At 47.1% G+C, this 72,089-nt stretch overlaps 2 protein-coding genes and 1 long non-coding RNA gene across 4 annotated transcripts; 1 reads left to right on the top strand and 2 right to left on the bottom strand.

Moving 5' to 3' along the window:
• Window positions 1-6,639: 6,639 nt before the first annotated feature.
• Window positions 6,640-7,542, top strand: LOC125555631 (uncharacterized). Of its 2 annotated transcripts, none has more exons than XR_007304786.2 (2): window positions 6,640-6,938; window positions 7,061-7,542. It is a non-coding gene; the product is annotated as an uncharacterized LOC125555631 (long non-coding RNA). The 2 variants fall into 2 exon arrangements; XR_007304785.2 differs by having other exon boundaries at window positions 6,640-6,951.
• Window positions 7,543-15,797: 8,255 nt separating this feature from the next.
• On the bottom strand, window positions 15,798-17,094 carry LOC125506773 (putative F-box protein At1g26515). The gene has a single exon (XM_087525506.1). It carries the CDS (start codon window positions 17,092-17,094, stop codon window positions 15,823-15,825), a length of 1,272 nt encoding a protein of 423 aa, XP_087381632.1. The 3' UTR covers window positions 15,798-15,822.
• A 13,427-nt stretch (window positions 17,095-30,521) lies between these two features.
• LOC125507867 (uncharacterized) lies at window positions 30,522-34,570 on the bottom strand. The gene is made up of 6 exons (XM_087523364.1): window positions 34,564-34,570; window positions 34,392-34,479; window positions 33,891-33,959; window positions 33,390-33,496; window positions 31,284-31,440; window positions 30,522-30,973 (listed from the first exon to the last, which is right to left on the bottom strand). The coding sequence occupies exons 1-6, from the start codon at window positions 34,568-34,570 to the stop codon at window positions 30,655-30,657; spliced, it is 747 nt and encodes a 248-aa protein (XP_087379490.1). The 3' UTR covers window positions 30,522-30,654.
• Window positions 34,571-72,089: the final 37,519 nt, after the last annotated feature.

The raw sequence follows: 72,089 nt of genomic DNA, 5'->3' as shown, positions 1-72,089 counted from the left end.
ACACTTTTCCATGAACCCGTAAGCCGCCGTAATAGCCACACATTTATGGATGACGTTTAACAAACCCCAAAGTTCATGAAGCAAGTATGAAGAAACTCGATACTCTCATGGTCTAAGGAATTATGCAAACATTAACCATCTCTGTGTTATCAACCATAAACTTGTGACGAATGAATCTCATAGCATAACATCAATCCGGGTCGATTCAACACAAATGTTCTCTTAACATTGTGCCCTCAAAGTTGCTGGCATTGACATGCCCATGATCAGGAAAACAGAACCATCATGCAACACTTGAGCTAGTCTTAGAGGCCAGACTAAGAATACTTCTTACCGTTTATTATTCCACGCATGCATATGAGTCTTCCTCCGAGCCTCGTGTTATTGCAGACTCAAGAACCATAGCAGTTATAGCATGAAAATAAACATAATTATGAACTTGGAGATAAATAATATCATTTATTATTGCCTCTAGGGCATACCTCCTACATGATGTTGATGTATTCTTGTGGCATTAGTATGCCCTTTGTTTGTATCCCCAGCTATTATGTAATGGTATGATGTAATGATATCCACCTTGAAAAAGCGTCTCCAATATGCGCTTCTATCCTTGGTGGGACCTTCGAGTTCCTTTAGGATAGAGTCGCATATTGGGCATGACAAGTTGGTATCAGAGCCTCGACCGAACATAGGAGCCCCCTTGTTTGATCATATAGTTTGGCCGGTGTTGAGTCTAGAAGAAAACTTTTTCAGAGTCTAGTTTTATCTGAGAGTAGGAATTATTTTTACTCCTCAGCCCCTTCGTTGCTTCGGTGAGAAATTTTGACGTAGGTGTTTTGACTTACTCCTCTTCCTCTTCAATTTTTTTAGAATCATGCAGTTAGTTTTCGTTCGTTGCGATGCTAGTTCTTTTCATCCGACGCACTTCTCTTCGAGTTGATTCGACCCTCTTTGTCTTTGCAAGATCAATCCTTAGTTCTTTCTCAACGACGTTGTTTTCCCGTCCGAAGATAGACTATGTCATCCGTAGTTGTCTTTATTTTTCCCACCCGCCCACCCATTTTATTCTCGGAGCCGGAGTCCGTAATCGAGTATCCATCCTACTTGTGTGAAGCCTTTGCATTCGTTCCTCAATTATTTCAACCGGTGCTTTTCTCTTCAAGTTATTCATTGGTTCCCCGTTCCAAGTTGCCTTTGTTGTCCCGCCCTCCCACCCATTTTTCTTCCCGGAGTTTGAGCCTCTCTTCGAGCATCAATTTCATTTGTGCGGAGCCTCTTCAGTCTTTTCTCAATTGTCTCAACTGGCGAATTATTGTCTAGTTAATCATTCTTCATCTCTTTTTTTCCTTTCCGGTGGATTCAATTCCAATTTTCGATGTTGAGCATATTCTTTCACATTGCTCAAGTATTTCACCTTGCTCGTTCGCCTCTCGCCATTTAATTGTTCCGGAGTTCCGAAGACATCTCAGAAGCTTCGTGTTTGCATTCAATTATTTCGAGGATATCACCTCATTCAAGTCTTTCAGTTGTTCCGGTGCATCAGCTCTCTCTCCAACAATCTGTTCCAACGGTGTTTTCTTTTGAGTGGGCCCTAACCCACAGGTCTTACCCAGGATCTTACCTAATTCTTCTAATTTTCCCAGAGTTACTCTCAAATTCTTTTCGAAGTTTGACGTAAGTATGAATTTCATCAGTCAGATGCTTTTCCAAGATCGATTTCAAATTATTTTCATTGTCGGCTCAACCTCTTCGCTTTTCATTCTCTCGGAGTATCTCAATAATTTTTGGTGGTGTTTCTCGTCGTCATTCTCAACACTTGAAGACCGAAGAAGAGTTTTTCCTCTAAATTTTGTTCGTTCTCCCGGAAATTTGTGGTGCTAGCTTGATGTTATCCTCTCAAATTGTTTCCAATCATGCGATTCTTTTCTTAACCATCTAGAGTATTTCAGGAGTTGTTTTCCATTTCATTTCATCGAAGGTCGTCACTTCAGAAGAATTCTTCATTCACGACATTCTTTTCGCGTACTCAATTCTTCAGGTGTTTCGATATTTCCTCAAGTATCTTTGTTCGTGTTATAGCTCTCCCTAGCGATTCATTCTCTTTTCATCATCTGTTTCAATTCTCACGGTGGTTCATTTAAGATTTTCACTTCCGTTCTTATCATATCAATTCATTCGTTCTTTCCAATCCTACCGGCGGTTCATGAAGACTTTCTCAACTTTTGTGCTATATCTCCCCTTAATGTCCTTGAACGAGAATAAGTAGTATGCAAATCCATTGCTTCTCATCAATTAAATTGATGAAGGATAATCATAACATAATTCTTATTCTTCTTTCATCAAGTTGAGTAATCCCTTCCTTCGGAATTTGGTCATGATGAATAAACTCTAATCCCAAGTGTTTTCAAATTTTTGTTTTTCGGAGTTCAAAGTTTCCGCGAGCATCTCGTCGGAACTCCCGTCTAAATCATCACAAGGCCTTAATCTTATTCTTCTCATCCTTGAATTCTATCTCATCATCCTTTTGTCACCGGAGTTCTTCATGGTGGTTCAGCAGGATTTAATTAATTCTTCAGGTGTTCATCAAGATTCTTGTTGGAGGAGCGCAAGTATCTTTTCCTCTTGCGTCTTGATGTGCAATTAATTCTCCATATTCTTTTGAAGTGGAGTTTTGCATTTCTTCGTTCTTCTCAGCTATTCAATCATTTCCGATTGTGGCCGGTTATCACCTCATAATTTTGAGATGTTTTCCATAAGCCCACAAAAAGCTTATTCTTTTCGTTGTTGAATTTCCAACAACTTCGTTCAACCCTTCTTCATAAGGATGCTTTTCAAACTCAATTATGGTAGAAGATGTCATTTTTCTTCTTCGTTCTTTTCATTAAACTCTTTCAATTCTTCCAGTGGCATTGTGTTGTTCCTCTCGTTAAGTATCGTTCCATCTTGTCAAGTTCATGTTCAATTCTTTCCATGATTCAGCCGGAGGGCTGCCTAAATTCGGTCGTTCTTATTCCTTTTCTATCTTGTTCTAACCGGAGTGGTTTCAGAGTCTATCTTGTTCCCGAGCTTTTGATTCTCGTCATATTCACCGTTTCTCTTTTCTACCGGAGTGCTCTCGTCTTTGTTCATCTTCTCTCTTGTGTTATTGTTTCACCTCTTCCGCTTTTCTTCTGTCTCGTTCCTGAGATCTCGGGATGAGATCTCTTGTTAGTGGAGGAGAATTGTATCGCCCCGAGTCCGATGTGCCAGGTGTCCTCCGTTTACTCGCCGTCGTTGCCATGTCATTCGCCTGCGTGTTGAACTTTGCCATGTCATCATGTGCATTTCATCTGCATGTTTTTCAAAACTTGCATCCGGCCACTTTCTCCGTTGTCCGTTTGGGAATCCGACACTCTCACACGCACTCGTTGCACCTCTCAGATCTTGTTTCGTGAGCAGGAGAAAAATGTTCTCGGAATGGGATAAAAGTTGGCGTGCGGTGTTGTTGTGTTGTAGGTAGACCGCCTGCCAAATTTCGTCGCATTCGGAGTCTGTTGATAGCCCAACCATCATCCGTAGCGGCTCCGTTGCCGGTTTATTCGTCGGATGTTTTCGGTCTCCGGAAGCAGTCGCCAGGCCTCTCTCTGACCTCTCTCACTCAGCCCAAAGCCTCTCTCACCCAGCCCACAAGGCCCAACCAAACCCTCCTCGCATCCGGTGCCATCCGATCATGATCGGAGGGTCCAGAAGCCCCTCCTAACCCTCATCCTAGCCCCCCTTTCCTATATAAACCCCCCCATGCCATTTTTGGCCTCCACCTACCTCCCTCCTCAATTTCCGCAGCCAGCCGCCACCTCCCTCCTTGTTTTCAGCGCCGGCCGCTCCCCCTCTGCTACTTGGCGCGCCACCGTTCGCCAGTCACCACCAGCATCGCCCTCCTCCGCCTCTCCTGCGCCGCCACGTCGCCGCCTCCAGCCACTCTGGGCGCGCCACCTCGCCTTCTCCACCGTCCCACCTCGCGCGGCCCGCTGCGGCCCGCAGCCGGCCCGACCGACGCCCGCGCGAGCCCGCGCGCCAGCCGCCCGAGGCGCCTCGCCGGCTCCCGACCGAGCCTGCCGCTACCGCCTACTCCTCCCCGAGCGCGCCGCCCCGCCGCCGCTCTGGAAGGGGCTCGTCGGAGCACGAGCCCCCAGCCCCGCCAGCTGCAGCCCGTGCGCCTCCGTGGCCTTGTCACCCTGCCACCCGAGCTCCTTGCCGTCCTCAAGGCGCCGCTGCCCGAGCTCCTTGTTGTCCCCATGGCACCTCCGCCCTCGTGTTCGTCACCGAAGGACCAGACCCCATCGGATCCGGCCGCCCTGGACTTTCCTTCGCCGGATCTGGCAGATTTCGGCGACCCTGGTCGCCCCGCCATCGCCTGCATGCCAAAGCCGCCATGGCCGGCCTCCTCTACACGTCGTACCGCCTTGTCCAGCTTCGCGCCAGATCCCGCGGTCCAAATAGGCCCGTGTCATCCTGTTGGATCCCCTCGTCCTGTTTCCCCGAGGTCCAATTTTCTTCCAAGTCCCTGAAAACTCATATTATGTGTGCATGTCTGGGTGGCTCTATCTTCGTGCATATTAATCCGTTTTGCCTGTATGATATGTCGAATTGTTCATCTCTGAATGCTCCACATGCTAGTGTCACTTGTATGCATGTCACTATCCATATTGATGCTAGAATCCTTGTTGCAAAAGTGCTAAATGATATAATCTACTGGAAATTGTTGTAACTTGTTGATTTGTCTTTTTCATAGCATTTTGTGTGTTTATCTTTTGAGCATTATGTCAACATGTTTTAGAAGCATCTTCATGCCATCTTTACAGTGATGCAATCCATGTATTTTTATGTGCCTTGTGGTGACTAGCACAAGCATGCAAAGTGTGCCACTTGATGTTTGTTGTTCTCTGAGACAGTGATTTTTGCTAAGTCTGTAACTGTTATATTAAGTTGCCATGTTAACTTGGTGCTACTATCAATTCCATGCATAATCAGGAAATGCCTAGTTGACATATTTTGATTTCCATGTTATGCTCTATCATGCCATGCCATTTTATGCCTCATATATGTCATGTAGCATATGTTTCTGTTGCCATGAACATGCCTAAATGATGTTCCAGTTTTCTGTTAACTTCATGATGACATGTTGTGAGCTTGTTATTAATTAATCTATGCCACTTTTGGAGATGCTCCAATTATATGAGTTGAAGCATTCTATGAGTACTTTAACCACATGCCAAGTTTGATAATTTGGGAATTTATATAACCTTTGTTCCAAGCTTGCAAACATGCTCTGCTGATGTTGTTGTTTTACACTTCCTGAAACTGTTACAATATTCAAACTTGTCTTGAAGGTTCCCACTAGTCCAGGAGCTATATGGTTATGATGCCTTGATGATATTTGCTCTTTGTTATGTGTAATTTGATGCCATTCCCTTGGTTGCCATATAATTTGCTGTAGTTTGTCTCTTTCTTGCTCTCAAGTTGCCATCATGGCAAATCTGTCAACCTGTTAACAGCATGTTCCATTTTGCAAGTATCATAGTAATTACTCCATGCATCATATGAATTTGTGCCCATGGACTAAGTTGAAGTATATCATGTCTACTACATGCCCATGTCTTTTGCATAATTATTAAAGTTGCTATGCTTGTTGTTATGTGCCTCCAAAGTCAGCATCATAATGCTATTGTTTTGCATTCCCAGATTTCCTCTAAGTCCAAGAGTCGGCTTATATCATGTTTGCATCTTGTCTTGATGATTCCCATGAACCTGTTGCTCATATGGTTATGACATGTTGTGTGTTTTGAGATCCATGATATGTACTAGCATGCCATGCTTTTGCTTGCCATGTTCTTGCACTGTAGCTTAATTATTTCTTGCCTCCAACATGCCATCGTATAAACTCTGCTCATGCATATGCTTTGTTTTTCACCAAGTCATAATCTGTGTTATCAAGTTGCCTTTTGCTTTGCTCATGTTGGATTAATCATGATGCCTATGAACCTGTACCTTGATGTTATTTGAAGCATGTAATCTGTATTTTAAGTACATATCAAGTTTGTGTCCATATGTTTCCTGTAGCATGTTGTTTCCTTGATTGCAAAGTGCTTATTTGCTGTTTTGGGCAGATTGTGTTTGAAACTTGTATTGAGTGTATGTGTTGAACTGTTGCTCCGTTTTGAGCATGTTCTATATGAAACTTGCTTCCTGTTGCATGTAGTTTCATCTTGCCTTGTTGCATCCTTGGTTTGATTATGTGTGCTTGATGTTTGAATGCATTTTGCATCAATGCTATGTTTAACTTGTTTTGCTCATATCTTCTAGGCCGTAGCTTCGAATTAAACGAACTTTATATGTAACTTGACTAGAAAACCGTGTAGATCATCTTGGTGCTCTTTAAATTGATGTTTAAGAGGTAATAGCACCCCAGGTACCCTAACTTGCACAGCATGTGACATTTTAGTCCTAAACTTGCAAAGTGCAACCCCATCATACCCCAATTTGCACCTCATGTGATGTTTTAGTTCCAGGCCAATCAAAGAACCACAATTGGCAGCCCGGTGGCTGGCCCGGTCGGCACACGCCGTTTTGCAAAACCCCCCTGTCATTTTCCCTAATTAACCCGCACTTCACCTCCACCTGAATTAAATCTGTCCGGAAGGAATCGAGTTCGCGTCCGCCTCAGCTCCAGCTCCAGCTCCGGGGTCCGCCGCCTCGTCGTGTCCGACCACTTGCTGCCCACCACGCAGCGCCTCAGGGGCGCCTCGCTGCCCGCGTCCTCCGCGCACAGGGCCGCCGCCCAGCAGTGCAAGCCCGCGCCGCAGGTCGCCTACACCCAGAGCTTCCAGTACGGCCAGGCAATGGCGCACTAAGCAGATTGCTTTGCAAGCTCGTGAAGAAGGAGAAGATTTAGGTCTCAGGTGAGATCGATGGGTAAGATGGCTCGCAACACGATTATATCTGGGAATTTAGAATTGTAGTTTACCCTGCTGCTTTCTTTTCTTTTTTGTGGGTGGATCTGATGTCTCTACATATATAATAGATACCGAGTGTATGTTGGTGGACCACCAGCATACAACTCCTCTATGGCCGGATCAGCGCAGCCGTTCATCTCCTCCATGCCTGCCCAGAGCCGCCATCTATCTCCACTATGGCCGTCAAGATCTGGCACTCTGGCTGCAAGAAGAAGATTGCTGTTGTCCAAGAAGACCGATGGGTTCAGTTTCAGAGTTTGAGTTCAATACTTGAGCCTGCACTTTAAGTTGGATCTGCAAGAACAGTGCAGAAACGATGGATGAAACTGAAGCTCCTGGTTTTGTTGCAGTTAAATTTAGGAGCTATGGTCAGTTCATGTATATTGTTTTCAATCATAGTCCCTTCATGTATACATGTTCATAGCATTGTGAGGGGAGTATATAGGAACAGAGACTCTGACTGAATTGCCTATTGAATTGTTTCTTACCCCAGGAGGCCGGAGCTGATTGTGTCATGTTTGATTCTTAGAAATATTTTTGCTAGTGCTAACTGAACTTTAATAGCGATGGCTTCAACTATATTGAGTAAGATCATATTGGGGTTTGGTTTGGTCAGAGTTACACTGTTGAAATTGTTCATTACAGATTTATAGCTGTAATTCAATCGATACATGTGGCAGTTTTTATTTAGTGTAATGGCTCTATGTAGTTAATGTTTTCTTTTATATAAATATGTGAGGAGCTATTCTAGAAGAGGATTCAGCAGCATGTGTCTTTGTACAAAGTATACCAGGCAAATCTGCATGCAGTATTGCTCTCTGCTCTGCACTAGTGTTCTCTGGGGCTCTGTAGTATATATAGCATGTGTCTTTGTGTTCCATTGAACGTTTAGGTTCATGAACAAGAGAACCACCGAGCCACCTTCACGGCTGTGTAACCACTACTTTGCACAATTTAAACGGGTATCACACTTATCCCACATAAACAAGATGTGGGTGTTGACGGGCTTCCCACTTGCAGCCTGACTGGTGGTTCTTTCCATTCTTTTGGGTTCGTGGGTGCGATGTAAATGTTGGTCCTTTATGTTTTTGCCTCCTGTAGTAAATAAAAAGCTAATGCAGATTCGTGATCGACTGCTCCTATGTTCGTCTTGATGATATAGATGCCGTCCACTGCTTCTCTTCAGATCTGAAGAGCTAAACCATCTTTCCAGTTGCTACCAGCTAATGGTTTGTGCAGCTCACAATAGCTGGTGGAGCTAGCTAATGAGGGTTTTGTTTTCCTTTCGTAATGGCTTAATACAACAAATGACACGCATTATAATTATAGAAAGCAGTTCCATATGATGGAAGTGCTGCTCAAACAAATAAAATAATGATGAGCATGCTTCGTTAGACTGTAATGTCGGTGCATCGACAAGGTAGAATAAAATAATAAGAACGTGTCGGTGTATTAGCAAAGGAGAAGAAAAACAATAAAAAATGGAGAAGAAGACAAAGAAGAAAAGGAGACAGTTCACACACGAAAATTTGCACATTTCTTTTCCAAGTTCGGTGTATGTTTCTCAAGCTACCGTCTTTTTGAAAAAGTGCAAGGGGGTTTTTACGAAACTGCATGCGCTGACCGGGCCAGCCACCTGGCTGTCAATTGTCGAGCTGTGGTTGGCCTGGGACTAAAACGTCACATGCAGTGCAAGTTGGGTATGGTGGGGTTACATTTTACAAGTTTGGGACTAAATCATCACATTTTGTGCAAGTTAGGGTACCTGGGGTGCTATTACCTCGATGTTTAACAACTTTAACATAATGTTTTGTTCAGATCTGGACCAATTTCAAAATTTGCATATGGGGAGTTTCTGGAATTGTTATATTTTGTTTCCGGCCTCGTTTAAACGTGTTTAGATGTATTATTCTTGTATGCATCATCTCTTGCCATGAGTAGCACCATGTAGCCTTGTCATGCATCATACTTGGTTGAGCATCATGCCATGTTATGTATTGTGTGTTTACCGCGTTGTTTGCTTCTTTTCGGTTGTGCTTCTTCTCGATAGTTTCGGTTTCATTGCGATTGTGAGGACTTGTTCGACTACGCTTGGTTCGTCTACGTGGCTTTGTCTTCTTCATGGACTCGATCTTCTTCCTAGCGGGATTTCAGGCAAGATGGCCGTCACCTTGGATCTCACTACTATCTTTGTTATGCTAGTTGTCTCGATGCTATCGCTATGTCACGCTACCTACCACTTGTTTATGAAGTCTCCCAAATTGCCTTGATAGCCTCTAACCTTTTCACCCTTCCTAGGAAAAACTGTTGCTTGGCTATGTTACCGCTTTGCTCAGCCCTTCTTATAGCGTTACTAGTTGCAAGTTGTTCCATGTTGGGACATGGATATCATGGAGATCTTGGGATATCACAATATCTCTTATTTAATTAATGCATCTATATATTTGGTAAAGGGTGGAAGGCTCAGCCTTTTGCCTGGTGTTTTGTTCCACTCTTGCCGCCCTAGTTTTCGTCATACCGATCTTATGTTTCTTGATCTTGCGTCCCTAACACGGTGAGGGTTTATGGGCCCCTCTTGACAGTTCGCTTTGAATAAAACTTTTCCACCAAGGCCCAACCTTGGTTTTACCATTTGCCTAATAACAACTAAAACTTGCATAGGGACTTTCCTGACCCCGAGGACTTAATCAACCCCCCCCCCCTCGGGCCAGTGCTCGTCATGAGTGTTGGTCCAAAATGGCAGTAGCCGGGGCCACCAATGGGTGTGCCAGCCGGAAACTTAGCCAATCCGATCGTGGCCTGAGAGAGATACACGCGGCTACTATCAGGGTGTCGGCACGTTAGGAGGTCTTGCTGGACTTGTTTTACCATTGCCGAAATGTCTTGTGCACCGGGATTCCGAGTCTGATCGGAGGGTCCCGCGATGGAGGATTGCCTCCGTGGATCGTGAGCTTGTCATGGGCTAAGTTGGGACACCCCTGCAGGGTTTAAACTTTCAAGAGTCGTGCCCGCGGTTATGTGGAAGATGGGAATTTGTTAATATCCGGTTGTAGTGAACTTGAAGTAAACTCAATTAAAATACACCAACCGCGTGCGTAACCGTGACTGTCTCTTTTCGGGGAAGTTCAAGAGGAGAACATGGTTGGGTTATGTTTGAATGTAAGTAGTTCAGGATCACTTCTTGATCATTACTAGTTTGCGACCATTTGCGTAGTTTCTCATCTTACTCTTATGTTTGTAAGTTAGCCACCATACTTTGCTTAGCCGCTGCTGCAACCTCACCACTTACCCTTTCCTACCCATTAAGCTTTGCTAGTCTTGATACCCAATATAATGGAATTGCTGAGTCCTTGTGGCTCACAGATTACTACACCAACAGTTGCAGGTACATGTAATGCGATGATCATGACGTGAGAGCGATGTTTACTTGTTTTGGAGTTCTTCTTCATCGATCATGGGATAGGTTCCTGGTCGACAGCCTGGGCTAGCAAGTGGATGTCGTTTGAGTTTCTGTTTGTGTTTCATCCGTAGTCGGATGTTGTTCTCATGTATGATGTTGATGTATTCTTGTGGCATTAGTATGCCCTTTGTTTGTATCCTCAGCTATTATGTAATGGTACGATGTAATGATATCCATCTTGCAAAAGCGTCTGCAATATGCACTTCTATCCTTGGTGGGACCTTTGAGTTCCTTTAGGATAGAGTCGCATATTGGGCGTGACAGAGGGGGCGCTACACAAGGACACAATATTGTCTTAGCCGTGTGCGGCGCCCCCATCCACCGTCTACTCCCTCGGTCATATTTTCATAGTGCTTAGGCGAAGCCCTGCGGAGATCTCATCACCATCACCGTCATCGCGCCGTCGTGCTGCTGGAACTCATCTACTACTTTGCCCGTCTTGCTGGATCAAGAAGGCGAGGACGTCACCGAGCTGAACGTGTGCTGAACGCAAAGGTGTCGTACGTTTGGTACTTAATCGGTTGGACCGTGAAGAAGTTCGACTACATCAACTGCGTTGTCTAACGCTTCCGCTGACGGTCTACGAGGGTACGTATACACACTCTCCCTCTCGTTGCTATGCATCCCCATGGATAGATCTTGCGTGTGCGTAGAATTTTTTTGTTTTCCATGCAAAGTTCCCCAATAGTATCGCTTAGTGCGGGCTGAAGGGGGGGTATCGGTTGGACTGTTTCCCCCACTATAAAAGGCGGTCTTCTTCCTCAAGAAGGGAAGAAGACCCACCTCTTTTCCCCAAGTTCCATTGTTTCACCAAAGCTCATTTTCGCCCGATCTCTCTCCCTAGCCAATCAAACTTGTTGATTTTCTAGGGATTGGTTCAGAAGGCCCCGATCTACACTCACCAAGAGAAATTTGATTCCCCCACTAATCCCTTGCAGATCTTGTTACTCTTGGTGTCTAAGCACCCTAGATGGTTGAGGTCACCTCAAAGCCAGGTATCGTTGGGAGCCTCCAATCAAGTTGTGGAGATAGCCCCAACCTTGTTTGTAAAGGCTCGATCGCCGCCTTCAAGGGCACCACTAGTGGAATCACGACATCTCGCATTGTGTGAGGGCGTGAGGAGAATACGGTGGCCCTAGTGGCTTCTTGGGGAGCATTGTGCCTCCACACCGCTCCAACGGGGACGTACTTCCCCCAAAGGGAAGGAACTTCGGTAACACATCCTCATCTCCATCGGCTCCACTTGTGGTTATCTCTTCCCTTTACTTTGTGCAAGCTATTGTTGTGTTGTATCCTTTGCTTGCACTTGTTGTTGTTGTTGTTGTTGTTGTTGTTGTTGTTGTTATTGTTTGCATTATATATGTTGCTCACCTAGTTGCACATCTAGACAACCTATTTGTTGCTAAACCTAATTTGTGAATAAAAGCTAAAAATTGGTAGTTGCCTATTCACCCCCCCCCCCCCATCTAGTCAACCATATCGATCCTTTCACCTAAGCAACAAATGCAGAGAGATCTCAAGCGCACACAATTCAATGCCATTTCAACCTCTGGGGGCTTCCCAGGCACCACATCGTGTGCACCACCCTAAAACGAAAATATAGGTGTGCTCATAGCTACCATGGGGTTGTTAATAACCGGACCAGTAATCTGCTAGAGATCCCATCCAAGCTACGCGGTGGGAGACTTCGTCTAACAGTGCTGACCTGCAATCCAAGATAAGAGGAGCAACGATCACTACTGTCATACTTTTGCGAAGGAGATGGCAAGCCAGCCAATGATATTCGGAATAGCAACAATCATCAGTGACTGTAAAAATGAATGAGCAAGCTTGTTAGAAATACATAGAATATCATTAGTTTAGCTAGCTACTGAAACATTGCAAAGATACGCCCAAAATTCAAAAGTTTGGCACATCAGTAATGCTCCGTCCCCCACATTTGGTTCATTTCAATTCCTTGATTACCACAAAAATGACAGAACTAAGTGTTGACCCATGGAGCTGATAAGGCCCAACCCCTAATGTAGCAGATTGTGCCAGCAAGGCATTGATTTTGGAGCGCATAATTTCAAGTTTATCCAAATAAGAACTAATCAACATTTGATATACAAAACCACATCCACTTTATTTGATTTGAATTAACCAAAATGTTGAATAGGTATTGGTTGCAAGGGGCATCAATCAACCAAGCATTGACATTGACCCTTGTTAACTTTCAAGCCACAAGCAGCAGCAAACTGACCCATCTCGCAATGATATACTACTGACAACAACCGCATAGAGCAAGGCGAGTAGGCCAAAGAAAGAAAATCTCACCCCAGATGGCCGCTGGCGATGGCCCCGACCATGGCGCTGACGTTGGAGAGGGAGCCGAACACGGAGAAGTACAACGCGCGAGGGAGCACTGCCAGGCAGGGGAGTGGGGACAGAGGCAGGGCACGGGAAAACGGAGGGTGAGGCATTGGAGTTGAGAAAATGCGACGGCGGCTCGCGGTGGATCTCCTTATCCACCGCCGTCGGCAGCTCCCCAAGACTCGACGGCTCGAGGGGAAGTCAAGTTGGATGGTGGCGGCGACATCATAGAGGGGGCTAGGTCAGGGGAGTGGGGAGTGGAGGAATGGAGGGGAATGTGAGGAGTGGGGAGTGGAGGAGTGGACGACGCGGTCGCGGCTGTCTCATTGATTAGGGGGGTACTCGCTCCGTCAAAAAAAGTTTGTCCCTCAAATGGATGTATCTAGCACTGTGCTAGATACATCCATTTAAGGGACAAACTTTTTTGGACGGAGCAAGTACCAGTGAATTGGAAAAGACCACGTGGCGCCAGCCTATGTGAAATCCTGAAAATGCCCTCCGCGGGGCAAGGAAATTTCAGCCGGTGGCACGAACCCGGTGTCGATTCCCAGCAATACCTTCCACACCCACGTCGAAAGCCAATGACAAAACTAGCTCACACCACCTGGGCCCCGCCTGTCATAGAGAGGTGGGAAGTAGCACGAGTGAAAAACGAAGCGCACTATTCATTGCAGCAGTGTTTATATCGATCTGACGGCCAGGATCGCTCCATCTAGAGATCCGACGGACAAAATCATTTTGGGAACATAATTTGACAGCCCAAAATCACATGCCGTGAGAAGGCTCCATTTTTGCTCCGGGAATGGAATTTGTCGTTGCCTCTATCATTCGGACCGTGAGTTTTGTCCCAGCCCACAGCCACCCCATAGTCCAATAGTCCATAGAGCACACAGCACGGATCGCCGCAACAAGGGCAAAGCAGAGAAGTTCGATCAACTTGACGGACGAGTGAGATCACGTCGTATAAAGTCATACACACTATTCATCATACGCACAGCAATTTCGAGCAAAGAACGCCGGTTTCTTCTATGAAAAAAAATTCTTTATTTGACACTGTCTTAAAATCTGGTTCCTTATTTGACACTAGAAAAGTTCTTCTTTCCTATTTGACACTAGTCCTAAATTTTATTCCCTATACGACACTTCCGTCCATTTTGAGCCTAAATGACACCTGAAAAGACGATTTTGCCCCTCATGCGATATGTGTGTGCGCGTGTGTGCTGATGCGTGTGTGGGTGCATGCACACATGTGTGCTGCTGCTGCATGTGTGCCGCTGCATGTGTGTTTGCTATTGCGTGTGTTGTTGCGTGCCTATGTGCTGCTGCTGCGTGTGTGTGTGCTGCGTGCGTGTGTGTTGCTGTGTGTGTGCGCGTGCATGTGTGTTGCTGCGTGTGTGTGCGCGCGTGTGTGTGCACGTGTGTGTTGTTGCATGTGTGTGCGCATGCGTGTGTGTTGGTGCATGTATATGTGTTGCTGCGTGTGTGCTCCTGCGCTCGCACCGGTGCTGCATGTGTGCGCTATTGTCCCCCACACACATACCACATGAGGGACAAAAGAGTCTTTTCAGGTGTCATTTAACCTTAAAATGAACGGAAATGTCATATAGTGAATAAAATTTAAAACTTATGTGAAATAGGGAAGAAATTTTTTTCAGTGTCAAATAAAAAAGCATATTTTAAGATAGTGTCAAATAAGGAATTTTCTCTTCTTCTATCTAGGAAAAAAGAAAAAAGAGGTAGTGAGCGCCGGCTCATCCATTCCCCTCCCCCCTGTGTCCAAAAAAAACATCCCTCTCCCCCGACCCCGAGCGGCGGAGCGCCGCCTCCGCCGGCCGCCGTTGCTGCCGTCGTCGACCACCTCCTGGTGCTGCCGTCGAAGATCATCTCGCCATCGACCACGAAGCTATTGGACTCGAGGCAAGGAGAAGCTGAGGAGGAAGCGCCGCGTCTGCAGCTGCCCGCCGTTGAGTAGAGGGTCGACCGCCGTCTCTACCTGCCCGTCGTCGACCACCTCCTCGCCGGATCGCCGCCGTCGACCAGAGACGGCCACAAATCTGGAGGACGCGGGGGATGGAGCCGGTCCGGACGCGCCTGCACCTGCACGCGGTCTCCCCTGTCCTCTCCTCTGTTTGTTCCTATGCTCTCTGATGACTGATGACTGATCTATTGAGTGCCAAATTTTTCAACAATTAGTACTGAATTGTCAGCACTTAGTACTGATCTATTGAGCATTGACCACGTCGACCCTGACTCTTTGCATCTCAGAGCTGTTGCTACCGGGCAAGATCAATTCATCTTCCAAGTGAAGTGTGACTGCTTAGGAGCAACAAAGGTCTTGCGATGCAGAGATCTTGAAATTGCCGGGCAACATGCAAATTGCCACTGCCAACGCAGCTCTCTTCAAGGAGAAGAAGGGCAACCACACGGCAAGCATTGTAAAAGCAATCTCAAATTGACAAAAAAAAGAAAAGGAGAAGAAGGGCAAGCTTTGGGATAGAGAACAGAAAACTGAAGGTTGTTAACCTGAATGGTGACTCCACGGTGCTAGGAGCATTGCAAACTGAAGTCAGTGCCTTAGAGAGGCACACCCTGTCACTGGCCAAGGATTGCTTGCCTTCGAACAAACTAAAGAAAGAGGTATACAGCTATGTTCTTTTTGCATCTTCCTCATTTGTGTTCATGTTGGAGCATGATGCCAGTTTATTCAGCTCATTTTGCTAGACATGATTATGCTTGTTTCCCTTTAGTCCAGGACAAGAATTTGGCATGCATATATACAGCTAATTATTTCATTTCCAGTGACAAGCAGGAACAAAAACAATCACCGGTGTAATAGTAACACAGGAAAACTATCGAATAGTTTCTCGATGAATCCGAAAACAGTGTCTAACTCTAATCCAAACAAGAATCTGGGTATAGTTGTAGTACACACAAGTATCACATTGTTTGTCTAACAAAACTTCAGTCTAACACATCTCCTGTGTCTCAATCAGAGTGCAGCCCAGGACAACAGGCGACTCATCCACTTAGCGCCTCTGCTAAGCGTCGAAGAAACTCCAGCCGGGGAGCAACGGCTCGACCACCAATGACGAAGTACACAAGCTCCTGGTGGTCGTCCCGGGTGCTCTTGAAGAACTCCAGTGGGGATATCAATGTGGGCTCGTATCCCCAGCAGAAAACTAGCCCGGCTTTCTTCTGCCAGGTGCCAAGAACTGCTCCAAGGTCTTCTCCCATTACCCTCCTGTGGTCCTCGTATGTCAGCTCCCATGCCAGTGGGTCGCCCTCGCCGCTGCTCCTGGCATTCTGATAAAGCGCAGCTCCCCGTCCCTCGAACCATATCATCAGCTTGGTGGGATGTGACCTCCATGCCCCGAAGACCCTTCCCTGGCAGGGAGCAGCAACGACAGAGATCTTCTCCCATCCTTGATCAAGCTTCAGCTGCCACAGTACAACATCGGTGTTGGTGTCGGCCCGCGACGCGACACAGATGGAACCCGACAGCTGCATGAGCCCCGAGTGGAGAGCCTCATGGGGGAGGTCCACCTTGATGCTCGTCTCCTCCTGGAGGTTGAAAACTATCAACCGCCGGATCCGGTTGTCGTGCCCGCCAGCCTCCAACATGTAGACCAGGTTGTCTAGGCAAATAGAAGGATCAAGCTCTGCGATATTGTCGGAGGGAAGGATGCTCCGTGGCTGGGTGCTTGGGTGACCGCCGAGGCTCTTGACCATTATAGACCCGTTCTGCAGCATCAAGATCTTGAAGTTCTTGGCAGATTTGCAATAGCCGAACCCACAGAACCTGTGCCTGGAATCGAATTCCATAAAGACTAGCATCACATCAATCTTTAAAGCAGGGTTGAAGATGACGCAGCCGCTAAACCTTTTGGTGACGAGATTTGAAACCTGGAGAGCGATCAATCCATTGGCAGTTCCAAAGTAGCTGTAACCGAACTTGGCGCTGAGCCCATGGCAGAAACTAGAGGATGGAGTCTCGTCACGGAAGGTGAAATTCTGACGATCCCCCATGATGATGGGATCGATGCAGTAGGCCATGTGCACGTCGCTCGCCTGTGGTTGGCGAGATTTGATCCAAAAGGAGGAACCCGATACAGCGGCCATCAGGTTCTTGGATGCGCTTGCGTAGCGGAAGATGTCTCGCGAGGGGAGACGAGCGAACAGCTCCAGTACGAGATCCTGGGAGAGCTCCTCCTCCGATCCGTCCTCCTCCGATCTCTTTCTCTTCTTCCTCCCGGCCTCCTCCTGGACAGGTGGCTTCTTCCCTGAATCCATGGCGAAACTGGCGAAACCTAGCGGTTGTCAGCTCTGACGAGATACGAATCCCCCTGCGCGGCTGCGCCTCGTGTATTTATAAGGAATCGCAGCCACGGAAAAGGTTTTCCTTTCTTTTGTTTAGTATAGGGAATCAGAAAAGAAAAAAGTTCGGGGGTACTAGCCGTAGGACTACCTATTCTTTTCCCTCCATTGAACTGCTTCCTTACCATATACCCCGTTCCTAAATATAAATTTTTTTAGACATTTCAAATAGACTACAACATATGAATGTATGTAGACATATTTTAAAATGTAGATTCACTCATTTTGCTCCGTATGTAGTCATTTGTTGCAATCTCTAGAAATACTTATATTTAGGAACAGAGGGAGTATATACGGAGTATATACGATCCCCATGCCAATGGAAGGAGAAGGTCCGACTATCCTTCATCTCAAAAAAGTAAAAACAAATTACCTCGAGATTTCGAGACCATCAAACTATCACTATTGTCGCAAGAATGAGCCGCCGACATTTTCTGTCGGAGTAATGGGCCACAGGTAGTCTAACCCGAGTCCCTGAGCCTTTCAAGACATTGGGCCGACTGCGCCCCACAAACGTCCAGAATGAAGCGTCGCCTTCTGGTGACCAGCTGGCTCAAGTGGCCGGTTGCCGGAAGATGGCCAAGCTCCAGAAGACAGCACCAAGACGGGCCGACTCCAAACAGGCGGCCTCCAGAGAGGTCGGCTCCTAGCAGGTGGCCCACGGCGCCCTCAAAGTCTGCGCCCTCATTAAAAAGACAAGACATAATATGGCTACAATGTAGCCCATCACCCCATATCCAAGGCAAGGCGTAGCCACGGTGCCCCGTACCGGCGGAGATCTCCGCACGATGCGGCACCGTTGCCACTCCGTCCTTAACGTCACCCCTGACAGGCGGAGCCCTGTTCCCACGACGGCCTGTCGGTACGGCCTGCAGGCGACGGGCCCTACTAGGCAGCGAGAGCCCGTGTATTTATAAGGAATCACAACCATGGAAAAGGTTTTTCTTTCTTTTGTTTAGTAGGGAATCAGAAAAGAAAAAAGTTCGGGGGTACTAGCCGTAGGACTACCTATTCTTTTCCATCCATTGGATTGCTTCCTTACCATATACGATCCCCATGCCGATGGAAGGAGAAGGTCCGACTATCCTCCATCTCAAAAAAGTAAAAATATGACCTCAAGATTTCGAGACCAGCGATCTATCGCTACTGCCGCAAGAATAAGCCTCTGATGTTTTCACTTGTACATGACGTGCACTAGACAAAGGAAAGTGTCAACACCTCTTATCGGTGTTAAAAAGGAAAAACAAAGAGATCCCTTCCCTCGGCGCCTCAGTGGCGCTGGCCACCACTCTGGTGTCGGCGTCCACCCTCTCATGGCCTCGTGCATCTTGCTCTCGGCTGGCTCCTTCGCCTCGGGCTCACCCTCCCTGCCAAGGCCGTCGCTCCTGGGCACAATTTTCAGTCTCATCGTCCTGGTTGGCGCCTCGGGACCAACTCGTGGCCCATGCGCCTCCACCGCATGCAGATTGGCAATCTATGGACGGCCGGCGCCCCTGCGAACTCCCCCTCGACGGTGTCATGGATTATGGGGGTATTCATCACGTCGGCCTTTCATTAATGGGCCGGGCCGAGGACCACAGACAACTGAAGAATGGGCCACGTAAGCTATAGCCCTCAGTGTACTCAAGATGGAATGCTTACTTTGCATACACTTCAAGGCATATTCAAATATTCAGCATGTTTATGGCTAGATGCAACCGACCATGTGTAACCCTAGGTACCCCTCGGCCCCTATACAAGCCGAGGGTTTAGGTATGTAGATGCAAGTTAGATTCATTCATGCGATCTTGAGGTAGATCATCCTGTACTTTGTACCCCATCTACAATTAATACAATACAAGCAAGACGTAGAGTTTTATCTCTTCGAGAGGGCCCGAACCTGGTTAAATACCATGTCTCTCTACTTCCTGTTATCATCAAGCCGATATCACCAGCTTAGGACCCCCTATCCGAGATCTGCCGCATTTAGCTCCGACACTGGTGGCCCATGCAGGTCACTCTGTGTGATCACGAAAGCTCGATGGCTCATCTTTGGATCGACGAAAACATTGATTATGGGAAGACTTTCTTCCCCGGGCAGCCTTTTGCCTTCGACATCATCGTGTTGCACGTCGACTCGACTGGCCAGCTAGGCCAAGTCAAGAATCTCATCCCAAGCCAAACCATCAGGTTTGGCAATCTAGAGTATGCCGCGGACTCCGGTGGTGAACTTGCTTTTTCAGGTTGGGTGTGAGACCAGACCGAGGATCTCGCCAACGCCGATGTCCTAGCACCAGGCTCAATCTTGGAGCAAGACCTTGGAGGCATCAACATCTCGGATCAACCCTCGAGCTCGGACCCTCGCATTACCTGTCGGATCAAACTTCATATCTGACCACCGGAACCCCGAAGGCCGCAACATGTGGAACCTCAGAGAAACTTCAACTAAGCCCCACCTACTATCACCGCGGGCCCGACAGCCACAACCTTCCACTGGCCACCACTCCGGTGTCGTCGTCCATCCTTCAATGGCCTCGTGTGTCTTGCTCTTGTGTGAATCGCCGCCGGAATCCACCAATGCGTCGTTGTGGGTGGCAAAAAAAAGCTCGGGGATGACAAAGAACCATCGGGTCCAAGCGCTGCCTCCAACCGCGCCAATGCTGTCCGGCGTGGCCACCGCGTCTCCGGCAACGACAAGCCGCCTTCCGGCCGCACCTACCGGAGGCAAACAGTCTTGAAAGCCGACGACGACGGCATCGGCGCTCGCCGAGGCGGCAGCCAAGAAGAAGACGAAGAAGACTGCGGCGCCGGCTCTTCTAAGGCCTACGCCTCGTGCGGCAACTCTGGCTGCCCCTACGGCGACTGCTCCGACGCGAGCGGTAGCCGCGGCTAGGATCTCCCCCTTATTCTAGCAGATCGGTACCCCGACCATATCCTTGGGCAGCTCCGATGTATCTATCTTTTTGTAGACAGCTGCATCGAGTTTCTCTTCTTCCACTATTGGATCGGGTGTTTTCTCCGTTCGGTCGGCTTGGCCAGCCCGGAAGTAATACGAAGTGAACGGGAACCTTGCGCATGCAGCGCTAACAACTTTTGACTCGAGCACAGTAGGAATAGTTTCCTTAACCTGAGTGACCAAAGGAAGAACGCTCTTGATACATTCCATTCAAAAGATCGCATTGAGTAGGTGGCTCCAGCCTGCCAGGAGCCCATCTTGAATAGTAAGTTCGGATTGCTAAGATAGGAGTAAAGCCGAACGTAAGCATCGGTACGGATCGACTGGCCTGCCCACCATCACCAACGGAACTTTCACCTCTCGGCTCAGAGAGTTAGCAACAAAAAACGTGGCCGCCAAGTGCTCGATGAAATGCCAACAAGTTAAAAACCTCGTGTCCTGTTGGAATTCGATAGTGATTGTTCGTGATCGGTAGTGATGGTTTATAATGCTTGCTTTGACATTGTAGAGCAGAGATGAGCATGGCTGAATTTCTCGCATCGTTGGAGTCCTCGGCCACCGTTGGCCTTGATGATTTCAACTATGGTGACTCATTTTTCGATTATTCGGCCACCCAATACACGCAGAGCTTATGATCATACAATACCCCTGATTCCGAGCGCTACACCTGTTTCGATGCGACCTTATCGTCTTGCACCAGCTCTGAAAACTAAGTTAGAGAAGCAAATTCAAGAGATGCTCACAAGTGGAGTAATTCGGCCAAGCAACAGCCCATTGTCCTCTCCTCTGCTCATGGTTAAAAAGAAGGACGACACTTGGCGACATGTCATAGAGTACCGTCACTTAAACGCCATGTCTCAAAAATGGAAGTTTCTTATTCCAATAGTGGATGAACTACTAGACGAGCTCGCAGGTGCCAGTTGGTTTACTAAGTTGGACTTGCGCTCGGGCTACCATCAGATCCGCCTTGCTCCTGGAGAAGAGTACAAGACTGCCTTTTGAACGCACTCTGGTCATTACGAGTTCACAGTAGTGTCCTTTGGCTTGACTGGCGCTCCATTCACGTTTCAGTTTGCGATGAACCATACACTTGAGTCGGGCAACAGGAAATTTGTCATTGTATTCTTCGATGATATACTAGTTTTCAGCGCCACATTTAAGGATCATCCTCGTCATCTTACAGAGGTGTTGAAACTTCTAACCGAACACCAATGGAAGGTCAAATTATCGAAGTGCACATTTGCTCAGAGGCAAGTCGGGTACCTTGGCCATATCATCAGTGGTGGGGGCGTACCTACAGATCCAAGTAAAATTTCAGCAATTGAGTCTTGGCCTACTCCTAAAAATGTCAAGGAGAACCGAGGATTCTTGGGGCTTGCCTGTTATTACAGGAAGTTTATCCGCAATTACGGGATAATATGCCGTGCTCTCACTAATTTACTCAAGAAAGGAGTTGTGTTTTGCTGGTCTGACAGCGAGGAGCAAGCGTTTCAAGCTGTCAAACAAGCTTTGATTTCCGCTTCAGTTTTATCACTCCCAGACTTCAGCAAAACTTTTGTAGTTGAGACAGACGCGTGTGGTATTGAAATTAGTGCGGTACTTATGCAGAATGGGCATCCCCTTGCGTATGTCAGCAAATCATCGGCCCCTAGGAATCGAGCACTCTATCTATGAAAAGGAGTATTGTAACGTCCTCGATGTGACTATATCTCTCACGTGTTGAAGCATGACTTAAAGGCATAACCACATTGAAAGCAATGTCGCAAGTGAGGTAATCTTCACAACAACCCATGTAATAAATAAGGGGAAAAGATACATAGTTGGCTTACAATCGCCACTTCACTCAATATATGAATAAAGCATTACATTCATCCAAATACACTCAAGGTCCGACTACGGAACCAAAATAAAAGAAGACTACCCCAAATGCTACACAGATCTCTGATCGTCTCGACTGGACTCCACTACTAATCAACTGGAAACGGAACAACATAACAAACACGATCTTCAACTAGCTCCTCCTTGAGCTCGGTTGAGTCACCTGCACGGTAACATCGGCACCTGCAAACTGGTTTTGGAAGTACTTGTAAGTCATGGAGACTCAGCAATCTCACACCCTCGCGATCAAGACTATTTAAGCTTATGGGTAGGTAAAAAGTATGAAGTGGAGCTGCAGCAAGCGACTAGCATATAAGGTGGCTAATATACGCAAATGAGAGCGAGAAGAGAAGGCAAAAGTACGGTCGAACAAACTATGATCAAGAAGTGATCCTAGAACAACCTACGCCAAACATAACTCCAACACCGTGTTCACTTCCCGGACCCCGCCGAGAAGAGACCGTCATGGTAACACACGCGGTTGATGCATTTTAATTAAGATAAACTTTAGGTTTTCTACAACCGGACATTAACAAATTCCCATCTGCCCATAACTGCTGGCACGACTTTCGAAAGTTCATAACCCTGCAGGGGTGTCCCAACTTAGCCCATCACAAGTTCTCATGGTCAACGAAGGATATTCCTTCTCCCAAGACAATCCGATCAGACTCGGCATCCCAGTTACAAGACATCCTCGACAATGGTAAAACAAGTCGAGCAACACCGTCCGAATGTGCCGACAAATCCCGATAGGAGCTGCACATATCTCGTTCTCAGGGCACACTCAGATTGTCCAAACTTCCGGTAGGCCAGCCCAAAGTCGCCACTGGTGGCCATCGGCGGCTGATAAGGTGGACCAACACTTAGAGGAGCACTGGCCCGGGGGGGTTAAATAAAGATGACCCTTGAGTCCGCGGAACCCAAGGGAAAAGAGGCTAGGTGGCGAATGGTAAAACCAATGTTGGGCATTACTGGAGGAGTTTTATTCAAGGCGAACTGTCAAGGGGTTCTCATTATAACCCAACCGTGTAAGGAACGCAAAATCCGGGAACATAACACCGATCTGACGAAAACTAGGGCGGCAAGAGTGGAACAAAACACCAGGCATAAGGCCGAGCCTTCCACCCTTTACCAAGTATATAGATGCATTAATTTAAACAAGAGATATTGTGATATCCCAACAAATATCCATGTTCCAACAAGGAACAAACTCCAATCTTCACCTGCAACTAACGAGGCTATAAGAGGGGCTGAGCAAAGCGGTAACATAGCCAAACAACAGTTTGCTAGGACAAGGTGGGTTAGAGGCTTGGCTTACCAATATGGAAGGCATGATAAGCAAGTGGTAGGTATCGCAGCATAGGCATAGCAAAAGAGCGAGTAACTAGCAAGCAAAGATAGAAGTGATTTCGAGGGTATGGTCATCTTGCCTGAGATCCCGCAAGGAAGAAGAACGAGTCCATGAAGAAGACAAACGGACATAGCCAACGGATCCTCACAAACGCAACGTTACCGGATTACCGAGAAGAAGTACACCGGAAAGAAAACAAACAACATAGTAAACAAACATCACATAAGCATGGCACTATGCGCAAATAAGTATGATGCATGTCCGGTTTAATGAGGCATGGCATGGCAAAATGCACAAACAACCCTACAAATTAAGTGGAGCACAATATGCAACTCCGTTGCATATTGACGGAACACCACATCAATTATTTAGTTCACTCTCGGTTAGGTACTCAACAATATTAAATGTTGGTTAACATGGCAAGAGGTGAAGCATAACAAAACTATACCATCTAAACAATTTAAATGGGGCCGGATATAACAAACAACAAATCCGGTAAATCCCCATATGCATTAGCAATTTAATGCAACAACAATTTTAAACATTTAAATGTTATTATCATGATGCAAATGACATGTGCAAGTTTTATGCAATATTTATGAAAAGTTGACAAGAGCATTAAGAAGCATTTGTCACCGCGGTGGAAAGAAAGGGGTGCCACGGCAATGATAACGGTTCCGGTAGTTCATGGAAAAACCGATGCAAAAGGAAAAGTGACGGGAGCGTGCAAAAGATGGTGGAGTGATCCTGGATTCTGGGTCCCCACGGGTTAGCGGCAAAAGAGGAGGACCGAGCAAGAGACAACTCGGACACGGTGCAGACAACGGGTGCATCTCATACAACATGCATTCGTTCACGGACGTCGTCTCGGGGTTATACCTTCGAAGTGTGCAAACGGGACGGTTCTCGTTCGGTGCAAAGTAGAGGAAGTAGATGTTTCTCGCGACGGCGGTAGTGGTACATGTTCATGGAAAAACCGGTGTAAAAGGAAAAATGACGGGAGCGTGCAAAAGATGGTGGGGTGATCCCGGATTCCGGGTCCCCACGGGTTAGCGGCAAAAGAGGAGGACCGAGCAAGAGACAACTCAGACACGGTGCAGACAACGGGTGCATCTCATACAACATGCATTCGTTCACGGACGTCGTCTCAGGGTTATACCTTCGAAGTGTGCAAACGGGACGGTTCTCGTTCGGTGCAAAGTAGAGGAAGTAGACGTTTCTCGCGACGGCGGTAGTGGTACATGTTTATCGTTGCACGAGTTTCTGTAGACGTTCATGTCGTCGGTGTCATGGTACTTGGGGTCTTCGGACTTTCTGGTCCCGTTCTTGCGACGGTAGTCGTTCACGTTCGTTTCGGAGAGGTACTTGATGACTCCAACGTCTTCGGGGCGACGGTAGTTGTACACGGTCCACGAGACGTCGATCGTTCGGGGTCCGACTTGCAGGTCTTGTCGACATGAGGCGTTTTTGTGTAGACGAACTTGGCGCATCCGAAGGGTCACACTTGTCGTCGTGGGAACTTGGTGAATCAGAGGTCTTCGAGGGTTGTCGTGGTACTTGACGATATCCAGGACAATCTTGTGACTTGCCGGTCTCGACGAACCGTCGGGGTACTTCGTCTCGGGTTTTGACGACGGTAGCGGAACTTGCGTCGGTCGTCGTGGTACTAGGGCCCTGATCTTGGCCTCGTCCAAAAAGTTGGGGAAAGACCCGAAAGTGCTCCCGGGGTCAAACACAGGGTCATGCTCAGCGGTCGAGCTACTGCTGCTCGATGCAGGGGGTTGTCGTAGGGGAGGTCGAGGTCGCCGGAAACAGAGGCTGAGACGCGCCGGAGGTAGTGGTGCTCGCGGGTGTAGGGCGACCGGTGCTGGGGCTCCTGCTGGGCGCAAAGGACGCCGGGTGCGGGGCGCAGGTGCTCGAGGAGCTACTCTCCTCGAGCGCTCGAACGACGGGGACTCGGCGAGGAGGAGGCGCGCTTGCGGCCTGGCGCTGCAGAGGGAGGCAGGAGCTGAGGCGCGAGGGTGCAGGGCGGCGGCCTGCGGCGCCTGGCGGAGGAGGAGAAGTTGCAGGGGCGCCGGGGTGTGAGGCTCGGTCGCGTCGGGGTCCTGGAGGAGATTGGGCGCGGGAGGTTCCTCCCCTGGCTCGAAGTGGAAGGGAGGAAAGGGAGACGAGGGGAGGAAGAGCGAGGGGGATCGGGACGAGCAGGAGAGATGGGGGGATCGAGCGCTCGGCTCTCCTGGCGGCGCAAGCGGGGAGACGAGGAGGAGGGGGTTAGATGGGATCGGGGGCCTAGGGTTAGCAGCGGGACTGGGAAGCGGGCCGGCCTGGACTGAGGCCCAAGTGGCCAGCTGGGCTACTCTCTCTCTCCCTCACTCCTTTGTTTTTTTTAAAAACAGAGAACTAAAAGAAAGGAAAAAGGACAGAGGAGAAGGTTGAAGAAGAATTTGGACTAGCGGTTAATTTTCTTGGACTCACAAAAATATGTTTGGTCCGAGAAAATTAGAAGAGGCAAGATCGAACGATAAGAATTCAAACGGGTTTTAGGAGTATCCAAAAATGTTTGGAATTTTTGTGGAGATCGGGAAAGCGATGAAAGAAATTATGGGCAAACTTTGGGGACCAAACTTGAAGCGGGAAAAATGCATGTGATTATTTGCAAGTGTGTTATGGTAAATTTTGAATTAAAGAAATATTTTATAATAGCTCCACTAATATCGGGAAGATATGTTATAAAGAAAAGTCATCCTTCCCTTGATTTAAATGGATCGAAGATCCATACGATCTATTTAAAAAAGTTTTGAAACGGTTGCAATATTAATGGCATGATAACATGATGCAATGCACATAATGCAATGATGAATGCAACGAACCAAACAAATCACCCCACGAAACCCGGAAACCCTGGAAGGCATCTGAAACTCCGGTCTTGGGACATTACAAGTATCTCGTAATTCTTCTTAACCCTCTCATAAACCGTATAAGGGCGGTATGGTCATTTAATCATATGGTATACCCATCTCTGTATTTGTCGGGTACTAGCGTAGACGTATACAACCAATCCAAATCCTTCCCTCCTGGGCCTGGCTCATTTCTTTACCTTTTTTTAACCTTCAAAAATAATATGAATGAGGTAGGATTTGAACTCCAAACCTCTTGATTTTACTTCCACCCACAGTAACCAATCAGGACAGCACATTTGTTGTGTTGGTATTTTCTTTTACAGTTATTATTGTGAATTTTCTCAGCCTAATTTTCTTCCGAGAAGTGCTAGGCCAGCCCACCATCGTTGGATGAGAAAGCTTTGGCTGGTTGGATTTGACTTGAGAACGTGGCAGCTATGGGGCAATCATCAAAGAAATTGTTGCAGGAGCTCAAAACTTCAGTAGTTGTAATTTTATTTTTGAACTAGCAAAAGGGCCCGTGCGTTGCAACGGGTAAAAAATAATAAAAATATGGAAACCAACCATCAGAGTTCAAATCGTAGAGTTGACACTGGGGCTCATATTTTTCTGGATTTTTTTGGCCTTTTGATGATGTGCGTTCGATGGGAGCTAGACGTTTCCATCGACTATGAAAGCGTCTGTGTTGATTTGCTCAATCTGAAAATGATGTGCCGATTTAGTCTATCGCAGGTGTTCATAAGAATAAAATGTGCATGTGTACGTTCATAGGAGTGAATGTATGTTCATATGTACAAGCGCCTGCAATTGTACTATATTTAGAAAAGAAAATAATAAAAACGCGAACACATGTGCTTGCTAAAACGGTATATAGCACTGCTATAAGTGATTGGTTTACATAGGAAATCAATGACAAAATTAGCAATTACAGAATAACCGGATTTCAACCCAAAAGTGGATAAATAAATAAAGTGTGATGTTAGTTTTTTTTGCCATTGTATACAACCAGCAGTCCTAATGGGCGTATATTCCTTTCAGAACATATTAAGCTGCAGTTAGCTAGAACGTTGAGATCTATATGATCAAGCAAAAGCTTAAAGTCAGTGCAAATTATAATCCCACAAACACCATGCATTCGCTTAGCTTCTTTGTATATAACTCAAATCCCTCCTTGCATCTCTAATCTTACTTCAGGAAAAAACAACGAATCAACTAAGATGGGCAAAGATAAGAACAGAACATGAAGGGGGTGAGAAGGAGGAGAAGAGAAGAGGTAGACAGGGGAGGAGAAGGGATGGGCAAACCACGCAGCGTCATGTTTGTTGGGTCCTTTTTCATTTTCTCAGGACGGCCTCCAGCTCATGTTCCCATCGTCGACTTACTTGCCGACATCTCGTCGACCCTGTCGTCCTCAACCCGCAAGGCCTCTCCCACCCGTCCTCCTCCCCCCCTTAGATCTTATGAGTTCAGCCGCCGCCACCACCACAACCGCGTGGTCCGCCTGTCCCTACAGCCACCCGCTGCTGCCGGCTTCTTGCCACCATCGTCCTTTGCTGCTTTTTCATGCGAGCCAAACAACAGCCCCGCCGTCGAGTAGCAGCATGCCAGCGGCGGGGTGCGGACCGGTGGCTGCTTCAACCGGCATGCACGGACGCCGAACTGAGGCGCCCGCCTGTGTGCGCGTAGGCTGGGGTTGCGAGGGCATGGAATAGCACTTGTCATGCGGAACTGGGACTCCGATCCAAATCGGAGACGTACAGCAGCATGAGGTTTTGACGACGGACGAAACTATATATGGTTCCCTGAATTAGTATCACCTCGCGTATATATTTTAATTTCAAATTGAAAACGTAAATTTACGGGAAGAAGCGTATTGTGATGGTGAACTCACGGAGTTAATCTGTACTTTATTATTAAGGAGATTAAGGAAAGAAGTAGAAAGCTCAACACAGAAGCTCATAATTTAGTTAAATTTTATAGCTCTTTAGAGGAGGGTCGCCATGTGTGGCTAGGAGCTCCCCATGACCCTTTAGTTATCCCTGTAAACCTTGTGATTGATTAATAAAGGGGTTTACCACTAAAAGAAACTTGAGAACGTGGCTTCCCATAGGTAGTTTGCACGTATAAATTAAGGGTCTGTTTCTCTCTCTCTCCCTGTCTCTCTCTCTCTTAGCAAATGAAGTTCAATGAAATTCTGTACGCCATACATGCTCCTAAAATCAGACACGCATTAAATTTGCTTCCACCGTAATGAAAATGTGCTTCCTTTGGTTAATCAATTTGCTTCGAATGTTCTGACTTTACCAAAAATTGTGTTGTGTTGGATAAAATTATTTATCCCATCAGATCTCGAACAAGGAATTTGCTTTCTTCCGATGCATACCAAATATTATTTTGATGCAACACGCGTTTTCAACACAATGAAATCATGTTCCAATCAATTCGAGGATTTGCTTCTGGTGCAACTAAAATATGCTTCCTTTTTTTGCGAGAAACTAAAATATGCATTGGATTAACAAAAAATGTATCCATAAAATTTCAGTTAGAGAATTTGCTTCCATGAGATAGATACATGAGTCCAATGTAACATAATATTCTCGTTTCCAATCACATTAAATTTGGGCCCTCTAATTGTACATTTAGCTTCCACTATGGTTAGAATCTTTTATCTATCTAGATCTAGAAATTTGGGTTTGCTCGTATATTATTCTGCATCGTTCGCTCTTTCTTCGCATCATGTGGCAGAAATTTTCCAACATCAACACAAAAGACAGAAATTTTGATTTTTTTAGTTTGGTATTTGGTTTGTCGGTTTTTATGCTTAGCCCTAGCTCCAAGGATGAAAGTTCGTTAAATTGAAATTAGTTAATCAATTAAAAAATTCACGAATTTGATAAAAAATTGCGAAATTGAAAAGTTCATTGATTTGAAAAAAGGTTCACAAATACTTTTTCACAGGAGGCTGACCGACTGGGCCAGTCCATTGTTGCTCGAGGAAATAGGGAAAATTAAATTAACGGTTTTACGTATCTATATATATTATGATTTTAAATACTTTTTTCTTCAAACCTAGCACGGATGCCTACCTTGGGCATGCCCACCTGGCGGGAAAAATTTGAGGTCGTTTCATGAATGTCCCAAAAAAACACCATGTTCAACGGAGTGCGTTCTGGTAGGACAGAAGTCTCTGTCTGGGAGCATGTTTTTTGGCATCTTCAAATGACACCAAAAAAATTTCTTGAGCTTATATGACCAATTAAAGGTTACATGCCAAGTTGTTTTAATTTTTGACAAATTTTGCATTTTCTAGAGTTTTCTCAGTCAAAAAATACCAACAAATGGCCGGACGTGTCGCAACTTGCATACGGTGTTGAAAATCGTTCAAACCTGACATGGATTCCTACCATGGGCATGCCTCCCTGTTTGCAAAATTTGGGATCATTTGAAGGATGTCCAAACATAGACCATGCTCAACGATGGGGTTCGAATATGCAAGAAGACTGAGCATGATGTTTCCCAATATCCTTAAAATGACCTCTCACTTGAGGTCATTTCAAGGATGTCTGGAAACAACGTACTCTCACCTGAATACCCTTCATTGATCATGGTCTTATGTTTGGGCATCCTTCAAATCACCCCAACTTTTGTAAGCATGTGGGAATGTCCATGGTAGGCATCCATGTCAGATTTGAATGATTTCCGACACCCTATGTAAGTTGTGACACGTCCGACCATTTATCGGTTTTTTTTTGACCAAGAAAACTCGAGAAAATGCAAAAAGATTCAAAAACCAAAACAGCTTGGCATTGTGCCTTGAATTGGTCGCACAAGGCCACACAAAAAATTGTGCCATTTCAAGGATGTAAAAAGATACGTGCTCTCAACGGAGCCTTCTGGGCTTAACACCCTTGGTTGAATACGATCTATTTTTGGACACTTGAAATGACATCAAATTTTGCAAACAGATGGACATGCCCATGGTAGGCATCCGTGTCAGATTTGAATGATTTTTGACACAATATGCAAGTATCGACACGTCTGTCCATTTATCCGTTTATTTTACCAAGAAATCTCCAGAAAATACAAAATTTATCAAAAACCAAAACAAATTGAAACGGTGCCTTGAATTGGTCGTACAAGGCCATGGAAAAAAGGGTCCATTTTAAGGATGTTGGGAAACAACATGCTCTCAGATGAAGCCTTGTGGCCGAACATCCTCCATTGAACATAGGGTAATACAGTAAGAATAACTTTATATTGCGGCAGAGAGAAGCAAATATTTCATAATTGACCAATTATTACCTCATCATATCAACATATATTCAAATACATCACAACTCTTGGTCATATGAAATTGAGATGGCCCACTATGCGATATTGGCATTGTTCAACCAGAAGACACTGCCCCTTCATCAGTCTGGGCCGCCCCTCCTCTCCCCTCCATGTCGTTGGCGCTCCTCCTCTCCACGGCACTGGCGAAGCCTGTCCGCTCCTATCTTTGCCACCTCCCTTCCCTCGACAACTTCACGGCAACCTCCTCTCCCCTCCACAGCATCAACACTCCTCCTCTCCACGCCACTGGCGGAGCCCATCTGCTCTTGTCCATAGGGCCTCCCTTCCCTTGACGGTGTCACTGCACCCTCCTCTCCCCTCCACAGCATCGGGCGGCACCTCCTCTCCCCGCCATCTCTCTTGTCCCCTATTGCACTCCCTCCATGAGCCTCCACATTCCTATCTTATTTGCAACATATTCCATCAAATTAATCTAGATTTCAAAGCTCAAGAAAATTAACAAAATGTTGTCCTTATTTAAATTGAGCAAGCTAGGTACATAAGAAAAATGGAGTACATGTAGTACAACTAATTTACTACATGATAAATTAGGGTTATTGTTTGAACTTGTAAGTAGAATATAAAGTGGATTATTATAGAATTCACTTGCGGACTCTCGTCATTCATGTTGGGACATAAAAAAATCATAATTAAGTAGAGACTTCGAATGCACACCTAAGAAAGATACGTCTCGTGCTGACATATGTACCTTTTCAGAGAGATAATTTCATGGCTGCACGAGTGCCTGTGTATGTCGAAGCAAGATAATTTCCCATGAACAACAGCAGCAATCCTTCCGCAATTTTCTTTTGCGGGGATTCCTTCCTCATGTTTATCGGAAGCGCTACAAGAGACCTGGAATGTAACTGACTTGCAACAAAGGTATACACTTTTCAGTATGTCATCATGCGAGAGTCTGAAACGCTACCTCTTTATAGGTGAACCATGCTCCCCCCCCCCCCCCCCAAATATTTACAATTAACCCAAAAATTAAGTTCAGGTATAAATAGCTAAATGTTTTTGCCATCAATACACGTGTATCATGAATTATCCAACTATCATTTTTTTGCACTACAAAGTTCCAAATGTGACTAAGTGTTTTTTTTGCCTAGTAAGTTTGCACGTGCAATGTACGATCTTGACCAATACTCTTTTGAATGATACATCTACCATACTTTATTTTAGAGAAAATCACAAGCTAATGAGCTGAAACTATAGATACTAATTGAAATAAGATATGCCTAGTACAACAACCCTAACTCTGGCCAACATCAATTTTCATGTATAAAGTTCCAAGCGTAAAGAAAAAAGAAATGCATATGGACACACCAGAATAACGGGTGTGTGATAGTTGGTTAAATAAGTGAACCATTTTCCACTATCATAACTAATAAGCTAACACATGAGACACGATAATCTTAATAAGATGTATCAATGCATTATCAACTTGATTTTTTGCTGCTCAGTTTCAACAATACATTCTAATAGCAGAGGGTAACATATAGAAGAATGTTTCAATTGTACTTCTGAAATCATCATGCTGCAAAAAAGAAAGACCAAGTTCAGTGAGCCAAAAGTTATACAATTTGTAAGTTAGGTCTCAAAAGACCACCGAGCCAAAAGTTTATTGCAGTCAAGCTTTTTATTTGGATGTCAAGCTTTTTATTGGACATCCTATATCACTTGGTCCAAAGTCCAGCAATGGATTAGAATTGTCCATCCTATAATACTGTCCAGATATACATCAAGTAGTTCATGTCTTGCTATCTTGTAATTTTCTTCTCTTAGGTAGGATTAGTTCTCAATTTTGTGTACTGCAACAACATGCATCTTGTTATCTAAAAATTGCTGCATTTGTCGTCATGTATTATGAAATTCACTAAGATTAGCTGATGTATTGTTCTTCAATTACTTCTCACACACATTATAATTAGGAATGCAAATGGCTCCTTCTCGTAAATTTGATGAACAGAAAAGAGAGAAGTGCATATTACACCCCCCAACTCTAGCCCTAGTCTAATATACACCCCCCAACTCCAATACCGTCTAATATACACCCCCCAACTCACAAAACTGGCCATAATTCAACCCTCCCCTCCCTGTTGACCGGTTTTGACCCAGTTTGACCGGTTTTGACTGAGTGAACAGTAAAAATAAAATTTTAAAAACCATAATTTTTTTTGAAAAAAATTCAAAAATGTTCCAAGTTTTTTCATCGCGTGAACAGTAAATTAAAAAAAAATCACCTTTTCAGCATGTTTGGACACCTGAATAAATTCGAGATGTCCGTAAATTCGATTTTTTTTCAAAATTTCAGCTTGGCGAACAGTAAAATCGATTTTTTTAAAAACCCTTTTTTTGCATGGATGATGTTTGAGCGCGTGCTGATTTTTTTTGGATTTTTTTCCCGAATTACTGTTCACCATGCTGAAAATTTTGAATTTTTTTCGAATTTACGGACATCTCAAATTTACTCAGGTATCCAAACATGCTGAAAAGGTGATTTTTTTGAATTTACTGTTCACGCGGTGCAAAAACTTGGAACTTTTTGAATTTTGTCAAAAAAAACATTTTTTTGTTTTTAAAATTTTTATTTTTACTGTTCACTCAGTCAAAACCGGTCAAACTGGGTCAAAACCGGTCAACAGGGAGGGGAGGGTTGAATTCTAGCCGGTTTTGAGAGTTGAGGGGTGTATTTTAGACGGTATTGGAGTTGAGGGGTGTATATTAGACTAGGGCTAGAGTTGGGGGGTGTAATATGCACTTCTCTCAACAGAAAACTGCTGATTAAAAAGAGGAAGAGTCAGTATATTACTGTGGGTTTGTGATGAAACAGCCTGTTGTTCCCATAGTACGCCAGCCGGGACTGGACTTTGTCCTTTGGGCAGGGCAAATGCATTTCCAGGCACATTCGCTCGAGTTCTGAAAGGCAGTTTTTAAAGAATACAAAGAATATGAACAAAACGGTACTTCCTCTGTCCGAAAAAATTTGTCCCTCAAATGGATGTATCTAGCACCAAATTAGTGCTAGATACATTCATTTGAGGGACAAGCTTTTTCAAATGGAGGGAGTAGGTCACATTACGTGTTTTTATTTCCTTCTTTCCCATAAGCATCACTGGCCCTCTTTTTATGATTTTCAAGAAACTTTTGTGGCAATATAGAATGGCAAATGATAGTTTGTATTATAAATAAACAGTTACACGCTCCTATATTTTTTTGAGTGAATAAGCGCTCCTAATTATACACAATTGAATAAATAGTGAACATGTTTTTCCTTTTCCTTTGGAAAACTGAAAAAAACAAGCATACATACATGTTAGGGCACGCCGTCTCATTCTTGGCGCACTCCTCCCATTCCTGCACTTTGTCTGACCACACCCCCCTGCAATCTCTCAATCAATCAGCGTCAGTAACTACAATATCAGAAATTTACAAAGCAGTTCACCACTTGACGAACCATCTACCGTACATATATATCATACGATTTTTTTTTCTTGAGAACTATTCCGCACCGTTATGTTCTTGTTCAGCGCGTCATTATACCAAAAGAGATGTGCTAAGTTTGTACTCGTAAGTGAGGAGTTGGGAGGTGTAGTTGTTGATGGTGCCGCACCGGGCCTTGACACCCTCCTCGTGCTTGCAGTCCCTTGAGAGGACACACAGACTGGTGCAAAGATCGAGACCGTTTGGCTGTGGTCAGATTCAGAGTAACAATGGTGACAGATTATGACATTGTGAAACAAAGAGGAAGGTACCAATAAGACAGATTATGACAAAATGTAACAGTCCAGGCCTGAAGATAAGGTCCAGTTACCTGCTTATGTTTCTTTCTTTTTCCATCACCATCAGTGGCCGTTCATGGTTTCCAAGAACAAATTGGAGTAGGTAGGCTACATCTCTGCCTGAACACAGGTGGTAGGTGAAATCAGCAATAAACATAGGTTAGCATCTGAATCGGATGTTTTCTTTTCCTCTTGGTGACTCACCCTGCATGAGTTGTAAGACAGACAAATTGTATCAATGGTTACATGGGAGAACGAATTGCCTAAACATAAATAGGGTAACTAACCAGAATGCTGAAGCCAACAAACTCTGTTCTGCTAATGGGAATGGTTCCTGTTTGTTCAAGGAAGCCGACAACCAACCTGCTTCCCATGCGCGGAGCTAGAAGAAGAATACTGACCTCAACATGGCTACGGCTGTGGTGGAGGTCCTCGTTGCGGGCTTGTGGCCATGGCAGCAGTCGTGCCAACGGATATCAGAGAGACGGGAAGAGGAGCTCGACGCATAGATGAGAGGTCGCGGTGGCGGATTCTGGTCCGGAGGCGGAGGCCACCATCACCAGATCACGTGCACAACTCCAGCGGATCTGCCACACCCCTCATAGCTCCTCCGCCCCGCGCCACATCGGGCGCCGCCATGCCCCGACGGCCGCGCCTACATCACCATGCGTCTGGGGTTTAGCGCAGGCGGCGGCGGCGGCGTCTCCCCACGAAGGTCGGCGGCGGCGGCGTTTCCTCTGGGACGTCGGCGCGATGATCCCTTACATCGGCGGCAGCGTCTCCTCTGGAAGGGCGGCAGCGTCTCAGTATAATCCTGTTGTGTATGGAAAGAGCGAAAATAATTGATTAAACTGTTGTTTATGGAAGCTGTTTGTGACGAAAATGTTTGATATGATTTGATTGGTGTTCTATATGGAAGGGAAGGATGGAAGGATTGGTGTGTTATATGGAAGGGTGGGATCGATGGAAGGATTGAAGGGTTGATTTGGTTTTTCTGGGCATGAATTAAAACCGATCGATTTTGGTTTTCGAAGGGAGAGAAAAAATCGGTGGGAGGGAGATCGCCTGGTGGGTGAGGGGAGATCGATGGAAGGGTGAAATCCAACTAAACGAATGAACAACCTAAGTAGTGAGACATTAGGAGTAGAGATATGGGACGCGTCTAGTGAAGAAAATATGCCCTAGAAGCAATAATAAAGTTATTATTTATTTCCTTATATCATGATAAATGTTTATTATTCATGCTAGAATTGTATTAACCGGAAACATAATACATGTGTGAATACATAGACAAAACAGAGTGTCACTAGTATGCCTCTACTTGACTAGCTCGTTGATCAAAGATGGTTAAGTTTTCTAACCATTGACATGGGTTGTCATTTGATTAACGTGATCACACCATTAGGAGAATGATGTGATTGACTTAGCTTAGCACCCGATCGTTTAGTATGTTGCTATTGCTTTCTTCATGACTTATACATATTCCTATGACTATGAGATTATGCAACTCTCGTTTACCGGAGGAACACTTTGTGTGCTACCAAACATCACGACGTAATTGGGTGATTATAAAGGTCCTCTACAGGTGTCTCCAAAGGTACTTGTTGGGTTGGCGTATTTCGAGATTAGGATTTGTCACTCCGATTGTCGGAGAGATATCTCTGGGCCCTCTCGGTAATGCACATCACTTAAGCCTTGCAAGCATTGAAACTAATGAGTTAGTTGCAGGATGATGTATTACGGAACGAGTAAAGAGAATTGCCGGTAACGAGATTGAACTAGGTATTGAGATACCGACGATCGAATCTCGGGCAAGTGACATACCGATGACAAAGGGAACAACACATATTGTTATGCGGTCTGACCGATAAAGATCTTCATATAATATGTGGGAGCCAATATGAACATTTAGGTTCCGCTATTGGTTATTGACCGAAGACGTGTCTCAGTCATGTCTACATAGTCCTCGAACCCGTAGGGTCCGCATGCTTAACGTTTTGATGGCAGTTATATTATGAGTTTATATTTTGATGTAGCGAAGGTTGTTCGGAGTCCCGGATGTGATCACGGACATGACGAGGAGTCTCGAAATGGTCAAGATATAAAGATTGATATATTGGAAGCCAATATTTGGATATCAAAAGTGTTCCGGGTGAAATCGGGATTTTACCGAAGTACCGCGGGTTACCGGAACCCCGCCCCCCGGGGGGGCTTAATGGGCCTACATGGGCCTTAGTGGAAATAGAGGGCAGCAAGAAGAGTGTGGGGCATGCCCCCCAAGGCCCAAACCGAATTGGTTTAGGGCAAGGGGGGCCGGCCCCCTCTTTCCTTCTCCTACTCTCCCCTTCCTTCCCCTTCTCCTACTCTTACTAGGAATAGGAGGAGTCCTACTCCTAGTGGGAGTAGGACTCCTCCTTGGCGCGCCTCTCCCTGGCCGGCCGCCTCCTCCCCTTGCTCCTTTATATACAGGGCAGGGGGGCACTCCATAGACACAACAATTGATCGTTTGATCTTTTAGCCGTGTGCGGTGCCCCCCTCCACCATAGTCCACCTCGATAATACTGTAGCGGTGCTTAGGCGAAGCCCTGCGTCGGTAGAACATCATCATCGTCACCACGTCGTCGTGTTGAAGAAACTCTCCCTTAACACTCGGCTAGATCGGAGTTCGAGGGACGTCATCGGGCTGAACGTGTGTTGAACTCGGAGGTGCCGTACGTTCGGTATTTGATCGGTCGGATCGTGAAGACGTACGACTACATCAACCGCGTTGTGCTAACGCTTCCGCTTTCGGTCTACGAGGGTACGTGGAAAACACTCTCCCCTCTCGTTGCTATGCATCACCATGATCTTGCGTGTGCGTAAGAATTTTTTTAAAATTACTACGTTCCCCAACAGTGGCATCCGAGCCTGGTTTTATGCGTAGATGTCATATGCACGAGTAGAACACAAATGAGTTGTGGGCGATATAAGTCATACTGCTTACCAGCATGTCTTACTTTGGTACGGCGGTATTGTTGGATGAAGCGGCCCGGACCGACATTACGCGTACGCTTACGCGAGACTGGTTCTACCGACGTGCTTTGCACACAGGTGGCTGGCGGGTGTCAATTTCTCCAACTTTAGTTAAACCGAGTGTGGCTACGCTCGGTCCTTGCGAAGGTTAAAACATCACCAACTTGACAAACTATCGCTGTGGTTTTGATGCGTAGGTAAGAACGGTTCTTGCTAAGCCCGTAGCAGCCACATAAAATTTGCAACAACAACGTAGAGGACGTCTAACTTGTTTTTGCAGGGCATGTTGTGATGTGATATGGTCAAGACATGATGCTAAATTTTATTGTACGAGATGATCATATTTTGTAACCGAGTTATTGGCAACTGGAAGGAGCCATATGGTTGTCGCTTTATTGTATGCAATGCAATCGCACTGTAATGCTTTACTTTATCACTAAGCGGTAACGATAGTCGTGGAAGCATAAAATTGGCGAGACGACAACGATGCTACGATGGAGATCAAGGGGTCGCGCCGGTGACGATGGTGATCATGACAGTGCTTCAGAGATGGAGATCACAAGCACAAGATGATGATGGCCATATCATATCACTTATATTGATTACATGTGATGTTTATCTTTTATGCATCTTATCTTGCTTTGATTGACGGTAGCATTATAAGATGATCCCTCACTAAATTACCAAAGTATAAGTGTTCTCCCTAAGTATGCACCGTTGCGAAAGTTCTTCATGCTGAGACACCACGTGATGATCGAGTGTGATAGGCTCTACGTTCAAATACAACGGGTGCAAAACAGTTGCACACGCGGAATACTCAGGTTAAACTTGACGAGCCTAGCATATAACAGATATGGCCTCGGAACACGGAGACCGAAAGGCCGAGCGTGAATCATATAGTAGATATGATCAACATAGTGATGTTCATCGTTGATACTACTCCATCTCACGTGATGATCGGACATGGTTTAGTTGATATGGATCACGTGATCACTTAGAGGATTAGAGGGATGTCTATCTAAGTGGGAGTTCTTAAATAATATGATTAGTTGAACTTAAATTTATCATGAACTTAGTACCTGATAGTATCTTGCTTGTCTATGTTGATTGTAGATAGATGGCCCGTGCTGTTGTTCCGTTGAATTTTAATGCGTTCCTTGAGAAAGCAAAGTTGAAAGATGATGGTAGCAATTACATGGACTGGGTCCGTAACTTGAGGATTATCCTCATTGCTGCTCAGAAGAATTACGTCCTGGAAGCACCTCTAGGTGTACCACCTGCACCAGCAACTGCAGACATTGTGAATGCCTGGCAGCCACGTGTTGATGACTACTCGATAGTTCAGTGTGCCATGCTTTACGGCTTAGAACCGGGACTTCAACGACGTTTTGAACGTCATGGAGCATATGAGATGTTCCAGGAGTTGAAGTTAATATTTCAAAAGAATGCCCGGGTTGAGAGATATGAAGTCTCCAATAAGTTCTACAGCTGCAAGATGAAGAATAGTTCTGTCAGTGAGCATATACTCAAGATGTCTGGGTACTGCAATCACTTGACTCAGCTGGGAGTTAATCTTCCGGTTGATAGCGTCATTGACATAGTTCTTCAATCACTGCCACCAAGCCACAAGAGCTTCGTGATGAACTATAATATGCAAGGGATGGATACGACAATTCCCGAGCTCTTCGCAATGCTAAAGGCATCGGAGGTAGAAATCAAAAAGGAGCATCAAGTGTTGATGGTCAATAAGACCACCAGTTTCAAGAAAAAGGGTAAAGGGAAGAAGAAGGGGAACTTCAAGAAGAACAGCAAGCAAGTTGCTGCTCAGGAGAAGAAACCCAAGTCTGGACCTTGTAGGGGAACGTAGTAATTTCAAAAAAATTCCTACGCACACGCAAGATCATGGTGATGCATAGCAACGAGAGGGGAGAGTGTAATCTACGTACCCTCGTAGACCGACATCGGAAGCGTTATGACAACGCGGTTGATGTAGTCGTACGTCTTCATGGCCCGACCGATCAAGCACCGAAACTACGGCACCTCCGAATTCCAGCACACGTTCAGCTCGATGACGATCCCCGGACTCCGATCCAACAAAGTTTCGGGGAAGAGTTTCGTCAGCACGACGGCGTGGTGACGATCTTGATGTTCTACTGTCGTAGGGCTTCGCCTAAGCACCACTACAATATTATCGAGGACTATGGTGGAGGGGGGCACCGCACACGGCTAAGAGAATGATCTTGAAGATCAACTTATGTGTCTAGAGGTGCCCCCTGCCCCCATATATAAAGGAGCAAGGGGGGGGGGGGGCGGCCGGCCCTAGGAGGAGGCGCGCAGGAGGAGTCCTACTCCTACCGGGAGTAGGACTCCCCCCTTTCCCTAGTTGGATTAGGACTTGGGGGGAAGGAGGAGAGGGAAGAAAGGAAAGGGGGGGCGCCGCCCCCTCCTTGTCCAATTCGGACTTGGGGGGGAAGGGGCGCGGCAGCCCCTAGGCCTCCTCTCCTCTTCCTCCACTAGGGCCATTAAGGCCCATTAGATTACCGGGGGGGGGGGGGGGGTTCCGGTAACCTCCCGGTACTCCGGTAAAATGCCGATTTCACCCGGAACACTTCCGATGTCCAAACATAGGCTTCCAATATATAAATCTTTATGTCTCGACCATTTCGAGACTCCTCGTCATGTCCGTGATCACATCCGGGACTCCGAACAAACTTCGGTACATCAAAATATATATACTCATAATGAAACTGTCATCGTAACATTAAGTGTGTGGACCCTACGGGTTCGAGAACAATTTAGACATGACCGAGACATGTCTCCGGTCAATAACCAATAACGGAACCTGGATGCTCATATTGGCTCCTACATATTCTACGAAGATCTTTATCGGTCAGACCGCATAACAACATACGTTGTTCCCTTTGTCATCGGTATGTTACTTGCCCGAGATTCGATCGTCGGTATCTCAATACCTAGTTCAATCTCGTTACCGGAAAGTCTCTTTACTCGTTTCGTAATACATCATCTCGCAACTAACTCATTAGTTTCAATGCTTGCAAGGCTTATGTGATGTGCATTACCGAGAGGGCCTAGAGATACCTCTCCGACAATCGGAGTGACAAATCCTAATCTCGAAATACGCCAACCCAACATGTACCTTTGGAGACACCTATAGAGCTCCTTTATAATCACCCAGTTACGTTGTGACGTTTGGTAGCACACAAAGTGTTCCTCCGGCAAACGGGAATTGCATAATCTCATAGTCATAGGAACATGTATAAGTCATGAAGAAAGCAATAGCAACATACTAAACGATCGGGTGCTAAGCTAATGGAATGGGTCATGTCAATCACATCATTCTCCTAATGATGTGATCCCGTTAATCAAATGACAACACATGTCTATGGTTAGGAAACATAACCATCTTTGATTAATGAGCTAGTCAAGTGGAGGCACACTAGTGACGTTTAGTTTGTCTATGTATTCACACAAGTATTATGTTTCCGGATAATACAATTCTATCATGAATAATAAACATTTATCATGATATAAGGAAATAAATAATAACTTTATTATTGCCTCTAGGGCATATTTCCTCCAGTCTCCCACTTGCACTAGAGTCAATAATCTAGATTACACAGTAATGATTCTAACACCCATGGAGCTTTGGTGCTGATCATGTTTTGCTCGTGGAAGAGGCTTAGTCAACGGGTGTGCTACATTCAGATCCATATGTATCTTGCAAATCTCTATGTTTCCCACCTGGACTAGATCCCGGATGGAATTGAAGCGTCTCTTGATGTGCTTGGTTCTCTTGTGAAATCTGGATTCCTTTGCCAAGGCAATTGCACCAATATTGTCACAAAAGATTTTCATTGGACCCGATGCACTAGGTATGACACCTAGATCGGATATGAACTCCTTCATCCAGACTCCTTCGTTTGCTGCTTCCGAAGCAGCTATGTACTCTGATTGACATGTAGATCCCGCCACAACGCTTTGTTTAGAACTGCACCAACTGACAGCTCCACCGTTTAATGTAAACATGTATCCGGTTTGCGATTTAGAATCGTCCGGATCAGTGTCAAAGCTTGCATCCACGTAACCATTTATGATGAACTCTTTGTCACCTCCATATAAGAGAAACATATCCTTAGTCCTTTTTAGGTATTTCAGGATGTTCTTGACCGCTGTCCAGTGATCCACTCCTGGATTACTTTGGTACCTCCCTGCTAGACTTATAGCAAGACACACATCAGGTCTAGTACACAACATTGCATACATGATAGAGCCTATGGCTGAAGCATAGGGAACGTCTTTCATTTTCTCTCTATCTTCTGCATTGGTCAGGCGTCATTCTTCTTCTTGAAGATCCATTTATTCTCAATTGCTTGCCGATCATTGGGCAAGTCAACCAAAGTCCATACTTTGTTCTCATACATGGATCCCATCTCAGATTTCATGGCTTCAAGCCATTTTGCAGAATCTGGGCTCACCATCGCTTCTCCATAGTTCATAGGTTCATCATGATCTAGTAGCATGACTTCCAGAACAGGATTACCGTACCACTCTGGTGCGGATCTTACTCTGGTTGATCTACGAGGTTCAGTAGTATCTTGTTCTGAAGTTTCATGATCATCATCATTAGCTTCCTCACTAATTGGTGTAGTTGTCACAGAAACTGGTTTCTGTGATGTACTACTTTCCAATAAGGGAGCAGGTACAGTTACCTCATCAAGTTCTACTTTCCTCCCACTCACTTCTTTTGAGAGAAACTCCTTCTCTAGAAAGTTTCCGAATTTAGCAACAAAAGTCTTGCCTTCGGATCTGTGATAGAAGGTGTATCCAATAGTTTCCTTTGGATATTCTATGAAGACACATTTCTCCGATTTGGGTTCGAGCTTATCAGGTTGAAGCTTTTTCACATAAGCATCGCAGCCCCAAACTTTCAGAAACGACAACTTTGGTTTCTTGCCAAACCACAGTTCATAAGGCGTCGTCTCAACGGATTTTGATGGTGCCCTATTTAACGTGAATGTGGCCGTCTCTGAAGCATAACCCCAAAATGATAGCGGTAAATCAGTAAGAGACATCATAGATCGCACCATATCTAGTAAAGTACGATTATGACGTTCGGACACACCATTACGCTGTGGTGTTCCGGGTGACGTGAGGTTCGAAACTATTCCGCATTGTTTCAAATGTACACCAAACTCGTAACTCAAATATTCTCCTCCACGATCAGATCGTAGAATTTTATTTTCTTGTTATGATGATTTTCAATTTCACTATGAAATTCTTTGAACTTTTCAAATGTTTCAGATTTATGTTTCATTAAGTAGATATACCCATATCTGCTTAAGTCATCTTTGAAGGTGAGAAAATAATGATATCCACCATGAGCCTCAACATTCATCGGGCCACATACATCTGTATGTATGATTTCCAACAAATCTATTGCTCTCTCCATAGTACCGGAGAATGGTGTTTTGGTCATCTTGCCCATAAGGCACAGTTCGCAAGTACCAAGTGATTCGTAATGGAGTGGTTCCAAAAGTCCATCAGTATGGAGTTTCTTCATGCGCTTTACACCGATATGACCTAAACGGCAGTGCCACAAATAAGTTGCACTATCATTATCAACTCTGCATCTTTTGGCTTCAACATTATGAATATGTGTGTCACTACTATTGAGATTTAATAAAAATAGACCACTCTTCAAGGCTGCATGACCATAAAAGATATTACTCATATAAATAGAACAACCATTATTCTCTGATTTAAATGAATAACCATCTCGCATCAAACAATATCCAGATATAATGTTCATGCTTAACGCTGGCACCAAATAACAATTATTTAGGTCTAATACTAATCCCGAAGGTAGATGTAGAGGTTGCGTGCCGACCGCGATCACATCAACTTTGGAACCATTTCCCACGCGCATCGTCACCTCGTCCTTAGCCAATCTTCGCTTAATCCGTAGTCCCTGTTTTGAGTTGCAAATGTTAGCAACAGAACCAGTATCAAATACCCAGGTGCTACTGCGAGCATTAGTAAGGTACACATCAATAACATGTATATCACATATACCTTTGTTCACCTTGCCATCCTTCTTATCCGCCAAATACTTGGGGCAGTTCCGCTTCCAGTGACCAGTCTGCTTGCAGTAGGAGCACTCAGTTTCAGGCTTAGGTCCAGATTTGGGTTTCTTCTCCTGAGTAGCAACTTGCTTGCTGTTCTTTTTGAAGTTCCCCTTCTTCTTCCCTTTGCCCTTTTTCTTGAACCTAGTGGTCTTGTTGACCATCAACACTTGATGCTCCTTTTTGATTTCTACCTCCGCAGCTTTCAGCATTGCGAAGAGCTTGGGAATTGTCTTATTCATCCCTTGCATATTATAGTTCATCACGAAGCTCTTGTAGCTAGGTGGAAGTGATTGGAGAATTCTGTCAATGACGCAATCATCTGGAAGATTAACTCCCAATTGAATCAAGTGATTATTATACCCAGACATTTTGAGTATATGCTCACTAACAGAACTGTTCTCCTCCATCTTGCAGCTATAGAACTTATTGGAGACTTCATATCTCTCAATCCGGGCATTTGCTTGAAATATTAACTTCAACTCCTGGAACATCTCATATGCTCCATGACGTTCAAAACGTCGTTGAAGTCCCGATTCTAAGCCATAAAGCATGGCACACTGAACTATCGAGTAGTCATCAGCTTTGCTCTGCCAGGCGTTCATAACATCTGGTGTTGCTCCAGCAGCAAGCCTGGCACCCAGCAGTGCTTCCAGGACATAATTCTTTTGTGCAGCAATGAGGATAATCCTCAAGTTACGGACCCAGTCCGTGTAATTGCTACCATCATCTTTCAACTTTGCTTTCTCAAGGAACACATTAAAATTCAACGGAACAACAGCACGGGCCATCTATCTACAATCAAACATAAACAAGCAAGATACTATCAGGTACTAAGTTCATGATAAATTTAAGTTCAATTAATCAAATTACTAAAGAACTCCCACTTAGACATCCCTCTAATCCTCTAAGTGATCACGCGATCCAAATCAACTAAACCATGTCCGACCATCACATGAGATGGAGTAGTTTCATTGGTGAACATCACTATGTTGATCATATCTACTATATGATTCACGCTCGACCTTTCGGTCTCCGTGTTTCGAGGCCATATCTGTATATGCTTGGCTCGTCAAGTATAACCTGAGTATTCCGCGTGTGCAACTGTTTTGCACCCGTTGTATTTGAACGTAGAGCCTATCACACCCGATCATCACGTGGTGTCTCAGCACGAAGAACTTTCGCAACGGTGCATACTCAGGGAGAACACTTCTTGATAATTAGTGAGAGATCATCTTAAAATGCTACCGTCAAACAAAGCAAGATAATATGAATAAAAGATAAACATCACATGCAGTCAATATAAGTGATATGATATGGCCATCATCATCTAGGCTCGGATGCCACTGTAGGGGAACATAGTAATTTCAAAAAATTTCCTACGCACACGCAAGATCATGGTGATGCATAGCAACGAGAGGGGAGAGTGTAATCTACGTACCCTCGTAGACCGACAGCGGAAGCGTTATGACAACACGGTTGATGTAGTCGTACGTCTTCACGGCCCGACCAATCAAGCACCGAAACTACGGCACCTCCGAGTTCTAGCACACGTTCAGCTCGATGACGATCCCCGGACTCCGATCCAGCAAAGTGTCGGGGAAGAGTTCCATCAGCACGACGGCGTGGTGACGATCTTGATGTTCTACTGTCGCAGGGATTCACCTAAGCACCACTACAATATTATCGAGGGCTATAGTGGAGGGGGGCACCGCACACGGCTAAGAGAACGATCTTGAAGATCAACTTGTGTGTCTAGAGGTGCCCCCTGCCCCCGTATATAAAGGAGCAAGCGGGGGTGCGGCCGACCCTAGGAGGAGGCACGCAGGAGGAGTCCTACTCCTACCGGGAGTAGGACTCCCCCCCTTTCCCTAGTTGGATTAGGACTTGGGGGGAAGGAGGAGAGGGAAGAAAGGAAAGGGGCGCGCGGCAGCCCCTAGGCCTCCTCTCTTCTTCCTCCACTAGGCCCATTAGATTACCGGGGGGGGGGGGGAGGGGGTTCCGGTAACCTCCCGGTACTCCGGTAAAATGCCGATTTCACCCGGAACACTTCCGATGTCCAAACATAGGATTCCAATATATAAATCTTTATGTCTCGACCATTTCGAGACTCCTGTCATGTCCGTGATCACATCCGGGACTCCGAACAAACTTCGGTACATCAAAATATATAAACTCATAATGAAACTGTCATCGTAACGTTAAGCGTCCAGACCCTACGGGTTCGAGAACAACGTAGACATGACCGAGACATGTCTCCGGTCAATAACCAATAACGGAACCTGGATGCTCATATTGGCTCCTACATATTCTACGGAGATCTTTATCAGTCAGACCGCATAACAACATACGTTGTTCCCTTTGTCATCGGTATGTTACTTGCCCGAGATTCGATCGTCGGTATCTCAATACCTAGTTCAATCTCATTACTGGCAAGTCTCTTTACTCGTTTCGTAATACATCATCTCGCAACTAACTCATTAGTTGCAATGCTTGCAAGGCTTATGTGATGTGCATTACCGAGAGGGCCCAGAGATACCTCTCTGACAATCGGAGTGACAAATCCTAATCTCGAAATACGCCAACCCAACATGTACCTTTGGAGACACCTGTAGAGCTCCTTTATAATCACCCAGTTACATTCTGACGTTTGGTAGCACACAAAGTGTTCCTCCAGCAAATGGGAGTTGCATAATCTCATAGTCATAGGAACATGTATAAGTCATGAAGAAAGCAATAGCAACATACTAAACGATCGGGTGCTAAGCTAATGAAATGGGTCATGTCAATCACATCATTCTCCTAATGATGTGATCCCGTTAATCAAATGACAACACATGTCTATGGTTAGGAAACATAACCATCTTTGATTAACGAGCTAGTCAAGTAGAGGCACACTAGTGACGTTTAGTTTGTCTATGTATTCACATAAGTATTATGTTTCCGGATAATACAATTCTAGCATGAATAATAAACATTTATCATGATATAAGGAAATAAATAATAACTTTATTATTGCCGCTAGGGCATATTTCCTTCAGACCTAATCGTGAGACTGAGTGCTTCTACTGCAAGCAGACTGGTCACTGGAAGCGGAACTGCCCCAAGTATTTGGCGGATAAGAAGGATGGCAAAGTGAATAAAGGTATATGTGATATACATGTTATTGATGTGTACCTTACTAATGCTCGTAGTAGCACCTGGGTATTTGATACTGGTTCTGTTGCTAATATTTGCAACTCGAAACAGGGGCTACGGATTAAGCGAAGATTGGCTAAGGACGAGGTGATGATGCGCGTGGGAAATGGTTCCAAAGTCGATGTGATCGCGGTCAGCACGCTACCTCTACATCTACCTTCGGGGTTAGTATTAGACCTAAATAATTGTTATTTGGTGCCAGCGTTGAGCATGAACATTATATCTGGATCTTGTTTGATGCGAGACGGTTATTCTTTTAAATCAGAGAATAATGGTTGTTCTATTTATATGAGTAATATCTTTTATGGTCATGCACCCTTGAAGAGTGGTCTATTTTTGCTAAATCTTGATAGGGGTGATACACATATTCATAATATTGAAGCCAAAAGATGCAGAGTTGATAATGACAGTGCAACTTATTTGTGGCACTGCCGTTTAGGTCATATCGGAGTAAAGCGCATGAAGAAACTCCATACTGATGGACTTTTGGAATTATGAGTCACTTGGTACTTGTGAACCGTGCCTCATGGGCAAGATGACTAAAACGCCGTTCTCTGGAACTATGGAGAGAGCAACAGATTTGTTGGAGATCATACATACAGATGTATGTGGCCCGATGAATGTTGAGGTTCGTGGCGGATATCGTTATTTTCTCACCTTCACGGATGATTTAAGCAGATATGGGTATATCTACTTAATGAAACATAAGTCTGAAACATTTGAAAAGTTCAAAGAATTTCAGAGTGAAGTTGAAAATCATCGTAACAAGAAAGTAAAGTTTCTACGATCTGATCATGGAGGAGAATATTTGAGTTATGAGTTTGGTCTTCATTTGAAACAATGCGGAATAGTTTCGCAACTCACGCCACCCGGAACACCACAGCGTAATGGTGTGTCCGAACGTCGTAATCGTACTTTACTAGATATGGTGTGGTGATCTATGATGTCTCTTACTGATTTACCGCTATCGTTTTGGGGTTATGCTTTAGAGACGGCCGCATTCACGTTAAATAGGGCACCATCGAAATCCGTTGAGACGACGCCTTATGAACTGTGGTTTGGTAAAAAACCAAAGTTGTCGTTTCTGAAAGTTTGGTGCTGTGATGCTTATGTGAAAAAGCTTCAACCTGATAAGCTTGAACCCAAATCGGAGAAATGTGTCTTCATAGGATACCCAAAGGAGACTGTTGGGTACACCTTCTATCACAGATCCGAAGGCAAGACTTTTGTTGCTAAATTCAGAGTTTTTCTAGAGAAGGAGTTTCTCTCGAAAGAAGTGAGTGGGAGGAAAGTAGAACTTGATGAGGTAACCGTACCTGCTCCCTTATTGGAAAGTAGTTCATCACAGAAACCGGTTTCTGCAACACCTACACCAATTAGTGAGGAAGTTAATGATGATGATCATGAAACTTTAGATCAAGTTGTTACTGAACCTCGTAGGTCAACCAGAGTAAGATCCGCGCCAGAGTGGTACGGTAATCCTGTTTTGGAAGTTATGTTACTAGACCATGACGAACCTACGAACTATGAAGAAGCGATGGTGAGCCCAGATTCCGCAAAATGGCTTGAAGCCATGAGATCTGAGATGGGATCCATGTATAAGAACAAAGTATGGACTTTGGTTGACTTGCCCATTGATCGGCAAGCAATTGAGAATAAATGGATCTTCAAGAAGAAGACTGACGCTGACGGTAATGTTACTGTCTATAAAGCTCGACTTGTTGCAAAAGGTTTTCAACAAGTTCAAGGGATTGACTATGATGAGACCTTCTCACCCGTAGCGATGTTAAAGCATGTCCGAATCATGTTAGCAACTGCCACATTTTATGATTATGAAATTTGGCAAATGGACGTCAAAACTACATTACTGAATGGATTTCTGGAAGAAGAGTTGTATATGATGCAACCAGAAGGTTTTGTCGATCCAAAGGGAGCTAACAAAGTGTGCAAGCTCCAGCGATCCATTTATGGACTGGTGCAAGCCTCTCGGAGTTGGAATAAACGCTTTGATAGTGTGATCAAAGCATTTGGTTTTATACAGACTTTTGGAGAAGCTTGTATTTACAAGAAAGTGAGTGGGAGCTCTGTAGCATTTCTAATATTATATGTGGATGACATATTGTTGATTGGAAATGATATAGAATTTCTGGATAGCATAAAAGGATACTTGAATAAGAGTTTTTTAATGAAAGACCTCGATGAAGCTGCTTACATATTGGGCATCAAGATCTATATAGATCAAGACGCTTAATTGGACTTTCACAAAGCACATACCTTGACAAAGTTTTGAAGAAGTTCAAAATGGATCAAGCAAAGAAAGGGTTCTTGCCTGTGTTACAAGGTGTGAAGTTGAGTAAGACTCAATGCCCGACCACTGCAGAAGATAGAGAGAAAATGAAAGATGTTCCCTATGCTTCAGCCATAGGCTCTATCATGTATGCAATGTTGTGTACCAGACCTGATGTGTGCCTTGCTATAAGTCTAGTAGGGAGGTACCAAAATAATCCAGGAGTGGATCACTGGACAGTGGTCAAGAACATCCTGAAATACCTGAAAAGGACTAAGGATATGTTTCTCGTTTATAGAGGTGACAAAGAGCTCATCGTAAACGGTTACGTTGATGCAAGCTTTGACACTGATCCGGACGATTCTAAATCGGAAACCAGATACATGTTTACATTGAACGGTGGAGCTGTCAGTTGGTGCAGTTCTAAACAAAGCGTTGTGGCGGGATCTACGTGTGAAGCAGAGTACATAGCTGCTTCGGAAGCAGCAAATGAAGGAGTCTGGATGAAGGAGTTCATATCCGATCTAGGTGTAATACCTAGTGCATCGGGTCCAATGAAAATCTTTTGTGACAATACTGGTGCAATTGCCTTGGCGAAGGAATCTAGATTTCACAAGAGAACCAAGCACATCACGAGACGCTTCAATTCCATCCGGGATATAGTCTAGGTGGGAGACTGTCGGATTTCGGGTTCCGGCAGACCCTTGAGGTTCGAACACTGGGGTGCGCGCGGAGATCTCTCCCCTACCGATCTGCGTCCAATCTCCTCACGTGATCTAGTTGGAAACAACGAACAACACAAGGGACACAAGGTTTATACTGGTTCGGGCCACCGTTGTGGTGTAATACCCTACTCCAGTGTGTGGTGTGGTGGATGGCCTCAGGGGCTGATGATGAACAGTACAAGGGAAGAACAGCCTCGCGAGAGGTGTTCTTGAGCTGGTGCGATGAACTGCTTGGGTGAGTTCAATCGCCTCTCTCTCTCTCTCTATCTCTCTTTTTCGGTCCCTCCTTGTCTCTGTCTGTCCTCTACTCTGTGGTGGCTAGCTCTATTTATAGAGGCCCCGGGCCTCTCCCCAAATAATGAGCGGGAAAGGCGCCAACAATTGGCCATTTTGAAGGGGAACATCTAGTATAAGTTATCCTGACCAAAGGTGGTCTTCGGCTGCCAAAAGCACTGGTGATGACGCCGTCTTGGGCTCCACGGTGACCTCCATCTTGCCGCTCTGCTGGTCTTGGTCTCGTTGCACCAGAATGGTAACCTTTGCCCGGTGCCTTGGCCTGTGCTTGCCCCCTTTGCACCAAAGGGGAAACAAGGACACTGCACAGGCCGGCACCCGCCTAGCGCCCGCCTGGTCTCGATCGTCATGGCTTGCGTCACGGGCTCCTCGTGAGGTACCCCTGCCTTGATCTCTCTGCCTCCTCACGAGCCTGACTGATGAGGCTGCCTCTGAGGAAGCTTCCGGTCATCCGCCCCACGAGGCTTGGCCCCTCGCGAGGGTCTTGAGCTTGAGCTGATGAAGATGGGCCGCGCTGGGCCCCCACTTGAGCCACGCCGTAGGCAGGCAAGTCTAGGGACCCCCGTTCCCAGAACGCCGACAGTAGCCCCCGGGCCCAAGGTGCGCCCGGGCTTGGCCTAGCAGGGAAGCGAAGGGGCAAGCGCAAAGCGCCGCGGGCCCTAACAGCCTGCTGCCTTGGCCGCCGCGTGGCGATTGATTGGATGTGGGCGTCTACGCTTCCCATGATGCTTCGTCAACTATCCATCTGACAAAAGAGGTGTCCGGGCCAGACTTACTCGCTTTGTTCTCGTTCGCCTCGCCCCAGATCCCCTTTCTCGCTCTCCTCCTTCTTGCTTCCGAAATCCTCCAGATCTGTCTCAATCCTTCTTGCCCGGCACGCCATGGTGCCTCGCAAGTCCCCGACCGAGGCCTCGTACTCGCCGGAGAAGAACCTCGCCCTCACGCGCCTGATGACGGTGGCGCAGAGCAGCAAGGGGGCGACTGTGCTCAAGGCCGGCTCCGACCAGCCTGAAAGCAGGGGGAGCACCTTCTATCCGCTTTTTGTGAGCGCCATCGTCGCCGGTCTGGTGCCTCCTTTCTCTGAGTTCTTCTTTGCTGTTCTCCGCCAGTACAACTTGCAGGCTCTGCATCTCCACCCCAACTCTGTTCTCCTCCTGGCAATTTTTGCTTACTACTGTGAGGCTCATGTCAGGGTAAAGCCCTCAGTCGCTTTGTTGCGCCACTATTTTTCCCTCCGGGTTTCTGGTGGCCATGTCTCCGCATGTGCGAGCTTCATCGCATACTCCAATTCCAATGCTATCTCGAAGCCTGGGAAGAGAATCGAAGGCTTCCGGAGCAAGTGGGTCATGGTGGACGTCGGGCGCTTCCACCCTCGTATGGTGTTGCCTACGGGGCAGCCCAAGGCTGTCGACGCGTGGTCCCGCGCGGAGCTCCCCGACCCCCGTGCGAGGGCGGTGCTGAAGAGGATGAACGCGGACCTGAGGCCGAGCAACTTGGGGACGGCAAAGCTGACTGGAGCCACGCTCCTGAGGGAGTTCTTGGAGCACCGGGTGGCTCCACTCCAGGAGCACTCGCTCCCGTTGTGGAGGCTTGGGGAAGCGGACGCCGCCTTGCGCCTAAGCTCTGAGGCCCTGATCGATGAGAATCTGGTCGCGACCCTCCATTCCTTGGTTGGGGGAGACATGGCGAAGCCGGTGGGCACCCTCGTCCCCCTGTTCCTTCGCGACGACTGGGAGCAGGTGGTGAACGCCATGCCCACCTTTAATGGTGATGGGCTGGTGCCCGCGGAAGCTCCCGAGGGTCTTGCGGCGTTGGCGATGGTGAACGTGTCCGCCACGGCCGGTTGGAGATGCTGGAGCGGTCGTTGAAGGCGGAGAGGACCGAGCTAGACACCAAGGCGAAGGTCCTGGCGGTGGATCGGGTGGCCTTCGCGAAGATGGAGAAGAGGGCTCGTGCCGCGCTGAAGACGCTTTACGAGAGCGGCTTGGAGGAGCCGTTAGCTGGTGCGGAGGATGGCCCCGCTGAGGGAGTCCTGGATTAGGGGGTGTTCGGGTAGCCAGACTATACCTTCAGCCGGACTCCCGGACTATGAAGATACAAGATTGAAGACTTCGTCCCATGTCCGGATGGGACTTTCCTTGGCGTGGAAGGCAAGCTTGGCGATGCGGATATTCAAGATCTCCTACCATTGTAACCGACTCTATGTAACCCTAACCCTATCCGGTGTCTATATAAACCGAAGGGTTGTACTCCGTAGGCAATCAACTCCATATACAACAATCATACCATAGGCTAGCTTCTTGGGTTTAGCCTCCTTGATCTCGTGGTAGATCTACTCTTGTACTACCCATATCATCAATATTAATCAAGCAGGACGTAGGGTTTTACCTCCATCAAGAGGGCCCGACCCTGGGTAAAACATCGTGTTCCCTGCCTCCTGTTACCATCCGGCCTAGACGCACAGTTCGGGACCCCCTACCCGAGATCCGCCGGTTTTGACACCGATATTGGTGCTTTCATTGAGAGTTCCTCTGTGCCATCACAATTAGGAAGGATGCCTCCTCCCGTCTTTAAAGACGACGCCGTTGCTAAGGGAGCCTTGGCTGTCGGCCAAACCCTCCGACTAGGTGGTTTCCTCATGACCGCCGGTTCGGCTGTTGCGCCGACGGTGACCTCTCGGGTCATCAAAAGCAACCTACACGTCAGCTCGGAGCTCGTCGAGCAGCTAGATCCAATGGAGCTCTCTTCCATAAACAAGCTCTTGGATCGCATCGCCGCCCTGGGGGTCACTACGGATTACGACCAGGTTGGGCTTAAACCCGATCTAAGAGAAATTAACTCTCCCCAAGTCACCCACCACGTTGCCATGGTAGATACGCAGTGCGGCGACCCTTCATCTATTTTAAGGACTAGCTACGTCCGAATTCCCGACCCCTCCAAGCCGGATACCCTCGGAGGGGGAGATGTAACTCAAGACCTGAGCTTAGGATCAGGCAACGGGCCAGATTCACTGGACAACATCCAAGAATCCGAACTTCAGAGTTCAGAAACTCTTCGGCCTCCGAATCTTAGATTGGGTGAGGTTTCAGATTCAACGACACCCGCCCACCCGATCATAAGCGATCTCTCCCAAATCAGGCAGAGGCCCGAGGAAACAGTACATCATTACTAGGCCAGATTCCTCCTGGTTATGAACAGGATAAAGGATTGCCGCGAGGAAGACGCAATCCCAATTTTCTGCAGTAATTGCACGGACAAGGGAATCCTTAACGCCGTAAGTCGTCGTGATATCACACGCTTCGCTGACTTGGCGTCCATAGTACAAAAATACTGTGCGATGGAAAGTGCCTGGAAAGCCAAAATAAATTTTTGGGATAATCCGGCCTTGAATAGTAATCCCGTCCGAACTAAGAGGGTGCATTATCACAGGACACCCGGGATAAACACCAAAAAGCCAAAACCCTCTACAGGGCATGGAACCGTACTGGAAAGATGGCTTGATGGACCCTGTAGAATTCATAGTACAGAGGACGCCACACCAACTCACAGCCTTAGAGCATGTTGGATACTTCGGCAGGTGGCCAAAATCGGCGAGGACCTCTTAATTCCGGAGGCCGTAGAAAGCCAGCCCAAGGACACCAGTACCGTTCTCACAGTCTTCGAGACTTTCGCATCAAACAATGTGCGAAAAAGAACACTCCGCAGCCTCGCCGAAGTCTATCAAGTTGCAACAATAAATCCACGGAGCGACACTGCCATTACCTTCAACGCAAGTGATGAACCTAGATTCCGAACAGCCCGAGCACCAGCCGCATTGGTCCTTAGTCCCATAGTGGACGGCTTTCGCCTCACCAAGGTGCTCATGGATGGAGGTAGCGGACTGAACCTCATTTATGAGGAAACCCTTCAAAAAATGGAAATAGACTGGAACCGCGTCGAGCGAAGCAGCACAACCTTTAGAGAAATAATCCCCAGTCGGGAAGCGCGCTGCACAGGAAAAATCACACTAGATGTGGTGTTCGGCACGCCGGATAATTACAGGTCCGAAGAAGTCACGTTTCAGGTGGCCCTGTTCAAAAGCGGATATCACGCTTTACTAGGGCGGGAAGCATTCACAATCTTCCAAGCAATACCCCATTACGGGTACATGAAGCTTAAGATGCCCGGCCCGAACGGAATTATCACTCTAGCTAGTTATCCGGACATAGCACTCCGTGCCGAAAACAAGACGGCCGCATTAGCCCTTGAGGCACTATCCGAAGCCTTAGCGGCCGAGGAACTGACTGCGCTGCGCTCCACAGTTAACAGGGATGATGTGATACTAGACAAGAGATCCAAATCCACATCCTTCAAGCCAGCTGACGAAATAGTCAAATTCCAGGTCCATCCAACGGACCCCAATAAAACAGCTTCCATCGGGGCACGACTGAACCCTGATGTAGACGCCACACTGCGAGAGTTCCTACGAGAGAACTGGGACATTTTCGCCTGGCACCCTTCAGACATGCCAGGGATCCCACGCAGGCTGGCCGAACACAGCTTAAATATCCTAAAAGGATTCAAACCTGTCAAACAAGCCCTTCGGCGATTTTCCGAACCCAAGAGACAGGCTATGGGACAGGAGCTAGCCAAGCTATTGGAGGCCAGATTCATTAGAGACATAAAACATCCGGACTGGCTAGCAAACCTGGTGATGGTACCAAAGAAGGACAAATCCTGGCGCTTGTGTGTCGATTTTAAAGACCTTAACAAGGCTTGCCCAAAGGATCGCTTCCCCCTCCCCCGTATCGATCAAATTACCGATGCCACCACAGGACACGACTCGCTGTGTTTCCTCGATGCATACTCCGGTTACCATCAAATCAAGATGGCAGAATCAGACCAAGCCGCAACAGCATTCATCACACCATACGGCCCATTCTGCTTCAACACAATGCCCTTCAGGCTGAAAAACGCCGGCGCAACATATCAGCGCATGATCTAGACATGTCTGGCAAACCAGATCGGCAAAACAGTGGAGGCGTATGTGGATGATGTGGTCGTCAAATCAAGACATGTCGAATCTCTAGTAGACGACTTGAGGCTTGCATTCAATAACCTCCGAAAATATGACATCAAGCTCAACCTGGAAAAATGCGTCTTCGGTGTTCCAGCCGGAAAGCTCTTGGGCTTCATTGTATCCGGTAGAGGAATTGAAGCAAATCCAGCCAAGATCTGAGCTTTGTCACAATTGGATATCCCAAAGGACCTCAAACAAATACAAAAATTAACCGGATGTGTGGCGGCTTTAAGCCGCTTCATCTCCCGCTTGGGAGAAAAGGCACTACCCCTCTATCGCCTCCTTCGGTGCACCGAACACTTCGAGTGGAAGGATGCCGCCACGGCTGGACTTGATGAAATAAAAGCCATATTGGCAACAAACCCAGTCCTGGCCGTGCCAAACACCGGCGAACCAATGTTATTGTACATTGCAGCAACACATCAAGTTGTCAGTGCAGTGCTCGTTGTCGAGCGGGAAACGGATGGACACAAATTCCCCCTTCAAAGGCCGGTCTACTACGTATCCACTGTCCTCACTCCATGCAAATCACGGTACCCGCATTATCAAAAGATTGCATACGCGGTATTCATGGCATCCCGGAAGCTACGACACTACTTTCAAGAGTGTTCCATAACAGTAGCCTCGGAAGTACCACTCAACGATATTATCAACAACCACGATGCAACGGGCCGGATTGCAAAATGGGCCATCGAGCTTCTCCCGTTCGATATAACCTATAAGCCACAGCGAGCTATTAAATCGCAAGTTTTGGCCGACTTCGTCGCAGAATGGACGGAGGCCGAGCTCCCTAAAGAGTACGGCACATATTCAAACTGGATTATGCATTTCGACGGCTCCAAAATGTTGGCCGGACTGGGGGCTGGCATCGTCCTGACGTCCCCCACAGGAGACACAGTCCAATATGTGCTCCAGATCATGTACACGGATTCCAACAATGCAGCCGAATATGAGGCCCTCCTACATGGTCTCCGGATAGCAGTATCCATGGGTATCCAGCGCCTAGAGGTACGCGGGGATTCAAACCTCGCGATATCCCAAATAAATGGAGACTTCGACGCCAAGGACCCAAAAATGGCAGCTTACCGCAACGCCGTCCTAAAAATGTCAACTCGGTTCGAAGGGCTGGAGTTTCACCATATAGCCCGAGAAAACAATCAAGCAGCGGACGTCCTGGCATGCATCGGAGCAAAACGTGATGCAGTCCCCCCCAACATCTTTTTGGAAAGATTGTTCAAGACATCCGTAGCATGGGAGGGGGAACCCGCAAATAACAGCCCGGACCCAGCCGCACCACTCGACGCCGAACAATCTGACACAATTGGAGGCTCTGCCAATGAAATTACACCTTCAGCCCATGTAATAATGGCGGTTATCGCCCCGTGGACAGAACCATTCCTAGCCTACCTTACTAGGCAGGAACTCCCGGAGGACCAAAACGAGGCCCGCTGCATAGTGCGGCGATCTAAAGCCTATAGAGTCCATGAGGGAGAGATTTATAAGAAAAGCACTACCGGAGTCCTTCAAAGGTGCATCTCCGAAGAGGAAGGGCGGAACCTTCTGGCTGAAATTCATGCCGGACTCGGTGGTCACCACGTCGCTGTTCGGTCCCTTGTTAGCAAGGCTTTCCGTACAGGCTTTTATTGGCCAACGGCCCGGGCAGACACTCAGGACCTAGTCCAACGATGCGCTGGTTGCCAACTTTTTGCCAACCAAAGCCATATGCCACCCACTGCACTCCAAACTATACCCATCACCTGGCCTTTTGCGGTCTGGGGGCTTGACATGGTCGGACCCAAAGGTGGGACCGATAGGAAAAAATACTTACTGGTCATGGTGGATAAATTCACCAAATGGATAGAAGCCAAACCTGTTAAAATGTCCGAATCCGGACCTGTGATCGACTTCATATCCGGGGTTGTACACCGTTATGGCGTCCCCCATAGCATCATAACCGATAACGGTACAAACTTTACCGCCGACGAGGTAAAACTCTGGTGCAAAAACATGAGCATCAAGCTCGATTATGCTTCCGTCTATCACCCACAAACCAACGGCCAGGTCGAACGTGCAAATGGTCTTATCATGAGCGGCATTAAACCCAGACTGGTGCGGTCCCTCAAGGAATCTAACACACACTGGGTAGAGGAGCTCGACTCCGTGCTATGGGGGCTGCGGACCACGCCAAATCGCACCACCGGATACACACCATTTTTTATGGTGTACGGCGCAGAGGCAGTTCTACCCTGCGACATAATTCATGACTCACCTAGAGTGCGCATGTACGAAGAAAGAGAAGCCGAGCTCGATCGGCAGGACAACTTGGACGCCTTGGAGGAGGAGCGTGACGTGGCAAAAGCCCGTTCCGCATTTTATCAACAGCAGGCCCGAAGATATCAAAGCAGAGAAGTACGGGCCAAAAATTACAATGTTGGCGAACTAGTTCTACGTCTGCCGGATAAGAAAAAGGACAAACTCAAGCCCAAGTGGGAAGGTCCATTCATAATCGACCAAGTCCTGACTGGTGGGGCGTACCGCCTGCGAGATGCGTCGAACAACCGACTCGAGCCGAACCCATGGAACGCCACCCGTCTCCGAAGATTCTATGCCTAGCGCCGGACTCTGTGTTCGTCTCCTTCCTCTGTCCATCCCTTTTTGTATTTTTCTGTCTTAGATTTCTCTCCTTCCCATTTTTTTTCTTTCATAGCCCTTAAAGGCTCATCTAGTGACGCGCCACTCACGCTCATTAAACCTGGGGGCTTCTTTAACAGAAGCTTATTTATACGGGCTTCACACCCAACACATGCGTCAAACTTCCGCATGTACCTTTTTTCTTCACCATTATATGCATTGATATGACTTAAGTTTTGGCCAAGCTGGGTTGCCTGGCTCCTGTGCTTACCCCTACGTTCCCGATTGTTCGGCTAGGCGGTAAAGGGAGCACCTCTGCGATTGTTACTGCCGGGTCAGCCGGATGTGTACCTCAGACTGGGTGAAGCCGAAAGCTAGCGTTCTTAAGGGAATATTCGGTCGGTGAAATAAAAGATGATCTTTTTACTCATTTTATGCGCCCCCAGATGCTTTTTTTCTGCGTCTTTTCATGCAGTCCGGACATGCACTTTAGGGCATGCCTCCCAGCGAAAGGAACCCCTAACGGAACTATTCTCTCTGGAAGATGTTTCTTACTAACCATGTAATATAACATAACTAGTTGGGCACTTGTCTGATAAAGCACTAATGACCCCTACGCCTGGTCTCCACGCATACCCGGTTCTTATATAACCGCTATGGTATTCGGACACACTCCGGACCGTCAAGTCCCGAGGTTGAAGTGAAAAGGTCGGCAACGACAAACGATCTACAATCCGGCTAGAAGGCATTACACATGTCAATTCAAAATTACATAGTCATTCTGACTGATTGTATTCCTCTTCTATACCATCTAACAGGCTGTCTAATTTACAGTCCTGCTGGGAATACTTCGCGGCCAACTCTACTTGGCCGTATACTAAGCTCACAGGGATCTCCTTCCCGTCAGGCCCCACTGGTCCGACCTCGGCCATGTGGTTTGGGTCAGACTTCGTAAAACGGGTCTTCACCATGGCCCAGGCCTCCCTAGCGCCTTGTAGGCAGGCTGATATCTTCCACAACCGGAAGCACTGCCGAGCTTCCTTCAGCTTCTCCGCAAGCTCTCCAAGGCCCTCGGGCACGGAGTGGGTAGGCCATAAGGCTTGGGCAATACCCCGCATCGCCTGCCGAATTCGCTCGTGCAGTTGCAAGAGTTCGGGAAGAAGGTCACCTGTAGAACCGGGCATCTCCTCTGCAGGACGACCTGTGAGCATACCTACAGACATTATCTGTTAGTCGACTTCCTCGCCGAACTTTTTTTCGAAGTTCGTTCAAGCACTTACTAAAAATGCCGCGTCGAAGCCACTGATTCTCCTTCATGGAGTCCGACAACTGGCCACGAACATCTTTAAGTTCGACGTCCAGCTTGGTGTTGGCATCCTGAAGATCATTCTTCTCTCGCCTCACCTTTGTCAACATACTCTCACCGGCCTTTAGCCGGCGTAAGAGTTGTTGCTTGTCCGAATCGAGTCCGGCGCCATCTGCAATATGATTTGTCAGATTTGCACCCACACCGCACAATACTAATCTTTCGAAGTGTATCTTACCTGAGGGGGTCTCTTTGGGCTCCCCTGCTGCGGCTAGTGCGGCCTCTAGTTGGGCCTTGCACTTTTCCAGCTCCTGGGACAGTACGGCATTCTTCTCTGTAAGAACCTGCATATTAAATGATCCTTAAATCAGTTGCTCTAACTGCTTCAAGTCTCGGGGGCTACTGGCATATATATGTTTAACCAAAATTTTCTTACACGTATGTCTTTTACATACTGCTCCATGGCTCTGGCTAAACCATTTTGAGCAGCACGGAGGTACGCATCTCCCGAATTAAAGGCATCTAAAGCCTCTTGGGAGAAACAAGCGTCGCATAGAACTGTCCGGCGACGCCTGTGGTTCATGGCACTCTCCACTTCAGAATTTGTGGCAGACAGCCTGTCCGCATCCTCTGTCGGAGGAGCGTCCGGTGCATGCCTTGTGCTCGCCTCCGCTTCCTGGCCAGACGTTGGAGCCTGGCTGGTGGAGGTGTGATTGGCAACCTCTCCGGATGTAGTCCGGCGAGGTCTCTTCGTTCTGAAGATAGCACGAATGTTAATATGCCCTGACAAAATAACACCAGGGAAACAGAGGGTGCGCTATACCTTTGCGCCGGCATCTCAGTCCGGACTGCATTCCTTTTTGTCCCACGGGGCCCTGCGGCCCCTCGTTGGCTAGCCGCCGCAGGTTCGGCCTCCTGCCTCGGAAATCTCCCCTGCAAAACACGGTTGTCGTCAGAAACACCAGAATACGTGAGAGTGGAATCTCTCTCAAGGGAATGAGACTCCGGTTTCTATCACCTGGGAGGCCGGGATTAACCCTGGGTAATCAGCCGTGATGGCTACCAAGGTATTGTCCTTGCTTAGCTGATGGAAAACCCCGTCGATAAGCTCCACCGATATGTCCGGATCCTCTTCGGAGTCCGGATCGAGGGACTGTTCTGGGTCCTCGGGCTGTGGAGGGCGGCTGTTTATATCCTTTACCTCCTGTCGCAGTTCCTGCACTGAAGTCGTTAGACTACATATCTAACCGTGGGAGTATAAAACAAATGGGCAAGCGCAATTGTTCACTTACCCAACTTGGAGGATCGTACATAGTAAATCCGGCCTGTGGGTTGGCGCGGAGGAATTCCTCCTTTTCTCCCTTGTACAAAGAGGATAAGATCTTTACTAGAACGACAGCTGAGGCCGGCCCCTTACGACCGTAACGGGTGGCGTCATCCTCCCCGTTGAAATCCCACATGGGGTGGCCTCTATATTGAAGCGGCTGCACCCCCCGCATAATGCATGCGGCCATGACTCCAATCATGGTTAGTCCGGAATGAGCCAACAGTCTTATCCGGCCCATCAGGTAAAGGACGTCTCTGTCGCTTTCTCTCTGAGAGCTCCGCGGACGCCAGCTCAAGCGTTTCTTCAATGGAGCACTGTTGAGCTCAGGGAGACCGACCCGGATAGGGTCCGGTAGCGGGACGTCATCTATGTAAAACCATTCCGAAGGCCAGTCCTCGGACGCCTTCTTTGGGGTTCCGGATAGGTATCCGGTCCCGGCGATGCGCCATACTTCGGCTCCGCCCACTTGGTATATAGACCCCTCTCGAGAACGGGGCACCAGGCATAATAACCTCTTCCACAACGCAAAATGGACCTCAAAGCCTAAAAATAGCTCGCAAAGGATGACGAAACCCGCAATATGTAATACGGAGGCGGGCGTGAGATTGTGAAGCTGGAGGCCGTAGAACTCCAGAAGCCCGCGGAGAAATGGATGAATTGGAAACCCCAGTCCCCTTATTAGATAGGGGACGAGGAACACCCGCTCTCCTTTAGAAGGATTGGGGGTGCTCTCCGCTTGTTTTCCGCCATTATAGGTGGCGAGACCGGCTCGGACCGGGACCATGTATGCCTGAGGGAGAAATCCCTTGGCCTGGAGCGACACTAACTCGCTATGCGGGATGGTGCAACTCTCCCAGTCCCCGGGTTTGGGACCGGAGGGGCGAGGGGAGGAGCTGCGACGGCTGGTCATGTTGGAATGGACCTTTGCTGGAAGCGCTCTGATGATAACTCGCGGAGAGGAGAAGATGTGGTTTGGGCCTAAATCCCCATCCCGTTAAATAGGCGGCTTGATTATACGGCTAGGGGTGTGGATGTAAAAACGCCCTGGCTTTTCGCATTCGTTTGACACGTGGAAGACGGCCATTGTTGGGCGTGGGAGCCGAGGAGCGCTACATTACACAAATCGGACATTATTCCTACAGGTACACAGGATTTGGAGAAGAACCCGCCTTGCAATGCCGAACAATCTGCGCGCCGGACTCATCGTCATTGAAGCCTGGTTCGGGGGCTACTGAGGGAGTCCTGGATTAGGGGGGGTTCGGGTAGCCGGACTATACCTTCAGCCGAACTCCCGGACTATGAAGATACAAGATTGAAGACTTCGTCCCCTGTCCGGATGGGACTTTCCTTGGCGTGGAAGGCAAGCTTGGCGATGCGGATATTCAAGATCTCCTACCATTGTAACCGACTCTATGTAACCCTAACCCTATCCGGTGTCTATATAAACCGGAGGGTTGTAGTCCGTAGGCAATCAACTCCATATACAACAATCATACCATAGGCTAGCTTCTTGGGTTTAGCCTCCTTGATCTCATGGTAGATCTACTCTTGTACTACCCATATCATCAATATTAATCAAGCAGGACGTAGGGTTTTACCTCCATCAAGAGGGCCCGAACCTGGGTAAAACATCGTGTTCCCTGCCTCATGTTACCATCCGGCCTAGACGCATAGTTCGGGACCCCCTACCCGAGATCCACCAGTTTTGACACCGACACCCGCCGAGCTGCTTCCCTGCCTGGTCGTGCACTTGAAGATGTCGTAGACGGCCTTGGCCCCACGGTGGAGGCTGAGGCGCACCCCCTGTCTTCTGCGGCGCTGACGCATGTCCTCAGCCACGTCTACCTACGTGACCCCGACGTTGACTTCGATAGCCTACTAGAACCCATGAGCGGCGACCTTGCCGCCGCTGCCGCTGAGGCTGTGAAACGCCGAGCCGAAGCTTTGCTGGGGAGGTTCCGCGCCTTCATCATCTTGCCCGGGCGCGGTGCCGCTAGCTCCGCGGCCCCAGGAGGCGGGGGCGCCCAGCGCGACTCCACCACAGGCGGCGCGCCACTGGAGAGTGATCCCTTCGCGGCTTCTGTCCTGTTTTTATTCCTGCAACATGCACCATGCCTCGTAGAGGCGTTTAAACTTGTGTTTGACGTCATGAAACAATCTATGGCTTGTAATATTTTCTTTGAATTTCCTGGAATTTGCATTTTTCTCCCCTACTTGCTCGCGCTCTACGTCGGCAGGGCCCGACCCCGCGCGTACCTCACCCAGCGTTAGCCCCGACCGGAAACCAGGACGGGACTAAGGAGTGAGGGGCTACGTGGCAAGTTAGGCTCCTGAGTCGCGATGCTCAGGAGTCCCCCTTGACGCACAAGCAACAAGTAGGAAAGGGGGGAACGAGGAGTGGATTGATCGTTCTGTGTCGGCAGGGCCCGACCCCGCGCATACCTCACCCAGCGTTAGCCCCGACCAGAAACCAGGACGGGACTAAGGACTGAGGGGCTACGGGGAAAGTTAGGCTCCTGTGTCGCGATGCTCAGGAGTCCCCCTTGACATTCAAACGGGTTTCCATACCTTGGCTCCGCTCGGGGAGGGGCGCGTGACGACCAGGTCTGAGGGACCTGGCTGGGTGGCGTGCGCTCGTGCAAGACCCGGGCGTAGCCCCCGTGTACAGCCCCCTCGTGCGGCGCTCCCGAGGGGAGGCGTTGCGATGGTGCCAGACACTGAGCTCTGGGCTCCCTGAGGTTGGTACGGCTGTAGGCCGCCCTCAGTTGTTTATCACTAGCACAGAGCATAGCGCTTCCATATGTGTATGGGCATAGCCGCTCCTCAGCAGTGTCGTCAGCCAGCACGGGGCATGGTGCTTCCACTGGTACGTGGGAGGGGGCTCCCCTCCGGGAGGATCCCCCGGGGCATGTACAGCCCCGCCCTGACACGTGGCCGGCACGGTAGGGCTAGGAGAGGTGTATCTGGGCACTCGTGAGCCAGCGCGGGACTCACGAGGCCCTACCTCGAGGCGGGTTGCGCCTGGCTCTGGGCCTTTATCAATGGTGTGTTCCCGCAGGGTGGTTAGAATGCAAATGCTCTATGTCCTCAGGTCCCGGCCCTCAAGCTAGCTCAGCCGCCGCTAGTATGACAGGTCACGATGCTGTGGGTCAAGGCCAGGGGGTGAGGGCTGGAGAGCCAGTAGGAGCCCATGAGTCGCGATGCTCAGGTACCCCCCTTTTAACGTGCAAGCGCTTTGCATGAAGGCGGAGAAGTCCGCGATAAGAAGCAGGTGACAATTAAGAGCGAAAGAGCAAATTCATTTTAAGTAGACGCGGGAAAAGCAAACGCCGCTGGGCCAGGCCCAAGCAGCTTGGGGATGATGCAGCCCGAGGGGCGCCCCCAACAAGGTAAGTAAAGAGCATAAGCAAAACGGTTACATGCCGCAGGGACGGACCCACGCGGCCTGGGAATGATGCGGCCCTGTGGGCGCTCCCAGCTAAGAATGGAACTTAGAAAGGTGTCACCTGGTGCCGTTGAAGATGGAGTGATGTTGAAGAAGCGGGTGATGTGCGATGAAGACGTCGATCCTCACGAGCCCCCAGGCCCAGGAGCCTCGGGAGGCTCCGGGGGCACAGGTGGGTCTCCGAGAGCCATCTTCATCTCCGCCAGGACCGCACGATGCCTGACCTCCTGAGCCTCTAGAATGCTCCTCAGCAGGCGCTGATGAGCGGCGACCGCGTTCGGCAGGCCGAAAGGCATGCGAACGTAGCTGTGAGGTGGACCCTCGCAACGCCCCGCGCGCGAAGGCCAGAGGCGCTCCAGAGACGCGGCTCGGTTGAGCCCTGGCATGTCCATGCAGACGCACAGCCCACCATCCTCGCCTGGATGTGGGGCTACGGTGGGCAAGCGGCGGCTGCCGCACATGACTCTCGACTCCTGTAGCTCCTGGGTGTTTCTTGCGATGAACTCCTGTGGGTTTGGTCTTCCTTGCCTTGTACCTTCCTGAGGGAAATGTTCCTGGAAGCACCCCTCCAAGTGGTGCCCGAGCGCCTCCCTCGCGACCTTGGCAAAGTCGGTGGCTCTCCAAGAAAGATCCCCTGAGCCCTGCCTGAGGAGGGCACCGGGCGCGCCTTCCTATGTGAGAGAGGGTGGCGCTCCCTGATTGGGCGCAGATCCTGATGCCACACCTCTGGAGGCGCCTGCCTCCTGATGGCTTGGGCCAGGCGAAACCTTCTTCTTCTTGAGGGTCGCCTCGGGAAGTCTTCGGTTTCTGTGGTCTGGGTCTTCGATTGCTGCGGCTTGGAACTCGCGCTCAAGTGAACACACTGCGTCCCTTTCTTCACAGGGTACGGTGATGACTCTGCCGCTTCCTGGCATCTTGAGGACATTGTACCCATGGTGAGTCACTGGCATGAACTTGGCCAGGGCTGGGTACCCAAGAATGGCGTTGTATGGCAGACGGATGTGGGCAACGTCGAAGTCGATGAGCTCGGTGTGGTAGTTGTTGCGCTGCCCAAAGGTGACTGGAAGGCGAACCTGCCCTATCGGAACAGTGGAACCATCAGTGACTCCTGAGAAGGGCTAGGTTGGCTGAAGCTAATCGTATGGCACTTGGAAATTATCGAACGTCTCGACGGACAGGACGTTGAGTCCTGCTCCGCCGTCAATGAGGGTCCTGGTGACCTGCACGTTGCTGATGACTGGGGAGCAAAGCATCGGGAGGACTCCGGCCGTTGCCGCACATTTGAGCTGGTCCGCTGAGCTGAACGTAATGGCGCACGCAGACCACCTGAGAGGGCGCGTGGCCTCAAGCTTAGGGAGGACTGCATTCACCTCGCGAGCAAACTGCTTGAAGATGCACTGTGAGGCTGGGGCTTGCGCGCCACCCAAGATGCAAGCGATTACGCACGGCTCCTGGAAGCCCCCAGCCCCCTCGTCTTGATGTTGGTCTTCGTTCCTCCTTGGCGGTGGCGGCAGAGGAGGAAGGCCTGTGTTGCCGTACGGGCAATCCTCACGAGGCTGATCTCTCCAGCCCCCCTCGCGAGGCTGGTCCTGCCAGCGATCCTCGCGAGGTCGGTCACGCCACCCTTGCCGAGGGCCACAGTCTTCCCATCGTTCGCCACCTCTTCCTCCTCCTCGGCCATGTTGGGGAATGTAATAATTTCAAAATTTTTCCTACGCACACACAAGATCATGGTGATGCATAGCAACGAGAGGGGAGAGTGTGATCTACATACCCTTGTAGACCGACAGCGGAAGCGTTATGACAACGCGGTTGATGTAGTCGTACGTCTTCACGGCCCGATCGATCAAGCACCGAAACTATGGCACCTCCGAGTTCTAGCACACGTTCAGCTCGATGACGATCCCTGGACTCCGATCCAGCAAAGTGTCGAGGAAGAGTTCCGTCAGCACGACGGCGTGGTGACGATCTTGATGTTCAAGTGTTGCAGGGCTTCGCCTAAGCACCACTACAATATTATCGAGGTATATGGTGGAAGGGGGCACTGCACACGGCTAAGAAAATGATCACGAGGATCAACTTGTGTGTCTAGGGGTGCCCCCTGCCCCTGTATATAAAGGAGCAAGGGGAGGAGGCCGGCCGGCCCTATTGGTGCGCCAAGGAGGAGTCCTCCTCCTAGTAGGAGGACTCCTACTAGGAGGGGGAAAGGAAGTGGGGAGGGAGAAGGAAAGGGGGGCGCCGCCCCCCCTCTCCTAGTCCAATTCAGACCAGGGGGAGGCGGCGCGCGGCCCACCCTGGCTGCCCTTCTCTCTCTCCACTAAGGCCCATATGGCCCATTACTTCTCCCGGGGGGTTCCGGTAACCCTCCGGCACTCCGGTTTTCTCCGAAATCACCCGGAACACTTCCGGCGTCCGAATATAGCCGTCCAATATATCAATCTTTATGTCTCGGCCATTTCGAGACTCCTCGTTATGTCCGTGATCACATCCGGGACTCCGAACTAACTTCGGTACATCAAAAACTCATAAACTCATATAACTGTCATCGAAACCTTAAGCGTGCGGACCCTATGGGTTCGAGAACAATGTAGACATGACCGAGACATTTCTCCGGTCAATAACCAATAGCGGAACCTGGATGCTCATATTGGCTCCCACATATTCTATGAAGATCTTTATCGGTCAGACCGCATAACAACATACGTTGTTCCCTTTGTCATCGGTATGTTACTTGCCCGAGATTCAATCGTCGGTATCTCAATACCTAGTTCAATCTCGTTACCGCATAACAACATCTCGCAACTAACTCATTAGTTGCAATGCTTGCAAGGCTTGTGTGATGTGCATTACCGAGAGGGCCCAGAGATACCTCTCCGACAATCGGAGTGACAAATCCTAATCTCGAAATACGCCAACCCAACATTTACCTTTGGAGACACCTGTAGAGCTCATTTATAATCACCCAGTTACGTTGTGACGTTTGGTAGCACACAAAGTGTTCCTCGGACAAACGGGAGTTGCATAATCTCATAGTCATAGGAACATGTATAAGTCATGAAGAAAGCAATAGCAACATACTAAACGATCGGGTGCTAAGCTAATGGAATGGGTCATGTCAATCACATCATTCTCCTAATGATGTGATCCCATTAATCAAATGACAACACATGTCTATGGTTAGGAAACATAACCATCTTTGATTAACGAGCTAGTCAAGTAGAGGCATACTAGTGACGTTTAGTTTGTCTATGTATTCACACAAGTATTATGTTTCTGGATAATACAATTCTAGCATGAATAATAAACATTTATCATGATATAAGGAAATAAAATAGTAACATTATTATTGCCTCTAGGGCATATTTCCTTTAGTCTCCCACTTGCAGTAGAATCAATAATCTAGATTACACGGTAATGATTCTAACACCCATGGAGCTTTGGTGCTGATCATGTTTTGCTCGTGGAAGAGGCTTAGTCAATGGGTCTGCAACATTCAAATCCGTATGTATCTTGCAAATCTCTATGTCTCCACCTAGACTAGATCCCAGATGGAATTGAAGCTTCTCTTGATGTGCTTGGTTCTCTTGTGAAATCTGGATTCCTTTGCCAAGGCAATTGCACCAGTATAGTCACAAAAGATTTTCATTGGACCTGATGCACTAGGTATGACACCTAGATCGGATATGAACTCCTTCATCCAGACTCCTTCGTTTGCTGCTTCCGAAGCAGCTATGTACTCCGCTTCACATGTAGATCCTGCCACAACGCTTTGTTTAGAACTACACCAACTGACAGCTCCACCGTTTAATGTAAACACGTATCCGGTTTGCGATTTAGAATCGTCCGGATCAGTGTCAAAGCTTGCATCAACGTAACCATTTACGATGAGCTCTTTTTCACCTCCATATATGAGAAACATATCCTTAGTCCTTTTCAGGTATTTCAGGATGTTCTTGACCGCTGTCCAGTGATCCACTCCTGGATTACTTTGGTACCTCCCTGCTAGACTTATAGCAAGACACACATCAGGTCTAGTACACAACATTGCATACATGATAGAGCCTATGGCTGAAGCATAGGGAACGTCTTTCATTTTCTCTCTATCTTCTGCATTGGTCAGGCATTGAGTCTTACTCAATCTCACACCTTGTAACACAGGCAAGAATCCTTTCTTTGATTGATCCATTTTGAACTTTTTCAAAATTTTGTCAAGGTATGTGCTTTGTGAAAGTCCAATTAAGCGTCTTGATCTGTCTCTATAGATCTTAATGCCCAATATGTAAGCAGCTTCACCGAGGTCTTTCATTGAAAAACTCTTATTCAAGTATCCCTTTATGCTATCCAGAAATTCTATATCATTTCCGATTAGTAATATGTCATCTACATATAATATCAGAAATGCTACAGAGCTCCCACTCACTTTCTTGTAAATACAGGCTTCTCCAAAAGTCTGTACAAAACCAAATGCTTTGATCACACTATCAAAGCGTTTATTCCAACTCCGAGAGGCTTGCACCAGTCCATAAATGGATCGCTGGAGCTTGCATACTTTGTTAGCTCCCTTTGGATCGACAAAACCTTCCGACTGCATCATATACAACTCTTCTTCCAGAAATCCATTCAGGAATGCAGTTTTGACATCCATCTGCCAAATTTCATAATTGCAAAATGCGGCAATTGCTAACATGATTCAGACAGACTTAAGCATCGCTACGGGTGAGAAGGTCTCATCATAGTCAATCCCTTGAACTTGTCTAAAACCTTTTGCGACAAGTCGAGCTTTGTAGACAGTAACATTACCGTTAGCGTCATTCTTCTTCTTGAAGATCCATTTATTCTCAATTGCTTGCCGATCATTGGGCAAGTCAACCAAAGTCCATACTTTGTTCTCATACGTGGATCCCATCTCAGATTTCATGGCTTCAAGCCATTTTGCAGAATCTGGGCTCACCATCGCTTCTCCATAGTTCATAGGTTCATCATGATCTAGTAGCATGACTTCCAGAACAGGATTACCGTACCACTCTGGTGCGGATCTTACTCTGGTTGATCTACGAGGTTCAGTAGTATCTTGTTCTGAAGTTTCATGATCATCATCATTAGCTTCCTCACTAATTGGTGTAGGTGTCACAGAAATTGGTTTCTATGATGTACTACTTTCCAATAAGGGAGCAGGTACAGTTACCTCATCAAGTTCTACTTTCCTCCCACTCACTTCTTTCGAGAGAAACTCCTTCTCTAGAAAGTTTCCGAATTTAGCAACAAAAGTCTTGCCTTCGGATCTGTGATAGAAGGTGTATCCAATAGTTTCCTTCGGATATCCTATGAAGACACATTTCTCTGATTTGGGTTCGAGCTTATCAGGTTGAAGCTTTTTCACATAAGCATCGCAACCCCAAACTTTCAGAAACGACAACTTTGGTTTCTTGCCAAACCACAGTTCATAAGGCGTCGTCTCAACGGATTTTGATGGTGCCCTATTTAACATGAATGCGACCGTCTCTAGAGCATAACCCCAAAACGATAGCGGTAAATCAGTAAGAGACATCATAGATCGCACCATATCAAGTAAAGTATGATTACGATGTTCGGACACACCATACGCTGTGGTGTTCCGGGTGGCGTGAGTTGCGAAACTATTCCGCATTGTTTCAAATGTACACCAAACTCATAACTCAAATATTCTCCTCCACAATCAGATTGTAGGAATTTTATTTTCTTGTTACGATGATTTTCAACTTCACTCTGAAATTCTTTGAACTTTTCGAACGTTTCAGACTTATGTTTCATTAAGTAGATATACCCATATCTGCTTAAGTCATCTGTGAAGGTGAGAAAATAACGATATCCGCCACGAGCCTCAACATTCATCGGACCACATACATCTGTATGTATGATTTCCAACAAATCTGTTGCTCTCTCCATAGTACCGGAGAATGGTGTTTTTGTCATCTTACCCATAAGGCACGGTTCGCAAGTACCAAGCGATTCATAATCAAGTGGTTCCAAAAGTCCATCAGTATGGAGTTTCTTCATGCGCTTTACACCAATATGACCCAAACGGCAGTGCCACAAATAAGTTGCACTATCATTATCAACTCTGCATCTTTTGGCTTCAACATTATGAATATGTGTGTCACTACTATCGAGATTTAATAAGAATAGACCACTCTTTAAGGGTGCATGACCATAAAAGATATTACTCATATAAATAGAACAACCATTATTCTCTGATTTAAATGAATAACCGTCTCGCATCAAACAAGATCCAGATATAATGTTCATGCTTAACGCTGGCACCAAATAACAATTATTTAGGTCTAATACTAATCCCGAAGGTAGATGTAGAGGTAGCATGCCGACCACGATCACATGGACTTTGGAACCATTTCCCACGCGCATCGTCACCTCGTCCTTAGCCAATCTTCGCTTAATCCGTAGTCCATGTTTCGAGTTGCAAATGTTAGCAACAGAACCAGTATCAAATACCCAGGTGCTACTGCGAGCATTAGTAAGGTACACATCAATAACATGTATATCACATATACCTTTGTTCACCTTGCCATCCTTCTTATCCGCCAAATACTTGGGGCAGTTCCACTACCAGTGACCAGTCTGCTTGTAGTAAAAGCACTCAGTTTTAGGCTTAGGTCTAGGTTTGGGTTTCTTATCTTGAGTAGCAACTTGCTTGCTGTTCTTTTTGAAGTTCCCCTTCTTCTTCCCTTTGCCCTTTTTCTTGAAACTAGTGGTCTTGTTGACCATCAACACTTGATGCTCCTTCTTGATTTCTACCTCCGCAGCTTTTAGCATTGCGAAGAGCTCGGGAATAGTCTTATTCATCCCTTGCATATTATAGTTCATCACGAAGCTCTTGTAGCTAGGTGGCAGTGATTGGAGAATTCTGTCAATGACACAATCATCTGGAAGATTAACTCCCAATTGAATCAAGTGATTATTATACCCAGACATTTTGAGTATATGCTCACTGACAGAACTGTTCTCCTCCATCTTGCAGCTATAGAATTTATTGGAGACTTCATATCTCTCAATTCGGGCATTTGCTTGAAATATTAACTTCTACTCCTGGAACATCTCATATGCTCCATGACGTTCAAAACGTCGTTGAAGTCCCAATTCTAAGCCGTAAAGCCTGGCACACTGAACTATCGAGTAGTCATCAGCTTTGCTCTGCCAGACATTCATAACATCTGGTGTTGCTCCAGCAGCAGGCCTGGCACCCAGCGGTGCTTCCAGGACGTAATTCTTCTGTGCAGCAATGAGGATAATCCTCAAGTTACGGACCCAGTCCGTGTAATTGCTACCATCATCTTTCAACTTTGCTTTCTCAAGGAACGCATTAAAATTCAACGGAACAACAGCACGGGCCATCTATCTACAATCAAACATAAACAAGCAAGATACTATCAGGTACTAAGTTCATGATAAATTTAGGTTCAATTAATCATATTACTAAAGAACTCCCACTTAGATAGACATCCCTCTAATCCTCTAAGTGATTACGTGATCCAAATCAACTAAACCATGTCTGATCATCACATGAGATGGAGTAGTTTCATTGGTGAACATCACTATGTTGATCATATCTACTATATGATTCACGTTCGACCTTTCGGTCTCTGTGTTCCGAGGCCATATCTGTATATGCTTGGCTCGTCAAGTATAACCTGAGTATTCTGCGTGTGCAACTGTTTTGCACCCGTTGTATTTGAACGTAGAGCCTATCACACCCGATCATCACGTGGTGTCTCAGCATGAAGAACTTTCGCAACGGTGCATACTCAGGGAGAACACTTCTTGATAACTAGTGAGAGATCATCTTAAAATGCTACCGTCAAACAAAGCAAGATAAGATGCATAAAAGATAAACATCACATGCAATCAATATAAGTGATATGATATGGCCATCATCATCTTGTGCTTGTGATCTCCATCTTCGAAGCACCGTCATGATCACCATTGTCACCGGCGTGACACCTTGATCACCATCGTAGCATCGTTGTCGTCTCGCCAATCTTATGCTTCTACGACTATCGCTACCTCTTAGTGATAAAGTAAAGCATTACAGCGCAATTGCATTGCATACAATAAAGCGACAACCATATGGCTCCTGCCAGTAGCCGATAACTTGGTTACAAAACATGATCATCTCATACAATAAAATTTAGCATGATGTCTTGACCATATCACATCACAACATGCCCTGGAAAAACAAGTTAGACGTCCTCTACTTTGTTGTTGCAAGTTTTACGTGGCTGCTACGGGCTTAAGCAAGAACCAATCTT

Source organism: Triticum urartu, chromosome 5A (genome assembly GCF_056163025.1).
Source record: "Triticum urartu cultivar PI428250 chromosome 5A, HENAU_Tu73, whole genome shotgun sequence".
In the NCBI taxonomy this organism is placed as follows: Eukaryota; Viridiplantae; Streptophyta; class Magnoliopsida; order Poales; family Poaceae; genus Triticum; species Triticum urartu.
Note: the sequence above shows the minus strand (reverse complement) of the source record. Positions and strands in the feature narration are given on the sequence as shown.

What these genes read in the sequence shown, in the direction of transcription:
- LOC125506773 (XM_087525506.1), bottom strand. Translation starts at nt 17,094, where the DNA reads ATGGATTCAGGGAAGAAGCCACCTGTCCAGGAGGAGGCCGGGAGGAAG.
- LOC125507867 (XM_087523364.1), bottom strand. An exon ending in AAAGAAAGAAACATAAGCAG is followed by an intron (nt 33,960 to 34,391) that starts GTAACTGGACCT and finishes GAGAGATTGCAG; the next exon opens with GGGGGTGTGGTCAGACAAAG. An exon ending in GAAATTATCTCTCTGAAAAG is followed by an intron (nt 30,974 to 31,283) that starts GTACATATGTCA and finishes CAAATAAGATAG; the next exon opens with GAATGTGGAGGCTCATGGAG.